Raw genomic sequence first — 70,877 nt, 5'->3', positions numbered from 1 at the left:
GTGTTGCTGGTTGGGAGGCCGTGGGCTCTAGAGATGGCTCAGTCCACAGCCCGAGATCTCTCCTTGTCCCCAGCTTTTCCGGTGGTCTTCCAGTGGGTTCCAGTGGGCGGTGGTCTTCAGCTTTCCAGCCTCAGCAAATCCCTGCCCACCTGCCTGGCACAAGGATTTTGGGCTAAGAAAACCAAGCAGAAGGTGTACCCTGGGGTGCTCAGAGGCCAGGAAGCACCCCACTCCCATTGCTGGTCCAGTGACCCCTGTGCCACCTTCCTCTTGTAGTCTCTGAGAAAACTGGGCCATCTCAGTGGTGGTGGTGGTGGTGGTGGGGAGCTGTTCTTTAATTGGGAGCTCTGAGCATGGCCCCATTTCACACAGGTTCACAGGTCTGAGGACTTCCCTGAATCAGGGGAGACAGCGGCCAGACACAGCCAGCATCCCTGGCTCTGTGATTCTAGACCCCAGGACCCTTCCCTGTTTCCTCCTACCAGCTGTTGTCTGTGGTTCTGCCTGTGAGGCCCAGGCTGGGGGAGGGAGGTCTGGGCAGGGACACCAGGCCCAGCTTCTTGTCTTCTCTGTGTCAACAAATGACTTAAAGGCTTAGGGACAGAAAAATAAATAGCCCTGCTAGCCACAGCCAGCCGGCCATGGGGAGCTCACTTTTCCTTCGGGAAGAAGACTGTGGTCTCGGACGTCTTTGGTGGACTGATATCTGGCCAGCTACCCACCAGCCTGGATGGGGTCTGACTTGGCTCCCCATGGCATCCCCCTCCTCAAGCCCAACCCAGGAAATAGCCGTTTTCTAGGAAGCTATTCTCTCTATGCAATGGCTACTATAGGTATATGATGTTGGGTAAAGAGGTCCTGGGATTCCCGCCAGAGACTTCTGTGGGGATGGGGATGCTTATGGGATAAGGACAGCCTTCATGAGCTCCCGTCTAAGCTTGATACTGCAGCTCAGTGGGTGAGCCTAGGCCAAAGACATGACCCTTGCCCCCAAGCCTCAGCATGAGAACCGTAACGGAAGCTGACCCCATTGGTTTATTGTCAGAGCTAAACAAGATGCCATGTGACAAAAGCAAGCAGGCACCTGACGTTTGAAGCAAGGTGGGCCAGCCAGGTGGGGGCTATGCCTCACTCAGTTTTGAGCCAATGTCAGTTTGCATCATGGACTCACCCTTTAACACAAGCGCCACCCCTTCACCCAGCTGTTTGAGCTTTGAAAACATCTGCCTGGTGCATATTGGCTTTCTTCCCTGTCCAGATGTTCGGGCTGTTTCCGAACGCCCCTTTCCGGCCTCCCCAGAAGCAGGGAGGGGCTCCGATGTCGCCGTGAGCATCTGCACTTGCCCCAAGCCTGGCCCCTTCTCTGAGGCCTCCTGAGGGCCACATGGGAGAGTGAAGGAGGCATTTGCTTCTGTCTTCTCTCTTCTGTGGGCTGGCCCTCGGGCCATGCAAAACTGAGGTCAGCTAGCTACCCGGGAATAAGTCTCAGTCCTGGTTCCTGCATTCGCACAGCCACGGACTTAGGCTAAGAGGGATTCCTGAACTGTCTGGTGAGTGGGTAGCAGCCCTACCGGCTGCCCATTCCCTACATCTGTATCAGGAACTGGGTCTGCTAGGTTCATTGATCATTTATGCTGGGGCAGGGTATACCAGGGGTTAAATTCAGGGTCTCATTCACGCTAGGCAAGCACTCTACCACTGGGATATAGCCCCAGGCATCACTTATTTATTTATTTATTATTTTTTGAGACAGGGTCTTCCTAAATTGCCAAGGCTGGCCTCAGGCTTGAAATCCTCCTATTTCAGCCTCCTGAGTAGTTTAGGATTACAGGTGTGTAGGACCATACCAGCACATCAACCATACAGGTTGATTCTGCAGAAGGATCAAGAGTTCAAGGTTGAACTCTTGGCTACAGTGCAAGTCTGAAGCTAGCCTGGGCTACATAAAATCCTATCTCAATCAGTTATGCATGTGTGTGTGTGATGGCTCACTGTGCTAGGTAGAGGCACTTGGTGCCAAGCCTGATGCCTGAGCTTGACCTACACGGTAGAAAGTATCAGCTCTTGCAAATTGTCTCTGACACATGTGTGTTGCTACATGTACACATCCACACACATAAACACATTTTTATGTACTACAAATAAATAGGGCTGGCAAGATGGCTCAGCATGTAAACGTTGCCCGGAAAGCCTGGTGACCTGAATTTAATTTCTGAAATCCAAGTGAAGGCAAAAAGAAAGAAGCAACTGCAGTTGCCTTCTGACTGCCATGCATCATGCACATTGTGACATCCATACCCCCACACATCACGCACACACTATTAATAATAACCGAGTAAACTTAAATTAAACAGCCAATAGCCCTTTCAGAAGATGTGGCAAGGGCCAGGGTATGTAACTCAGAGGTCAGGCATTTGCCTGGCATGAGCAAGGTCCCAGGCTCTATCCTCAACACTTTATAAAAGAAGAACAGGAGGGGGACAAAGAGGAGGAGGAGGAGGAGGGGAAGAAGGGGGAAGATGGAAGAAGGACAAACAAGGGAAAGGAGTCAAAGGAGGGAGAAGAGAAGGGAGAGAAGAGGATGGAGAGGATGAAGAGGAAGGGAGAAGGGAAGGAAAAGAGGGAGGAGGGGGAAGAGAAAAAGGAAAGAGTAGGGAGGAGGGAAAGGAGGGAAAAGGGAGAGGAGGGAAGGAGAAGAGAGAGTTGTGATAACTGTATTGAAAGAGAAGGCAACAGGAATGGTGAGGCAGAGTCCAGCCTTTGGAAGGGATACTGGTGCAGAAGTCAGTAGTCACCTACTTTAATTGCTCCCTTCTCCCCCAATAAGTTTTGTATGTATGTGGGAGAGAACATATGTGTGGTATATGTGTGTGATACACATGCACGTGCAGAGGCCAAAGGAGGACATTGGGTATCTTGGACCATTACTCTCCACCTTATTCTTTTGAGACTGGGTCTCTCACGGAACCAACTAGGCGGTGTTGAGCATCCCCCAGCTCTTTCCCCACAGTGATGAGGTTACAGAAGTGTGTGTGGCCATGCCAAGTATGTGTGCATGTGTGTGTGATGAGGTCAGGGCCTTGTGCTTCTGCAGCAAGCACTCTCACCTGCTGAACTACCTCTGCAGCCCTCTCCCCTAATCCTTTTATCATGGTGAAATACTCATAAAGCAATCTACCAGCTTCACTGTTTTTAGGTGTGTGGGTTGTCTATTCACAGTGTGCATGCATGTGTTCTAGTTTTATTTCTGTTGCTGCGATAAAATATCCAGACAAAGAGCAATTTAGAGGAGGAGGGAGTTTATTTCGGCTTACAATTCCAATTTACACTTCATCACTGTGGAGAAAGCAGGGCAAGAACTTCAAACAGCTAGTCAAAACACACGCATGAGTTAAGAGCAGAGGAAAAAAATGCATGCAAGCTTGCTCACATGCTTGCTTAAGCTTAGCTTCATTTCTCCTCTCTTATCCAGTTCAGGAACCCTACCTAGGGAATGGAACCACCCACGGTGGGCTGGGTCTTGCCACATCTCTGAACTTCATTAAGACAATCCCACATAGATACCCTCACAGGGCCAGCCCGCTGCAAATAAATAATTCCTCATGAGACCACCTTCCCAGGTGACCCTCATAGCACTTCCTACCGCCTTCTATCCCCCCCATTTTTCCATCTCTGTTGTGCTTAAACAACTTCCCAGGCTCCTCCCCAACCTCTGACTTCCCCCTGCTTCATTCATTTTCTCTCTCTCTCTCTCTCCCCCCCTTTAGCTGTTTACTGTTAACTGGAACTGTGCAGCATCCTGTATGACTCTGCTCTTTCTGTCACTGGCTTATTTCAGTTAACACAATGTCCCTGTGGTAACATGGGCCATAATGTCTTTCCAGCTAAGGAAGGATACTATTTCATTACATGCAACCTTCCTCTCATTTCACAAATTAGGAAAACAAGACCCTGAGGAGTGGAATCACTTTACAAAGAAGAAACCAAGACAGCCAGAGGCCTACAAACTACACATGACATCAATGATCTCTTTTGGTTACTCATACCATCACTATAACAGTTAATTTCCACTGTCAATCTAATGGTATTAAGACTTCCCTGGAGGAGTAGGGATGGAACATGCCTTTAATCCCAGCACTTGGGAGATAGAGGCAAGGGGATTCTGTGAGTTCAAGGCCACCCTGATCTACATAGCAAATTTCTGGACAGCCAGAGCTACAAAATAGAGAGACCCCATCTCAAAACAAATGAAAAGAATTCCCTGAGAGCTGGTGCACCTCTGCTTGTGTTTGTGATGGTGTTTTAGAGATGGTCTAATCCTAGGGGCTCTGAACTGATCAGTGTGTTCATTCCTTGGTGGATTCTTGTCTGATGGCATTATTGGGTAGTGGTGAAGGGTTAAAGGTGGGGCCTCAGTGGAAGAAGTTGGTTACTGAGGGCTATATCCCGTCATGGTCCCGTCATGTTCCCTTCCTGTGCTCTGTTTCCCGTCCATCGTGATGTGGCCATGTGGTGAGCCTCTCCACACCACCACACTGACTGAGTGACCGCTCTGAAACCATAGCTAACATGAATCTCTCCTCCACTTGTTCCTGCAGGTATTTTGGCCAAAACTGCACAAAAGTAGTTTACATCATCACCTTTCTGAGAATAAGGGAGATTCTTCAGTCCTGGTCCAAAGCCATGGGTGGAGGATCGAAAGCAATCAAGGACAGATCTCCAACTGAGCAAGCAGCCGGAGTCAGTCAGGCTACTTCACCATCAACCCACCAGGGCTGACACGAAGCTGACTCACAAACAGGACTGGTCGGCCTGTGTGGCACCTTCTTCCTGTTGAGTACTCTGTATTAAGTAAGGACTGTGTCTACAGGAAATCACAGCCCCCCCTCTCCCCCTGCCACCCATTCAGGGAGCAGGTGCCATTGTCATCATGCTGTTGTTATCAGGTCTCGGGGCTGCTGGGACACAGAGGGGTTAAGTAGTTCCCACACAACACACAGCTGGTCCTGGATACACGAGTGAACAAACTGGCTGTTTCCACACTGAATCCTAAAATGCCCTACCCAGAGGCTATGGAGGCCAGTCCCACACATGTCTGCTGGTCTGTCCAGCACTGGCATGGCATCAAGTCAGTACAAGGGAGCCAGGGACTCCTCTTCTTGCTGAACCAGAGAATTGATGGCCTGGGGAAGGAGCAGGGAGCATCCCAAGATGAGATAGGCCCTATAGAGTGAATGCAGTATAGTGGGGGTGGCGCAGGCACAGAGGAAGTCTGTGTTGTTTGTTACTCTGGAGGTGCTAAATGGGAAGGTGGCAGGACCCTACACACACACACACACACACACACACACACACACACACACAGTGTCTCAGTTGACAGGAAAAGGAAATGCCTCACATTTTCCAGCCCCTTGTCCCCAAGCCAAGCCTAAATACCAGCTCTAAAAATACAGCCTGGAAGCAGGGCAGTACAGCTCCCTCCTGTCTCTGTTACCCCCTTTCCTTATCCCCGGCAGGTTTATTTTTGAATGAGGACGCTGTGCTGAAGTAACCTGAGCTGCGGCAACATGAGCCCTCTTCTTCCTGTCTCCTTCCATTCAGATTTCTTCAGGGGTGCAGAAGGGAAGAAAGCTGCCTCTGGTGGCAGACAGAAGCAGAGCGAACACATGGACCCTCTCAGAACAAGCTGAGCCCCGTACCTAGCAGAGCAGGAGTTGACTTTTGCTTCCCTCAAGCCCTGCAACCTTCCTGGGACACCCACAAAAATGTTAGAAAGAAGAAGGCCCAGAGAAATACCCATGACCTCCAACCAGGCCTACAGGTGATACTCACTCACTCTTCCCAGACACTCTGCCGGGCTCAGCAAGGTGAACACAAACCAAATGACAGGGACTGAAAGCCTGCCTTCTTCCTGTGACTGGGGAGGAAAAGAGAAAGTTCACCCTTCCTATTCAATTTGGCAGTCTCTGCCATTGAAGCCAGAGCAATAAGACAAGAAAATGAAATCGAATGTGTCCAGAGTGGAAAGGGAGAGACAGCACTTTATTTGCGGATAACAGGAGGTCCTGTAGAATCACCAATAAGCCTCTTGAGGTAGGAGACTGTAGAATTCAACATCAGGATGCCGAAGTAAACTGTATCTTCATCCAGCCAATCATTTCAGAAATTGATATTAAACAACTGCCATTCACAAAAGTGGAAGAAACAGAAAGCATTTGGGACAAGTCTGACAAACGGTGTGAGGCTTCTCTGTGGAAAACCGCAAAACATTGATCAAAGAGATGAAAGGGTTAAAGCCAACAGAGAGATTCGCTGTGCTCCAGGACTGAAAACTCAACATCACGAGGACATTGTTTTCCCCAAGACTGATGTTGGACTCACCAGTTGTTATACCACCCAAACGTGCCCGGTCTCGTCTGAAGAGGATCCCAAGCAAAATCTCTCTCTCTCTCTCTTTTTTTTTTTTTTTTTGGTAGAAAATTACAAATGGGGCCAGAGAGATGGTTTAGTGGGTCATGGTGCTCGCTGCCCAAGTCAGGTGGCCTGATGCTTAGATGCCATGTAAAATAGGAAGGAGAGCACTGATTTCACAAAGTTGTTCTCTGACCGCCACATGCACGTTGGTGTGCTTGGGCACACACCACACACACACACACACACACACACACACACACACAGAGTAATAATAGTTAAATCTTTTAATTTAAAAAGAATTAAATGGATTCTGCAATTTTTATAGAATCACAAAAGGCTAATTTTTGAAGTAGAAAGACCCTCCTAACTGACTTCATGACGTATTATAAAGCTATGATAAACCGGTATGGTATTGTAATCAAGGCAAATAATTCAGTAGAGAGTAAGAAGGCCTCCAAATGCAGGCCTGCACGTGCGTGCTCAATCGATTCTCGGCAGGCATGCCAGATAAAGAGCAAGAGGCAATCTTCTCAACAAATGGCTGCTGAAGCCATCAGATGCCCACATGCAAGCAAAAGCACAAGGAAGTGGGTGAAGAGGGGAGGGAGGGAAGAGGGAAAAAAAGAAGACAACGTGACTGCTTAACCTGGATGGTATACAGAATTCCTCTAAGGTTCAGGGGCTTAGAGATAAGCCTTCAGTTTACAAAATCTTAGTGACCTTGGGTTTGGGGAAAAATGTAAATATAGAGCAAAAGAAACCACAAACTTATAAAATAAAATAAATCAGACTTCATAAAAAAAAAAAAAAAAACCTCTAAGTTTAAGCCCTGGTTTGGTTGTGCACACCTTTAATCCCAGCTCTCAGGAGGTAGAGGCAGGCAGATGTGTGTGAGTGCAAGGCCAGCTTGCTCCACAGAGTGAGTTCCAGGACAGTGAGGACTACCTAGAGAGACACCTGTCTTGAAAAAATAAATAAATAAACAAATAAAAATGTAAAGGTTACTTTTCTTCAACAGACAGAGACATGGAATGAAAATGGAATTGTAAACCTTATGCTGGGGTAGAGTATTTGCAATGTGTATTTATCCATCAAAGGCCTTGGGTCAAGTCTACACAAGAGATCTCAGGCTGGGTGTGGGGTTGAGCACCTGATTCACAAGTGTAATGACCTGAGTTCGAATCCCCAGAAGCCAGGTTAAGTTGTTTATTGCTCCATGCACCTATAATCTCAGGCTCTTACTGCGCCATGGGAGGCAGAGATGGGAGAACCCCACAGAAGCTCAGGGACTAGCTAGCCTTTCATACACCAGTGAACAAGACAGTAAGGGGATGAGAGACAGCTCATTGGTTCAGAGCGAACACTGCCCTTGCCAAGAACCTGAGTTCCCTTCTTGGACCCACATCAGGTGACTTACAATTGTCTGCAATGCCAGCTCCAGAGGGCTCTAACTTCTGGCTTCTGTGGGCATTACATTCATGTGCACAAACCACACACATACACACATAATTAAAAATAAAAAAAGAAAGGTGAGAAACCTTGTCTCAAGGTGGAAGGTGAGAAACAACATCCTCTGACCTTCACATGGAGAGAGAGAGAGAGAGAGAGAGAGAGAGAGAGAGAGAGCTCTTATAACTCAAAATAAGAAGAAAACAGCCCAAGTTTTCAAATGGGTAAGAATAAAACTGAGCAGGCACCTCACCAAGGCTAAACATAAACAAACAAGCATATGAGAAGATGCTCAGCATCATTTCCCATCAGGAAAATAACAAACCAAAGCACAACACAAACTTCTATTCAGCCACTGTGTCAATTAAAGCCGGCTCAGGGAGCCTACCGATAGCTATGGGCGCTCTGGTGAGAGGCTGGACCCTAGGCCATTTCTGAGAACAGTGTACAGGATTCTTTCTACACCTAGGCATTTCCTCAGGAAAAGCGCAAGCATATGTCCTCGCAAGCAGGCCCTCCTGAGCAGTCATAGCAGCAAATGCCATCGGTGTGTGAATGGCAGAACTTCCACTTAGTGATATAAAGAACTGATTAACTATGGATGCCAGCAAGGGCATGAGACTATCAGGATCATTAGGCCAGGCCTGAGGAGGGAGCTCTGTGGGTAAAGAGCTGACTTTGCAAGCCCAGGACCTGAGCTTGGAGCCTCACATCCGTGTCTGCAAGCGTAAGTACAGCGCTGGAAATGGACAGATCCTGGGGACTCACCGGGATTTAGCCAGTCTGGCTGAAACAGGGAGCCTAGAGTTCAGTAGGAAACGGTCTAAAATACTAAGGTGCACAGTGACGGAGAAAGACCCTTGACCTTGGCCTCTGGCTTCCATATGCACACATGTGAGCACGCACATCTTCACAAACGTGTGCATACACACACTTTTAAAAGGGATAATTAGGCTGAGACACACACACACACACACACACACACAGATACTCGCCACTGTCGAAAATATATATGCTGCAGGGTTCCAGTCATAGAACATTCTAGAAAATATAAGCTTAGACTATACTGGCAGAAAGCAAATCAGTGTTTCAGGGTGACAGGTCCTTTGTCTTGTATTCAATATTTCATAGTACTGATGCCAAATTGTGTTCAGCGGAGACATTTTAGACACATGAGGTCCATGTTCCCCACTCGTGTCTTGAGGTGATTTGTGTTCATTTGCTTGATTTGGTTTAGCTGTGGCCCTCTTATCTAATGGGAAATGCAGAGAATGAGTTGCACCAACCACACACAATTCCAGGCTGTTTGGCCGGGCACCTCTGGGAAGCTTGCAAAGCCACGCTCAGATTGCAGGTTTCTCTCACACCTCTGTCTACGCTAGCAGCGGCTGTTTACATGCTAAATCCCTCCCCAGCCAAGGAACTCCTTCCTCCTGGGTACCCTCACATGGCCAGCTTCCTCTTCCTCCCCCTCCTTCTCTTGCTCATTCTCCTCTCTTCTTTTTCCTCCTCCTCCTCTTTCCATGCAGAGTCTCATGTAGCCCAGGCTGGCCTTAAGCTCTTGATCTTTCTGTGTCTACCTCCCAAATGCTCGGAATATGTACATGTATTACCCCTGGGTGGGGTCAAAGCCAGAATATTGTGCAGGCCTCCCAAGTACTCTACCAACTTTGCCCTGTTTTGACCTGTTTTTCCACTAAGAGATCTATACTCATACATTAGGGTTGTGCACCCTAGAACGGCCATAACAAAGCAAGCCCAAGGCACTGGCTTGAACACTCTGACAGCTGGCCCTGACCTAGTAGCTTGCAAGTATCCTAAAAGCATAGGGCAGCCATCCTGGATGGACTTGAGGGGATGGATGATGGATGGATGGATGGGGGGACATGCTCCTTTTCCCCCTGTCTTTCTCTTCCTCCTCAGGCCTCCTGTGCTTGCTGAAATGCATGGCTCTGATCTTGAGTGAGAGCTACATTGCCCCTGGTCCTCACCTGGTGACTGGCCCTAGACACAAGCTGACTCCTGCCTCTGTAAGAATGACCCTGGTCCTAGCCCCAGACTGCATTCTAAGTTCCACCACCACAGATGCTAAACTAGACACACAGGGACCCAGGATCACTCTGCACAACAGGGATAGCCAGAGTATGGAGCTGTACTACTCAAAGCAGGAACCTCCTGGGGACACAGCGAAAGCCCGGCTTCAGGCTGCCACCTCTAAGCATGAGCCACTGTGGGTTGACGCTGGTGTTGATGCTTAGAGACAAGAGAAAAGATGGAGGTGGAGAAGGGGGTAAAGGAAAACAGAGAGGGGGAGGAGGGAGTACCAAAGAACTTCCCTGTAGCTTAGTTCACCTGTAAAACCTCAGCCTGTGACCCCTTCTTTGTCTGGCCTGGATTTCAGATCTATGGACTGTGAAACCTGGAAACAGAAAGAAGACATGGGTGGGGCTTCCCTGGGCCAACCTCCCTCAGCATCCTCTGTTTCCAGGACATTTAGAAGCAGCAGGTACACCTGCCCTTTCACCTCTATCTTCAGAATTCTGATCCTTTCCCTCCTGGGACTCAGTGGTGAAATATCCCAGGGTCCAGCAGAGGGCACCCTGAGCCTTCTAACCACAGCATTTCCTGGGTGCCTGATTGGAGTCCTTGCCAGCTAGCACCCAGCTGGGCTGGTGATGAGAGGCAGGGGCTGATTGCAGAATCCCTCCTGGACCACCCTCCTGGTCCTTACTGAGCTGTGACCTGTCTGTGCCTCAGAGTGGGTGGTGGTGGGCTTACGGAGGTCTTGCCAGGGGCTTCACAGGCTGGGTATCCTTCCTTCATATCCTCAAAGTGCCTGACAGAGGACTCACATCCACTCAGAGAAGCCATGATGCTTTGGCATTCCAATCTAGCTGTACTCTAGCATCTGGAATCAGGAGCCTGCCCTGTGAGGACTTTATTAAATATCTTCAGTCATATAAAAACACATCAGCCTGGTGCCCTGTCCTGGCTGCCTATTGATTGGCCTTGGTACCCACATGTGGTCACATAACAGCAATACCCAATCCCCTGGGACCCGGTGATAAATGTGGCCTCAGTTCCACAAAGGCCACCAGAATCTGGAGCTACCCTCAAACAAGATAGCTACGTGATTCACAGGCCCGCAAACTCCTGGGAAATGACGGCCCTGAACATTGACATGTGTGTATCATGGCTTCTTGGCTTATCTGCTAAGATTAAGTGAGGAGTTTGGTTTTTAACTTGGCTGCTAGGAGGCAGGCTCAAACCAGCCACTACACAATAGCCAAGAATTACAGAACAGGACAGGGATTGCTGTGGGGACATAGAAACAGGGTGGCTGAGGGCTGAGGGGCTCTGCAGGCCTGTGGGGGAAGTGGGGTCTCAGAAGCCTTGAGGATGGAAGTATAAAGGGGATAAGAAAGTATTTTTGGGAGGGGAAGGTTCAAGGCAGGGAGACAGGTGGATGCTGAGGGCATCGAGGTGAAGTCTCTTGGAAAGACCCATAAACAGAAGATCCTCCTACAGGGGGAGTGGGAGATGACATAGGGAGCTGAGGACATCAGACAGACCAGTTTCAGGCTTACTCTCTGGGCTTTTGTTTGTTTTACTTACTTATTTGTTTGCTCATTTTAAAGATTTTTAAAAAATATTTTTAATTGTGTGTATGTATGGGTTCCCTCAGAAATCAGGCATTGGACTAGTGGGTCCTGACCCCTTTGGGGTGCCAATGACCCTTTCACAGGGGTCGCCTAAGACCATCAGAAAACAGTACATAACAGTACAGTTACAGTTAATAACAGCAGCAAAATTACAGTTATGAAGTAGTAATGAAAATAATTTTATGGTTGGGGGGTCGTCACATCATGAGGAACTGTATTGTAAAGGGTCACAACGTTAGGAAAGTTGAGAACTTGAGTTATAGGTCTAGAGCCTGAGTTATAGGTGGTTGTAAACTGCCCAGTGTGGGTGCTGGGAATTGAACTTGGGCCCCCTGAAAGACCAACATTTGCTTTTAAGCTAGCCCTGTTTATTTTTTGAGTGAGGGTCTCATCTAGCCCAGACTGACCTCCAACTGCTGCTTAGCCAGGGATGGTCTTAAATTTCTGGTCATCCTGCCTCTAGCTGCCAAGTGCTAGCATTACAGCTGTGTGCCGTATCGGGTTTATGCTGTGCTGGTTTGCACTAGAACCCAAGGTCTTTGCCTGCTAAGCAAGCACTCTACCAACTTAATTACACCTCCAGCCCAGAGTTTGGGGTTTTTAGGAAGTCAAGGGGAGCCACTGAAGATATTTGAGCTCTGAAACAATACATGAAGAGAAAAGAATATATGGGGGAAAGAAGGTGAGGAAAGTTGCAGATGGATGGATGTTCCATCCCAGTTACTTTTCCACATCTGGTATATTGTTCCAAGAGTCTCTGCGTCTGGGAGAAGACGGTGTAATACCATGACTAAGAACAGTCAGGTATTCTGGGCTCGAGTTCTAGACCTCCCACCTGCTAGCTGAGTGACTTTGGGGAAGCAACTGGACCTCTCCAGAGTTTTCCTTTCCTAGTCTGAAAACTGGTTGACAGGAATGTGATAAAAAAGTGAATTAGTGGAGGTTGGAGAGATGGCTCAGTGGTTAAGAGCACTGTCTGCTCTTCCAGAGAGAGAGGGAGAGAGAGAGAGAAAGAGAGAGAGAGAGAGAGAAAGAGAGAGAGAGAGAAAGAAAGAGAGAAAGAGAAAGAGAGAGAAAGAGAGAAAGAAAGAAAGAGAGAGAAAGAGAGAGAGAGAGAAAGAAAGAAAGAAAGAAAGAAAGAAAGAAAGAAAGAAAGAAAGAAAGAAAGAAGTGTATTTTTTTGAAAAATGAATTAATGGGGCTGGAGAGATGGCCCAGGGGTTGAGCACTGACTGCTCTTCCAGAGGACCGGGGTTCAGTTCCCAGCACCCACATCACAGCTTACAATTGTCTGTAACTTCAAGATCTGACACCCTCACACAGACATACGTGCAGGCGAAACACAAATGCACATAAAATAAAAATTAAATAATTTGTCTTTTAAAAAAGTGAATTAGTGAACATAAAGCACTCACGAAATGTCAGAGATGCAATGATTTCTCAATAAACAGTGGCTACAATCATTGCTGTAATGATCATGAATTCCTGGCTTTGAGGGTATCTATGCAGCCTGGCCTTCAGAATGGAGAGTCTGGTAAGTATGTGGAAGCTTTGGGGACAGATGACAAACCCTTCTTGCAGAATGGAAAGGTGGGCTGAGCTTGGGGGCAGGTCTTTTCAGCAGCTCCCTCCCCGAAGTCTTCTAGCTTCTAAATCCTGCCAGGATTTAGAATATCTTCCCTGCCTGCAGCCCTGTCTCTTGGTCACGGCATACAGGGCAGATCCCCTGACGTGACTCTATCCCCCTGTTGCTGGAAAGGTCAGGCTGGACCACACACACACACACACACACACACACACACACACACACACACACGGAGACACTGGCCCTCTTTCCCTACAAGTGACGGCTCCGCCCCCTCCCCCATATGCTACTACACCTTTTCAAGGCACAGGCCCTAAGAGCTCATCCCTGGCTCTGTGTTCTGCATTCTACCTTGCACCCCAGGGCTTCCTCAGCACAGTAGCTACTAATGGTGCTGACAGGTCCTACAGCAAGGAAGCATGGCTGCTCTCTGAGTTGCTCTCCAGGGACTTCCAGAACAAACGAGCTTGCTTGCTGAGGCTTGAAGCAAACCAAAGGCCTGAAATCAGGATCCAGCTGGACGGAGCTGCCTCCAAAGGCCTCAGAGAGCAGCATTTGGTGTGAGACTGTGTGCCCTGCACCGACTAGCTGGCTCCCCTTTGTGTCTTCTTCTGTCTTTTACTTGGTGCTTGGGAACCCTCCCTAAATTCAGGATGACCTCTCTTGGAGATCCTTAACTCTATATGCAAAGACACTTTATCCTAATGAAGTCACGGGCACGGCCCCGGGGTCGGGATGTGGATTTATCTTTTTAGGAGCTAGACTGCCATTTGGCGCACTAAGGCTCTGTTCTATCTAAAACTCCTCATGGTGTGTCCTGCCTTTTTTAGGCGCACCTATTAGTTTATAAAAAAACCAATTTGGTGGGAGTGAAGGGGAGAAGCAATCGGTTGGTAAAGTGAGGACCTCAGTGGGTGTGGCAATGTGCTCCCGAATTCTCATGCTGGGAAAGCAGAAACAGGAGGACCTTTGGGGGCACTCTGGCCAGACAGTCTAGCTGAACTGCTGGGCTCCAGATAAAAGTGAATCAAGGTGGAGGAAGGCTGAGGAGGAACTTCCACACGCACGTGTGCGTGCACACACACACACACACACACACACACGAGACAGACAGACAGACAGAGACAGAGAGAAAGAGAATGAAACCAGTTGGGGAAGTACTTGTTATGCTCCCAGGAGTCCTTCGAGCAACTTGCCTTGCCACTCTGCCTTGACTTACGAACAAAGAGATTGGAGCAACAAGTTTAGGGTCATTGGCCCAGTCCAGACCAGGACTGTGAAGTCCTGACAGCCTATTGCCTCCTCTCACCCAACTAATTCCTAAAAGGTCACCTTCATCCAGGTCCCCAGACAAGCTGCCAGGGGCCAATCTGACCCGATCTTCCCCTATCCCCCTAACAATAGTCTTGTCTGAAGAGAATGTCACCCAGGCCAGCCACGCACAGGGACAGCTGCACCAGGCCCCTGGAGACCCAGAGAATAAGTAATGAGGGCTGGCTAGTGCTCAGTCCCCAGGGCCAGAGATAGATGTGGACACAGCCACAGCTACATAATGGTCCCTGTGGGCCCACCAGGCAGGAGATAAAAGGCAAGGGGCATAAATAAAGCAGGAAATAAAAGGTAGAAAGCTGGTGGAGAGGAATAAATCCAGGTCCTGACAGGCTCTGTGGGAACGGGCAGGGGAGGAGGAGAGAGGGCTGTCAGTAGCCCTCCACCACCTGGTCATATTCATCCCAAATATCAGAGTCATGGAGGCCGAGGGGAAGTGGAGGGGGAAGGCTCTAATCTTCATTATATCAAAGGTCATAGGACTGAGGAAGTCATCCTTTTAGCCTCAGGTTCCTCTGCAACGAGATGCTTGGCAAATGTTTCTAGAGAAGGGTCTAAGGACCACCTGATCAGCATGACCAGAAAGGGTTCTGGGCCCTGACTCCATGAATCAGGACCTCTGAGGGACAGTCCAGGCTCAGCACAACAGACAAGCTTCCCACCTCTCAGAGCTGCTGAGCCAGTTGGGAAGGAGAGGAAGAAAGAAAGAGAGGGAGGGAGAATAATGAATTGAAGAATGGTGGGATAGAGAAGGGGATAAATGGATGCAAGGAAAGATAGAAAGATGGAAGAATGGAGTGAAGAAAAGGAAGGATGGAGGGATAGAAAGAGGAAGGGAGGGATAAATTGGAGGAGGGGAATGGAAGGATAGGTAGATAGGAGGAAGGATGGATTAAAGAAAAGAAGAAAGGAAGAGGGGTAGAAAGATGAATGGACAGATGGGAGAATAAAAAGAAGGGGGAAAAGGAAGGATAAAAGGAAGAATAGATGAATGAATACATGGATACAAAGATGAGTGGAAGTGAGAGATAAATGGGTAATGGCTGTCGGCAGCATTTACTGATGGCTCCTATGTGCCAGGCTGAATTTCTTGCTTGTGTTTATGCTGTTGTATGTTCTTTTCCCACTTCCACACATGGGAAACTGGCTCAAAGCAGTCCCATGACCTATGGGTTATATCGGCCATCTTTCAGCCAAGGCCTGTGAGACCCCAGAGCCACCCTAGTGTGCTACCCCTAGCCAGAGGTACTAGGGGTCCCTAGTCACCAAGTTTGTCTCTTAAAGTAACCCACACCCCCAGCAGTCTCACCTGACTCTTATTCTCTCTGTGCCAAAGATCAGAGTGGCAGTAAGAAAACAGGAATGGGGTGAGGTGTTTCCACTCCAATCCACCCTGGAGATGAAGGTGACCCTGAGACCCCTGAGCACCTCTTCCTGTGGCCCTTCAGCATCCCCACAGCCCAGGAAGGCAACCTTGGTTCCCTGATGCGCTCTGACTCCTTCTCTACAGGGGTTCAACACTCCCGACTCCCGAGGACCCCTTTCTTCCCCAGCCATCCCCTACGCTCCCTTGCTCGCTCTGATTCAAGGCTCACCTTCTGCTAGAGACTCCCCAGGGGAAGGGTAGGTGAGGGTCTTGGGACAAAGCCCCAGGCTGACCCAGAACAAGAGAGGCTTGAACCTGGCCTTCGGACTGTTGGCTCAGAGCTGTAGAGAAAGGCTCCGCTCAGCCACGCCTGTCACAGAGGGAAATGGAGACCAGATGTGCCGGCCTTGGGGGAAACATCTAGTCAAGGCCCAGCCTTAGCACCTCATTCCCATCGTCCTCAGCCCTGGCTCAGGGTCCCAAAGAGAGCTGGAGTAGGGACTCCCAACTGCCTCTTCCACTCAAATGAGATGAGAGGAAAAAAACCTTCCAGGGCAGTGGAAACTCCGAGTCCTCTGGGAAATCTGGGCTGAGCAGACAGCCCAGCACAGGAGTTCTTCAGCTCCTGGCCAAGACACAGAGGCCTGAAGCACGAAATTGCTGGAACAAGATCACAGAGCTTTGCCGTGTGGAAGAAGTACGACCCTCATTTCCAGGCTTGGAGTTCTGCCCCTCTCACTCCTTTGCAGCAAAACACAACCCCAAACACGGCCCCCTGTGGAAAGGGAGAGCTTGGAGGAAGTGTGATACTAAGCCACGAGTTAGCAGTTCTCTGGAGTGCAAATTAGTGGGTCCTAGATTCCTTATGTGAGGGGTGGGGGTGGGGGTAGGTAACCTTCCAGGATCTCTGGCCGTACCTCCAAACCATGGTGGGGGGCAGAGACGCGAAAGCTGGCCTTCCCACAGATCCGGTTCATCGTCCAGGCTGCCTGTCTGTGAAGGAAGGAGAATGGGATGATGTCCACCAGGCAGCCCTTTGCTTGACATCTGACCTCTTTTCCCTCCCATGGTGAACACTTGAGTGATTTACTGCACAGGGGGCTGTGTCCAACAGGCACAGGCTGGCAAGCAGCCTGACCAAACACACGGAGCGTTGGTGGCTGCCTGGACCCTCCTGGAGTCACATGGCTTCAAAGATGTATTAATGGAGCACTAAGAGAAACGGGTTGTTTTGTCTTCCTAACAAGTGGGGCTTGTTCCGGGGACTGGAGCATATGTTGTCAGGGTGGCTGGCTCTGGCTGCACCTGCTCACTCATTGCCAAGGGCCACCAGCCCTGCCTTTGCCGCTCTTTCCCACAGTCCCATCTGGGTCAGGCCCACAGTATCACTGGGCCACAGAGGTCCAAACTGTAAGGTAGAACTGGCGTGGGGGAGGGGCGAGCGGGAGATTTCTCACACCAAGGGCTACCTACAACAGCAGTTCTAAAGGCCAGGACTGCACATGTGCGCAGAAGAAGGCTGAAGGTAGAGAAAGGGGCTTTTAAAGGAAGGCCAGTGGCTTTGTTTGTTTAATGCTACTGAGTTTTTCTTCCTCTATCTCTCTCTCCTTCTCTTCTCTATCCATCCATCCATTTATCTCTGTCCATCATCCATCCATCTCTCTCTCCAGTGTTTCTCTCATGTTTCCCTGGCTGACCTCAGACTTGCCATGCAGCTGACAAAAACCTTGAACTTTGATCCTCCTGCCTCTGCCTCCCAGGTGTTGGGGTAATAGGTGTGCACCACCTTGCGGCAAGGGTATACACGAAACAAGCTATAATGGGAGTTTTGGGGTTTTTGTATGTTATGTAAATATGCTCTTGTTTAAACATGGGATTTTAGTTGGGCTATAGTTTGTCCATACCTGTTAATTGTCACATGTGGGCCAGGATCTTTGCCTGCCGGTAACGGCCTTCCATGTGAAGCATAGAGAGGGGGGTGGCCTAGGACTCTGAGAGTATAAATACGAGATCGAGAAAGAGACGGTGTGGTGCTCGGTGGAAGCATTCAGTGTGGCATTCAGTGCTGGCATGTGGCATGTAGCAGTTTAGAGAGACCAGTGACCACAGACTAAAGATGGTATGACAGTTTGGAGCAGACAGACGGAGAGAAATGTTTCTGGGCACAGCGTCGTGGAGGAGCCTGCTAGCTGAGTCTGTGGTTGATGGAGATGGGTATAGAGCCCTAAAAGAACCCCTTGACCCTAAATAGCTTAGAGAAGTAAAAAGGTCTGGGGTCCCTCTCACCACTAACCTTTTCTCTCTCCCACTTAAGGTTAGGGGGTTGGTGGAAAGGAGGTAGAGCCTAAACACTCCAAATAAAGTATAGTTGTAAGTGGCTTTCCGCTACAATAAGCACATTTGTAGGAGGGAGGGTAGTCTTTGCTGTGGAGCTGTCTACAAGCCAGGCAAGGAGCTCCAGAGATGTAGCTTAAATGAGTTGTCACCAATACGAGGGTGGACTGGTTGATAATGTAACTGCCCTAGGAACTCATATTCCTAGGTAAGAACCTCTTACCCACATTTCTGTACATAACTTCAAAAAGCTAGAGTCAGTGCAAATGCTCACAGATGCACTGCGTGGCTCCATCATCACAGCAGCCATAAAGGCCGGAGTCTCGAAGATTTAGTTATTTCTGTGTTCTGTGCATAGGTGTGCATGCTTCCATGAATGCATGTGCACAACGTGCGTGTAGTGCCAATGGTGGCCAGAAGAGGGTGCTGGGGTCCCCTGGAACTGGAGTTACAGGCGGTGGTGAGCCACCATGCGGACCCTGAGATTCTGGGAACCAAACCTGGCACACTGCAAGAGCAGCCAGTGCTCTTAGCTGTTGAGCCATCTCTCTAGAACCCACAGGAGAAAATTTTATGGGACCTTTGGACACTGCCAGATCTCACTGCCTTTGAGCATGAAACATGCTATATTCTTTCCTTCGTTGTCACAGCATTGTGGTGCTTGAGTTTGGACGGTGACGAAAAAAAAAATGTCATGTGCAAACCATTGTTGTATAGGAGATGAAGTGATGGTGTCTGATATGAGTCCAAGGTTTTCAAAGCCCTATGGCCCCCATCACGTACCCCATTAGTAAATAACTGTGGTTGTGTAAAAATGAGGTATAAATATTTTCCCTTCAATTTGTGTGTATTCACTTTTTGTAGATAACTGCAAAATTAGAACAGACATGCACACCAGGTTAACCAATCGATCTTTCTGGTGTTTCTTTTGGCCTTGGGGGCGTGTAACTAAAAAACATCACTGGGAGAGAAAGGTAGAGGGAGTGTGGGGGGGGGTCTCAGACATCTGCACCCAGTCCTGTGGCGTCAACAGAGACAGAGAGAGACAGTTCCCATGTGCACGTGTGTACGTGTATATTCAGGCACACAGGTCTGTGTAGGTGCAGGCGTGCATGCAGAGGCCAGAGGGCAACCTCAGGTATTGTTCCTCGGCACCACCACTTTATTGTGAAACACGCCCAAGGCTCTCAGAGCAGGGCAGGCTGGCTCACCGGGAGCCCCAGAGATCACCTGCTTTCACATCCCCAGTGCTGGAATCACAAACGTGTGCCACACTGCTTAGAGTTTTTACATGGATCCTGGGAGTTGAACTTGGGTCAAGCACTTTTTAACCTACTGAGCTATCTCCCCAGGCCCCAAGAGATCAAGGAAAAAAAAAAAGATGTCTGAAGGGAGTGGCCAAGGGGAAGGTCTAGGGAGGATTCCTTGAACTCAGAGAGACTGTTTTGGAAGAGGCTCTGGTGGGTCTTAAACTCTCTCAAATTAGGTGGGTCTTTGTATCCTGACCTCAGAGTGTTACCCAGCTGCCTCCAGAGTCACAGAATGTGGCCACAAGGGCCCCCTTAGGAGACGGATGCTTGTGCCACCACAGCCAGTAGTGCCCTTACTGAGGGATGTCTGGATGGGTCACCAGCAGCCAAGAGTGCCCTTTGCAGGGGATGGGTGTACGGGACTCTCCAGGGAGACCTGGATGGAGGGTTCTGTGCAGAACGGAGGGGTCCCAGGTAGACCCTGAGAGGGAAAGGCAGGCTGGAAGAGCCTTGAGATGAGGGGAAATTGCTCCCCTCCCACCCCAGAATCTTAGGCCAGGCCAGGTGGGGAAGTGTGTGTAGCCTCTGGGTGTGGCTCTTAGGTTGCATATACTTGACATTAGATTCCACGTGTTTCTCACATTTCCAGCTGCCCTGAAAGATCAGAAGATGAGGATGGGGTGGGGCTCACTTTTCTCCAAGGCCCATGCCAGGCCTGCCTAACTTGTCCTGGGCACTCCAGTTTGCCCCTGTCCTAACCTTCCTCCTTCAGTGTTTTCCATCAGCCGGCCACTTAGCTTGGATTCCTCCAGGGACGGGAAGTTCTCTGCTCCCAGAGGTTTACTCATTTAGTCCTGGCTAATTCTTCTAGAAGTGACAGCCTGGTACCCTGGAGCTTCACTGGTGAATGGGCCACAGTACACACATCATTGAACAAATAGCAGGAACACCTGCTGTGACCTGTCATTGGGCTGGGGAGACACAGGGAGTCAGGCAGATGCGGCTAACGCCATCTTCAAGAAGGAACGATGGACAGTAAAGAAATACTGGCTGTAACTGCACTAAGATCCCTGAAGGAGAAATCTACTGCAAGCGCATGCATATGTGTGTGTGTGTCATGTGTGATAAAGGGACCCAGGCACATATCCCAACCTAGTCTAAAGGTGTGGACAAAGCTCAGGAAGCCTCCTCAGAGAGAGTAACAGACTGAGTCTTAAGTTTGAAAAGAATTTTAATTAGTAAAGCTATGAAAGGACAGTTACAGAAGTATGGTATGTTCAAAAGTCCTGAGGCCGGAACATAACAGAGCGAGCCATAGCTGAGGTTGCAGCTCATCAAAAGTCAAGGCTGGTGTGCAGCTTGGGTCAAATCAGACAGAGCGGAGACACAGAGGGATGGGAGACCTCTTCTCAAGGCAGTGGAAGCTGGGAGGTCAGTTAGTGACATGCCCAGGCCGCTCACCTCCTCTCTGAGATGATTCCTTCATGTCTGATGGTCAGCTAGTTTTGCGTGGGTGCAGACTAGGTTACCCTGAAATTTCCTTTCTGCCTCTCTGGAGATTTCCTGGCTCCAGCCAACCCCAGGGCCTCCGTGGCAGCTAGGGAGCAGCCGACTCTGGATGACCCTGAAAACCTGCGGGTCCTCTCAGAAGACAGAAGAACCTGCAAAGAAATGTTTCCTGTCCTCCATCTCCTCATCCTGCCCAGTTCAGACGAAGCTGCCCCCGTCACAGGAAGAGGGTGACTCAGCTGAGTTCTGGCAGGAAACTGCCATTACCACTGTGAGTCAGCAGAGCCTGGAGGGCCGAGCTGGGAAACTGGTCAGTATTTCCAGGAACTGGCCCGTGAGTGGCTTCCAGAGGGCTGGGGAAATCAGGGAAATGCCAGCGCCTGACCCTCCACTGCTGTCTCCTGCCTCCGTAGGAGGACCTCTGGGAAGCCTGGCTGTGCGGTGGCGTGGGTTTCTCATCACACCCTGGTATGACAGTAGACAGTCCACATGAAATACCAGCTCCTGTGATTCCCAGTCTAGGATATTTTGTTTGTGTCTAATTTATTTGTGCATGTGTGCATACGTGCATACGTTTGAATGTATGTGGTTGCTTGCGTGTGCATGCATGTGGGAGGGAGGTCTGAGAATAACTTTCTGGAACCAGTTCTCTTTCTCCTATGTGAATTCTGGGGTTCAAACTCAACTCATCAGTCTTGGCGGCAAGTACCTTGACCTGCCAAGTCATCTCCCCAAGCAAATCTTGCTTACCGATGTCCTTGAAACTACAACCTTTCAGGGTTGCGGGAGGAGGGGGTCCCTGAAGATCTGGCTGCAAAACTACAGACATGCATTAAAACTAAGACATTAGCCCTTCATCTGCAAAGGCACTTTTCCTCCCTCTGCCCACAGCTTGGGAAGAGAAGGGAGGCTGGCATGGCTGTGTTGTCCTCCTTCTCCCTTTGCCCATGGGGACACTGCAGATGGCATTCTGGGGGCTGTAGAGATCTGGATTCCATTCTCCATGAGGAAAATGAGATGGCCAGAGAGATCCCTGTAGGCTGTCCGGAGCTGAGATTCTAAACCAACCACCTGCTGCAGTCAGATATCATCACTGAAAACAAAGCCGGTTTCTGCTTTGATCTTCCCTGGGGGTGAAAGCACAGGTTCCCAAAGCAGGGCCAACAATGTGGCAGCATGGGCAGGAGGAGGAGCCAGGGGAGGCTGTTCAGATGCTCAGAGCTCCAGACTTGAGGGCCAGCTCCTGGGCAAGGGTGGGTGACAGGATGGAGGAGGGATGAGAGTTTAAGACCAGGACGTGGCTCAGCCAAGAGCTCAGAGGGGATCAGCCACCTCTGGACCAGTCTGTGAAGAGGACTTGGAGGGGTGGGGTAGGGAGAGGGCTGAAAAGTTCAAAGATGGGAAGGCACACGCTAGACGATTTCCTAGGTACCCAGGGCAGGTTCTGTGCCTGGCCAGCCACTCACCACCACCACCATCACCCCTAATCTGGAACGGACTCGAAAGGATCTCTTTACTTCCCAAACTTTTCTTTGAATGGCAGTCATCTGCATATTTATGCATACTGACTCCTGGGACACAACAAGACCTCTAAGACAGAATCTCCAAGGAGAGAGGCAAGCCCACAAAGAGGAGGCTTCAGCCAAAGCCAGAGTCCATCCATGACCACCAGGACTGCAGACCTAAGCTCCTGCAATGCTCCCGATGCTCATCCTAGCTAATACCCCAGTCCTAGGCATCCCGGCCACCAAAGGGTGGGTGTCGGGCTCTGCAGGGTGGCTGCCTTAGGGTCCCACACTAGTGCCCCTCTCATCGACTGAGACTGATATTTTCCCAGTCCCCCCAAGTCCTCTCCCAGCTGTCACCTACCCCCCTTTCATCACACCTGTCTTAGCTACAGAAGGAATTCTGGTCTCAGCGAGAATCAGAGAGCCCTGGCTCACTGCCCTTTTCCACCTGGGGTCTCAGGGCTTGATGCTCACACCAGACTACTTTGTAATGGTGCTGGAGCACCATTACAGGTAGCATCTCTCCAATGCTCAGACCAGGTCCCCTTCATGCCCCCTCCCTCAACTACCCAGGAAATGGGTCTCTCTTTGGCCAGCCTAGTGATGAGAATTCTGCACAACTCAGCTCCCAAGGCAGTCAGCAACCCCTCCCTATGGCTTTTTGCTGGCAATCAGGAAAAGAAGTTAATCTCAGAAACAGCCCAGGTGGGAAAGGGAGTGAGGGGCAGCCGGGAGGGCCATATGGAACCTGTTTGAGGCACTGGGTCAGAGCCCAACTACGCCTCCATGAGCTGGGGAGCCAGCCAGCTCTTGGCTTTACCTACTTGGCTCCGGCCAAAGAAGGGAAGGAGCGTGGGAGAACAGACAGGCAGGCCGTGTAGGGACAAGCGTGTGCTATGTGTACGCTTCCAGTCATTGTTGCTTAGGGGAGGACATATTAGCCCGATGCCCATTGGTTGGACTTGGGGATGGGGGTGGATTTTACAAGTTCTAATGACTCAGCTGTGTCTGGGGCCATAGGGAGTCAATAAAGTGGCCTTTAGGTTCTCCTCAAGACAATGGCAGGGTCTTGTCTGGGAATGACACTCTAATTTGCTTTGGCATTTCCACTGTTGATAAAGATTCTATCAAAAGCTCCTGGGCAGTACCACTCAGTTTCCACTTTGACTCCCCAGGGCACAGCACACAGTCTCTGCCTCTATCTGCCTCTCACAGCCTCAGTCCCACACCTGGATGTTAATTCTATTTATGCCATCCGGTCTGGTTGCTGTGATAATGGATCCCACTAAATATTTGACTCAACTGCCTGCGCTCACCCCACTGAACTCTGGATTGATCCAGATTTTAGACTGAAATCCTGCTGGAGTTTGGATCAACCAAATTTCCAACTATCCACCTCAATCCATGTGAAGCTTTAACTTCTGTCTAGACTCCCAGGACTTTGAAACGAACTGACTGAGTTTCTGATTGATTTTGCAGAAACGTTCACAAAATCTGACTGAATGCAATAGCGTCTGACTTTCGCAGCCCTTTCTGCCCTCCTTGCTTGGATTTCTCACTGTTTTAACTGGGAAGTTCTATCCTTTTTTTCTGGGTGTTATTTTAAAAACCAAACATCTTGAATATTTGACTGAACTTTCTGGATCCTTCTGCTCTGAGCTGGCCAAGTGATGAGGTGTTTCCTAAACCCAAACTCTCTAACAGGAAGTCACTCCGAGGCTCGGATGATGAGAGGTCTGTATAGGGAGCCACTACTGTGTCAAGGCTTGGATGGTGGGCACGGGCACGAGACACAGTCCCACCTGTGCGCTTGAGTTTCACTCAGAACCAGCCAATATCACCCGCAGAGGGTACTGAATCCAGGCAGACTGTCCTTGGAGAATGCATGCCTAATGACCATCCACACAGTCCACAGCAAGATGAAGGACACAGAGTCTGAATTTACAGCCTAGAGGGAGGACATGCTTGTTCATGAGCTATCGGATGCAGGATGGGGGAGCCGTCAGTGACCCACAGAGAAGCATAGCATCCCCTGAGGGCTCAGGTGTCCAGCTGGAAAGAGAAGTGGGGAGCTTTATGTAGGAGACGATGTTTCAGCAAAGCCTTCAAAGACAGGGGGAGAGGGGAGCATAGGGAGAGGAAACTGCAGAGGTAGTTCTAAGAGAGAGGAGAGAAGGAAGTAAGAAAAATCTGTGGGAAGCCAGCAAGAGCTGAAATGCCCCTGTGCTAGCTAGTTTTATGTCAATTTGACACAAGCTAGCATCATTTGGGAAGAGTGACTCTCAACTGTGAAAATGACCCCCTAAGATCTACCTTCAGGCAAGTTCATAGTGTGTGTTATTGATTAATGAGTGGTGTGGGAGGGCCTAGACCACTGTGGGTGGGGCCACCCCTGGCGGGGTGGTCTTGGGTTCTGTAAGAAAAACCAGGCCAAGCAAGCCAGTAAGCAGCACTCCTCCATGGCCTTTGCATCAGTTTCCGCCTCCAGGTGCCTGCGCTGACTTCTTTCAGTTATGGGCTGGGCTATTAAGTGTAAACTAAAGAAACCCTCTCCTCCACAAGTTGCTTTTGGTCAGGGTGTTTTATCACAGCAATAGAAACCTTAACTGTGATAGCCATTCTGACTGAAGATGGTGGGACTTCCATGCCTTTGAGGTGAGCACAGTGCTTTCACACCTGTGGTCTAGCAGCTGGAAAGGCTGAGGTAGGAGATTTGAAGCCAGCTTAGGCTCCACAGTGAGTTCTCTGTCAGCTTGGGCTACAGAGTGAGAAAAATCCAAGAAATAGTGGGAAGCATCTATCACTGGAGAAACACATTTGGGGCATGCTTGGAGAGTCATGGGTAGAGTTCTAGCAGGAAAGATTCTGACTTGAGGCTCAATTGATGGACGAATAAGCCTCATAGTTGTGGAGAGGTGGGAGGATCCATTGAGTGATAGAAAGTAACACCCCCCCCCACACACACACACAAGAAACAGCAATAAAGGCCAGAAACTTCATGTTGTACCCGGTGAGCTGAAGACCTTTGGAAATACAACCAGTGCCATGTACATGACCCAGAGTAGGAATGGAGTAAGATCCAACATTCAACTTTCCCCCCAGCCATTGTGATGCCAGAACTGACTATAAGTGTAGCAATGTTAAGGGCCTAGAGTCTGAGGACACAGCACAGTGCAGAGAAAGGCAGGGAGAGACAGAAGCAAGCAGAGGTAGATGGACTGTCCAGCCCAGGCTAGAATAGGGTAATGGTGGGTCACTGAGCCTGAACCAAGGCAGCGGCCAAGAGAAAGAAGGAGCTGGGGTCAAACTAAGTGGGGAAAGATGGATAAATTGTGGAGAATCGTTATCTGCAAGGACAATGGGATATGATGTGGAAATTTCTGGTTTCTTTGGAAACTCAGTTGTGTCCTGTGAATATGTTTTTTTGTTTTGGTCCCAAGTGTGTGTGTGTGCTTTCCCCTGAGGAAAACAGCCCTTGTGATGTTGTTCAGCTGAAAGCTACCTCATAGGAGGGGCGTGGGTTTGGTGAGCTGCAAAACACCCCTGGACTTTGAGAAAGGTTAAATAGAAGCCCATAGACAGCGGAGAACACCTTCTGCATCTCTACACCTTTGCATTGCTATGGCTCACCTCCTTCACTGGACTTGGCAGAGAGAAATGCTCCAAAGAACTGCCTCCTGCTGTTTTGGCGGACTTTTCCTGTTTCATCGGAACTTTTCTCGCTTCAACGGGCTTGTGCCCTTTGGGCAGAGTCTAGCCCTTTCTACTGAACTGTTCTGCAACGGCTGCTTTGCAGTCTGACTAGACTGCTCGTATCCTGAAGACTGCATTTGGTAATCCCCGAAGGACCCTAATCAGCAGGAAGTAGATAATCAAGCTCTGCAGCCCCTTTCCCTACTAATCTCCTACGTAAGGTTAGAGGGTTGATAGGGAGGTAAAGGTGCTTAAGAACCTTAAAGTAGGTGTGTGAAAAATCTAAAAGCCTACAGCGGTGGTTGGAGAGCTTTGGAATCTGCTAGGTGTGCCTGTAATAGACCTTCAAAGTTAATCTAAAACTGAACTAGCACAGGGATTGGCTTCACATGTTTTTAATCGGAAGGCTTGAAATATGACATGCTGATGAGTGATGAGCACAGCAGGTGGGAAAATTATTGCCATGAGCTCAGAGTCGCCGGTGTCAAGCCCTTACCAAAGAATAAAGCTGCCAGGCTGCTGGAGGGTGTCACATGCACAGATACCTGGTGACAAGTTATGGCCCCCAAGACTGTCAGGATCACAGCCATGAACAAAGGCTGCTGAGAGCTGCTGCTGCAGTTTCTGCCAGGACATCTGATCAGTGGCTGCCTGTCCAAGCTTGGCAAGAACGCCACCTGCTTTACTGGTCCTTGTAGCCAAGGATAGTTGATTGACATAGCCCAGATCTCCCTCCTCATTTCACCCCAAAAAGCTTGATCCCTTACGAAAAGTACATAGTTTACTATGTTTCTTTCTGTTGCAGCTCTCTGCCTTTCCTAGTAAATATATTCTTCTCCTGAGATTTTAATTTGTGGTGTGTGTGTTTACATTTGTGTGTGTGAATGGACATGCATGTGCCACAGTGCCCATACAGAGGTCAGAGGACAATTCCAGGGGTCAGTCCAGACCTCGTTTGAGAAAGGGTCTCTTTGTTTTGTTTTGAGAGAAGGTTTCTCTGTGTAACCTTGGCTGTCCTGGATTCACTCTGTAGACCAGGTTGGCCTCAAACTCACAGAGATCCACCTGCCTGTGCCTCCCAGAATGCTGGGATTATAGTCATGCACCACCGTGCCCAGCTCTCTTTGCTTTTATAACCACTGCCATAGGCCAAGCAACTTAGTCCTTGGTCTTCTGGCAATTCTGACGGTGCCTCCCATTTCTCTGAAGGACTTCTGGGATTGCACACACATACGTGCACTCATACAAGGTCACACACATACCAGTGATGGGTACTGGTGCCATTGGTAGTCAATGTGCAGTGCCTTCCTTTCTCTGTCTCCATCTTGTTTTTTGAGACAGAGGCTCTCTCTGAACCTGAAGTTCACTGATTGGCTGGATTGACTGGATTGACCAGTGATCTCCAAGCATTCATCCGTCTCCTCTGACCCTAGTGATGAAATGACAGACATGTGTACTATGTCAGGCTTTTATACATGTGCTGGGGATCCAAACTCAGATCTTCATGGTTACACAGCAGATGCTTTACCAACCAAGCCATCTCCCCAGCCCACATTTGCTTTATGGCTCCTGTTTGTCTCAGGGTCATTATAGAACAGCCAGGACAACAGGGTCATCTCTTCATGAGAGTCACCAGTTACTCCGCCTAGATTTCCTGTGTGGGTCATCCCCTTCTGTCCTGTGGGGACATGAGGCACAGGGAATTCCAATGGACTGGGAAGATGGAAAAGCAACATTGTCACATGTGGAGGCCACCCCCATTGCTCCCCTTTTGGAAAGACAAAAAAGACAAGTCCAACAGGGAGGCCAGGACACATGCTGAAAGTCTCTCCATGCCTAGATAGACACTGTCCCCGCCACATTCTATCCAGCTTCTCTGCAGCCCAGGCCTCAGGGTAAACCTTTCTTTACCTTGGAAAAGCCGAAGGACCTAATCAAAGATGATGCCTGCCCAAGCATCTCCAAATGAGCTTCCAACTCCATGTTTACAAGGCCTGTTCCTGTTCAGCAGGTGACCGGGGCAGGCTGCTGCAATGATAGATTGTAAAATAAACGATACCACTCAAAGCATTGTCGTTATCGTGTCGTAGGTTCTTGGCAGTTGCTCTAGTCTGGCTTGTTTTATGTCTAATTACACATCACTATGTATGTCCCCCATATGTTATCTTTCACATAATAAATACATGGAAAATCCCTCTGTTTTTCCATTAGCTGCTGCCCAAAAGCAGACAGATTTCTGGTGTGTGCTTACGCAATAAAGGAGCAGTTGTTTGAGATATGGGTAACACCTCATAACTGGACTTTAGAGGCCCTGTCTCTCGGATTGGAGGGCTTTCTGCATACTCTCCCTGTCAGGAAGTCAAGGGCCCTGTCAGGACCCGAGTCGGGTTGACTGGAAACGCAGCCAGCGCCTAAGTCTGGTAGACTCGGAGGCTGCCAGGCTGGTGGATGTCATCCCTGCTTTCTGGAGAGGAGGCCTGGTCACAAAGGTTTTCCCTTACCCTGCAGGGTCACAGAAAAGCAGGAGCACTGATCAATCATGGGGTCGGGGAGGTTTTGCTTAAGTATCAACCAAGGAATGTGTTAATTTGGTACCTCTGTATTCAGGCCTGCTCTCAATGCCAGTCAGGTAAGGGAGTATGGACAATGAGAGATTATGGAGGGGCAGACATGCCAAAAACATTCATGAGAGCGGGTTTGGGAACAGACTACCTAGGCTCAAGGCTGAGAGCTACAGTTTACAAGCTATGGGATGTCACCAGAATGACCATAAACCTCAGTTTACTCATCTATAAAGTGGGGCTGTTGGCATTCCTGCTCTGACGGAAAGGTATTCTGAAACAGGGGGCCCAGGAACCACACAGCTCTGAAGTAGGACAGTGCCCCTGTGAAAGGGCACCCTGAGACAAGGGAGTCCAGGAACTACCCAGCTCTGAGAGGAAGCCTCCTCAGCAGAGGCTGTGTAGCTCCCAGGAGAGGGTCTCCCCAAGCTGAGCTCAGGAGCTCAGGAGCCTCAGCCACTGCTCCTTCTTCACTGTTGCAGCTCTTAGCTGAAAGTATCCTCAGCTGAACTGAGGAGCCTGCGCCCCACTCCACCTCTTTGTTTCTTCCCTTCTTCTCTTCTTTGCTTCATGGCTTCTTCCAATGAGGGAGTCACACCAGGCAGCAAATCTCATTAAAAAAAAAAAAATTATTGGGACGAACAAATCCAGGGGTGGCTTGCCCCTGCTCCTGGGGAAGACAGCAGGAAAGTGAACAGTAGGCAGTTACTTACACAGGATTTCTTAGGGGGAGGAGCTTTCCAGGGCGGAGCCTTGAGAGTGAGGATTGCTGGGATTTCAAATCCTTATCTTATGGTGGTGCCCAAGGATTGATGGGATTTTTCTGTTTGGGGACTGGTAGGGTTTTTTCTTGTAGGACAGAGTCTGGGCACTCTTCCACCTTGGGACAGAGAATGACAATTACAGCCATTAGAAAATGACCCTTAGGGCCATTAGGGAAGTCTGGGGACGGAGAGGTGGAGCCTGCCTGCTGGAGCTTCTCTGGTGGGGAGCTTCCTGTCCACTTTCCTGCCTTGAGGATTTACAAAGTATACAAAGGGAGTCTACTTGAGTCAGCGTACATAGCCAAACAGGGGCCACAAAGAATGGCTTCCCTTATGGAGCTGTCATGAGAGTTACATAAGACAATATCTATGGCAGGCAAGATGGTTCAGCAGGTAAAGGTGCCCGCCTCCAAGCCTGGTGACCTCAGTTTGACCTCAACACAAGTGCAAACTGATGCCAACATCCTCGTGCCTGGTGTCTATAGTCCCAGAGTGGCGTGCCACAGGAGCTCCTAAAGTGGCAGCCGCTCCTTCCTGCCCCAGCCTGCTGCCACCAGGTACCACCACAGGAGCTGTCAAAATGGCAGCATCTGCCAAAATGGCAGCACCAACACCTCCTCAGCCTGCGGCCAACACGAAATACTGCCATGGAGCTGTCCACGGTGGTGGTTGCACCTTCTTTCCTCCCTCAGCGGCAGCAGTCAGGAGATACCACTGCCAGAGCTGTCCACAGTGGCAGCACCTCCTCCTAGCCATGGGGCCTCAGTCAAAGCCGCCTGTGGCTGGGAAGGTCTTCCCATCCTAACCCACGAGCCCAATACAGGGAAGAGGAGGTGAAAAAGCCACCAGTCCCTGAGCATCCTACAAAAACCAACCAATCCCTGAGCTCCCCAAGCTCAGGACTTGAAATCCCACCAATCCTCACTCTGGAAGCCTCTGCCCTGAAAAGCTCCGCCCCCTAAGGAAGCTTCTATAAGCCCTGCCTACTGTTCAGGTCCCTGCTCTCCTCTCCCGGAGCAGGGGCAGCCAACCCTGGGTTTGTCCCTCCACACTCTGGACCCTTCCAATAATTTTTTTTTTTTTTTATGAGATTTGCTGTCTGGTGTAACTCTTTCACCGCAAGAAGCCAAGAAGCAATGAAGAGAAGTCAAGTGGAGGGGGGAGGGGGCTTCCACTCCGGAGCTAGTCAGCTCAGCTGGGGATATCCTCCCTGGGAGCTGCACCGCCTCTACTGAGGAGGCTTCCTCACAGAATTTTGTGGTTCCTGAACTCCCATGACTCAGGATGCCTCCCTTCTCCCCTCAGGGCTGTATAGTTCCTGGGCTTCCGAGTCTCAGGACACTTTTCCATCTGAGCAGGAAGGACAACAGTCCCATCTCAATTCATCTCATTCTCTATTCTCGTTCTCTTCCTCCTTCCCTCCCGCTCCAACCCCCCCCCCCTGCACCCTTCCTCCCTCCCTCCCCCTCTCCCTCCCCCATCCTCCTCACCCATTTCTCTGTGCCTGCAGGCCAGAATGTGGCTCTCAGCTACCGCTCCAGCACCATGCCTGCTTTCATGCTCCCTGCTATGATGCTAATGGACTAAGCCTGTGAAACTCAGCAAGCTCCCAATCAAATGCTCTCTTTCGTTAAGAGTTGCCTTCGTCCCGGAGCCTCTTCACAGCACTACAACAGTGACCAAGATAGACATTCTGCATTGCAGAGAATAATGATTCTTACTGGAATGTCTAGGCACTAACAGTTGTAGACTTAAGGTCTTTGTGTTGTACCCGTGAAATACCAAATATGAAAGGCCTGTTCTGAAATTTCGTATTTTAAATATTGCCTGTGGCTCAAATATGCACCTCAAGATTCTAAGAAGAACAAGAAAAAAAAAAGCAGATTTTAAGAAGATAATGTGTTGCACACCTGTAATCCCAGCACTCAAGGGGCAGAGGCGGGCAGATCTTTGTGAGTTTGTGGCCAGCCTGATCTACAGAGTGAGTTCCAGGACAGACAGGGCTGTTACACAGAGAAACCTGTCTCGAAAAACAAACAAACAAAGATGTTTTTAGAGAGAACTTGTGCTCCAACCATAGAATTTATACAGAAGTGTAAAACATTGAAAAAAGTGCAAGTAGTATAATCACACTTAATCACAGTTCTGAATGTAATTTTCATATTCCACAGTTAGTATGACTTAAATGAATTGCTGGAGTTAGTAGTGAGTATACTTATTTTAAATGCTTTGATTCAGTTATATTTTCATTAAGTTTTAAAAATTAAATTGGATATTAAACTGTAAAAAATGTACAGCTTCTATACCTTAACTTAAAAAAAACTTTTTATTATTATTTTTTCATTTATATGGATATTTCACCTGCATGTATGTCTGTGTGCCACATGCATTCCTGAGTACCCTCAGAGACTAAAAAAGAATGTTGGCTCCTCTGAAACTGATGGTTGTGAGTCGCCATGTGGGTGCTGAGAATCAATTCTAGGTCTTCTGGAAGAGCAGCCAGTGCTCTAACCACTGAGCTGTCCCTCCGGCCCCCTCTTACTTTTTAATATCAAAGATTATCTCAGCGAAATAAGAACTACAACACCAATTTAAAATTGAGAAGGAATGGCAGTCTCTCCAATCTTGTGAATTTTTACATTCTTCCTTCAACCGTATCAATATTATATCCAAATTCTGTCTTAACTATTAGATCTGTAAACACAGGCTTATCCATCCCACTTACAGGTAAGGTCAACACCAATTCTTGAAATGGTCCCACCATAGACCCTCTGGTCATCCAACCCAAGTCACCTCCTTGCCTGGCTTCATCTTCACTATGTTGTGTGGCCACATCACTGAATTCATTCCAGACCTCGGCTTTTCCATGGCTTCCATGATTTTGCAGTGTTTTTCACATAGACTGTATCTGACCTTTACGACATGGCTCGTGCCTTTGGGGCCCAAGCCTCTTGTCAGCACTGTCGCTCTGCAGGCTGCACCCCTCCCCTTTTCCAGAATTCCAGACCCCCTTCCCTTACAGTGCACCTCCCAACCTTGCTGCTGCTGAGCTCTCAATAGGAACAGCCGTCTTTACCAGGAGGGCGGAATGGGGTCAGAAGACAACGTTTTGCTTTGTGAAGATATCTTTTCATCTATCTTTTTAAAAATATTTTTGAAACTGGGTGTCAGGTAGCCCAGGCTGCCTCAAACTCCCTGTGTAACCAAGGACGACCTTGAACTCCTGATCCTCCTGGCTCTGCTTTCCAAGGCCCCAAAATCCAGAATCATTCCATCTTTTGAAAATATAATGTTTTTATTAACTCTTTAAGAATTTTATACATCAGTGGAAGGCCTCACTAACAGGACAGATCATGTTGAAAGCAGGGAGACAAGAACAGAAGACAAACTAAAGAAACTAGATCACTCAGTAAAGGTCAAGTGAGAATTTTATTTCTTGTTTGAATGGAACATGGGAGACTTTTGGAATACCATAAAAAGACCCAACCTCTGAATTATTGACATAAAAGAAAAAGGTGAATATTGTGTTGAAGACATAGAGAATAAAGTCATAGAAGGGGAATTTCTAAACCTAGAGAAGGAGATGCCCATTTAGACATAAGAATCTTACAGTGCCATAATAAGGGGCTGGAGACATGGCTCAGAGGTTGAGAAAAGTGGCTGTTCTTCCAAAGGACCCAGGTTCAATTCCCAGCACCTACAGGGCAGCTTACAACTTTCTGTAACTCCAGTTCTAGGGAATCCTATGCCCTCACACAGATATACATGGAGGCAAAAAAAACCAGTCAATTCTCATAAAATAAAAATAAATGAAAATCCCCAGCACTTGTGAGACAGAGGCTGGTTAATTTCTGTCACTTGAGGCCAGCCTGGTCTACAAAGCTAGTTTGAGGGCAGCCAAGACTACACAGAGAAGCCTGGTTTAAAAAAAAAAGAAAAGAAAGAAACTAAAGAAGAAAGAAAAAGAAACTTACAGAACATCAAATAGTCAGGGCCAGAAAATAACTCCCTATGACATAGTTAAAATACAGGGGAAAAAAAAAAAAGGATGTTAAAAGCTGCAAAAGAAAAAGGTCAGGACAATCATAAACACAGGTTTTTTAGAATAACATCTGAATATTCAACAGAAACCTTTAAAGACAGAATGGCCCAGAAAAAAAATGTATTCCTGTTCTGAAAGACAATTAGACTCAGCAAAAGTACGTTTTAAACTGAAGGAGGAAGGCTGGGGAGCTGGCTCAGTGGGCCAGAGCACCGGAGGAAGGCTGGGGAGCTGGCTCAGTGGGCCAGAGCACCTGTCGCTCTCTCAGGGTGTCCCGCACTTACACACTGGCTCGCAGCTCCAGTTACAGCCTCTTCTCATCTTCTCGGGCACCAGGCATGCACGTGGCGCACAGGGATACACACAGAACATTTTTTAAAAAAGACTCATTTTGTTATGGATTTTATGTACATGAGTGCTCTGTCTTCATGAACACCAGAAGAGGGCGTCAGGTCCCGTTATGCAAGGTTGTGAGATGGTTGCTGGGAATTGAGCTCTGGAAGAGCAGCCGGGGCTCATAACTGCTGAGTCATCTCTCCAGCCCCAATAAATAAGCCTTTAAAAAAACTTCTAATTCGGGCTGGAGAAATGGCTCTGTGGTTAAGAGTGGTTAAGCTGCTCTTCCAGAGGTCCTGAGTTCAATTCCCAGCAACCACCTGGTGACTCACAACCGTCTACGGTGAGATCTGGAGCCCTCTTCTGGTGTGCAAGTGTACATGCAGAAAGAACATTGTATATATGATAAATAAATCTTGGAAAACTTTAATTGGAGAAAGTTAAGCATTTCTTGGGGGGGGGGGAACAGATGAATGGAATTTGTGGTTACTAAAACAACTTGACTGGCAGGAGGAAAAGCAACCCCAGGAGGAGGTCAGTGACTATGGTGGCACTACCCGAGTGAGCTGGGCCCCAGCCTATCAATCAGCAATCAAAAAACGCACCCACAGGACAGTATGGTGGGGGGATTTTTTCAACTGAAGTCCTCCTTTCTAAAATAACTCTAACTTGTGTCAAATTAACACAACCTTAGTATCTCTACTGCTGTGAGGAAACACTACGACCAAATGCAACTTGGGGAGAAGACATTTATTTGAATGACACGTCCGCATCACAGTTCATTATGGAAGAAGTCAGGCCAAGAACTCAAGACAAGAACCTGGAGGCAGAAGCAAGCAGAAGCCTGGAGGAGTGCTGCTTACTGCCTGGCTCCGCTTAGTCTGCTTTCCTATACAGCTCAGGACCACCTACCCACGCGGGGCACTGCCCAGTGATCCGAACTCTACCATGTCAATCGCCAATCAAGAAAATGCACCCCAGGCTTGCCCTCAGGCCAATCTGGTAGAGGCATTTCATGCCTGGTACTGTTAATTGTTCCAAAGCCCCGTGGCTGCCCAAGTCATCGAGGAGAACCTAATAGTTTATTCCCAAATGGACATAACAGTAAACTACCACCTAAGTTCTTGTCCTTTGACCGTCATCACAGAAGTTGCTTTTTGCAGTGAAAGACGGTTGATATAGAGAGCCGCAAGTGTTCACCATGCAGAGAATAAGAGCCTGCATTGCTCAGCTCTAACGGGGCCTCTCTGTCACACCCTGGCTGCGTTAGGGTTTCTGTTGCTGTGATAAAACAGCGTAACCAAAAGCAACGTGGGGAGAAAGGGCTTCTTTGACTTCAAAGAAGGCCACAGTCCACTGAGGGAACTCAAGGCAGGAACCTGGCAGCAGGACTGAGGCAGAGCCATGGAGGGGTGCTTCCTATGGTTTGCTCAGTCTGCTTTCTTATACCTCCCAGAACCATCTCCCCATGGATGACACTGCCGGTTTGAGTTTGGCCAGTCCACATCAATCGTTAATTTAAATAAAATTAACATAAATAAATATTCGATTAAATAAGTACATATTTAAACCACATGTTTAATATTTAAATTAACTATTTTAAATAATTATTATTCATAAATAATTAAAATAATAGAGAGACTTGACTGCAGACCAATCGTAGGAAAGTATTTTCTCAATTAAAATTCTCTCTTCCCAGATATGTCTAGGTTTGTGTCAAGCTCGCAAAACCCAACCAGCACACACCACTTCAACGGAAAACTGCCTCTCTCTTCTCTAGAGACCACCAGCTGTTGGTGGCTACTGAGCCCCACCCACACAGCAATCCATTTTTGCACAAGACAAAACTGATACAGAGGCCTCCATTTTGGTTAGGTATTACCCAACTCTTAGAGTTGGTTTGGTTTTTGTTGTTGTGTTTGTTTCTCTTGTGTTTTTTGAGACAGCTAGGATTCATTATGGAGAGCAGGCTGGCCTCAGCCTGCAGTCCTACCCTGTCCTGCCTGAGCAGTCCTGGAATCACAGGTTTCCCCTCCATGCTCTACACTGTCCCATTCTGCTGCAGGATTAGCTCAGGCTTAGTACATCCTCCTGCTGGTGCTCCAGCTTCCAGATTCCAGCTCTATTTTTCTTGAAACTTGGTTTTTCACTTGTTTGCTGGCTTGTCTTGGTCAGAAGTATTAACTTGTGAGAATTTTCTTCGAGCTCAAGAGCAAGCTGTAAAATTCACACTTGAGCTCCCACAAAGGATGGTGACTGTCACATCCTCACAGGGGAAGTGTGTCTGGCTTTGTGTGAAGATGGAGACAATCTGAACGTCAAGAGCGTGGACTTACTCATATTTTTCCAAAGGAGTTTCATATCCGTTATTTTGTCTGGTGCTTGGAAGAACCCCAGGAAGGTGGCACTGCCATCCTTGCTACACAGGCAAGGAAGCTGAGGTGAGAGGGTCGATGTAACAAAGTGGCGGCCAGAGCCTGGACCAGTGCTTCTCCACCTTCCTAACGCTGTGACCCTTTAACACAGCCCCTCATGTTGTGGTGAGCCCCAACCATAAATGATTTCATCATTACTTCGTAACTGTAAGTGTGCTGCTATTACAAATCCTAATGTAACTATCTGATATGTGATTCCTCCCAAAGGGGTCACGACTCACATGAGAACCACTGGCTGAGAGCAGGACAGTAACAGCAATGATGTTGACAGTGATGATGCTGGCTGGAATGTGCCATTTGTTATCCATGCTAAGCTCTTTCTCCTCCTCATTCCATTGACAGAGGACTAACTGGCTTCTGGTCGCCCCAGACAACAATCTGTGATCTTCTAGCACCCACCCTGCTGAACTAGGCCCAGGTTAGCCCTGCCAGGTCCTGTGAGTGTCAGCTGGGGAGAAGTCACAAAGGCAGAGCAGAAAAATCACAGGGTGGAGACAAAGCTACAGAGCACTTTGAAGACCTGGGGGAGGTGGAAAGGCATGCGTGGGCTGGGAACAGTACCACATTTGATCTCAGGGAGACTGAGGGTTCCTAGAGGCTGAATGGGCACTTCCCAGGAGACAGCATCCACTTGAGCAGAAAGATAACTGAATGATAGACATGCAGCTCTGGGCCCTCCATAGCATCCCTGGATACACTGTCTACATTAGACTAACAGCTGGAGCTTGCCATGGTCAGGGAAGGTACAAACACCCTCATGTGTGTCAGATATAAGAATCACACAGAAAGAAGCACCTGACACACACTTACCCTTTCAAGAATGAGGTTTGTTAGGAGAAAGGACTTTGAGACCATGGAATTGTTGCTAGTAGCTAGGCCTTAGTGAGTTCTATAGGTCAGGCATAGCACTTCATCCATTTACTAGAGTTGGCCTTACGTTCAGTTTGCCTTCCCCACACCAGCTGTGGGTATACTTCAGGCTCAAACAACTCCATATCACCTCCTTTTCCCCAGAAGGATGATGGAGTACCCAAGGGGAAGAGAAAGGTGGTCTACGTCATTTGTCAACTTGATCAAAACAGACTTGTCCCATAACCTTGCATGCACAGACCCACCACCATTTCTTGTCGCCCAAGACTCATTTATTGACTTTGCACTCTGGTAGAGGGGAAAATCTGCAAGGGCTTGCATTAGTTACTCTTCTATTGCTGTGAAAAAAAAACACCATTGGCAAGTCAACTTATTTTTTTTTTTAAGGCAGCTGGATGCTGGTGGTGCACTCCTTTAATCCCAGCACTTGGGAGGCAGAGGCAGGAGGATCTCTGTGAGCTCAAGGCCAGCTTGTTCTATAGAATAGAATTCAAGACAGCTAGGACCACACAGAAAAACCCTGTCTTGAAAAACCAGAAAAAGAAAAAAAAAAGGCATTTAATTGGGCTTCTGGTTTCAGAGGTTGGAGTCTATAGTGGCAGAGTCAGGGCATGGTCACAAGCAGCTGGGACAGCAGCTGAGAGTTCATGTCCTGATCCACAAGCACTAGCCATAGAAAGGACACTGAGAATGGCATGATTCTTCTGAAACCATAAAGCCCTCCCCTGAGACACACCTCCTCCATCAAGGCCACACCTCCTAATCCTTCCCAAACATTGCACCAGCCAGGAGGATCAAGCATTCAAACGTTCGAGCCTATGGTGGTTTGATCAAGGTTCAAACCACCACAGGGCTGTTTAAGACTTGACCTTGTCAGCATGAATAACCCTTTTCCTCCTCTGGGCCTTGCTTGGTCCTGGGAGAGTCCCCTTCCTCTCCCAGACCTGGCTCCTGTTGTTTCCACATCCCTTCCACAACTGGGGGGTTTTCTAGGAAAAGGAATAGGCTCCTTCTGCATCCTCATTCAGACATATTCTCTCCCTGAGGCAGAAGCACCAGGGAAGTTGGCTATTTGATGGATGGGAAGGAAGAGACCACACAGCAAGATGAAGTCAGATGCTTTTCCAAACTGCAAGGGGGCAGATGGCATTGCATGGAACTGTGCAGCTACATAAATATTCCCATGATGCCTTGCCTAGAAGCACCCTAACTAGATGCTCCCATCTCTTCTGCCTTCTTCAGGCTCTAGCCAGATAGTGTGTGGGCAGCAAACAGGCCAGTCCATGAGGCCTCAGGGCTCTCTAATGCCAGTGGACCCCTTTTGATGCTCAGGTACCAGTCTTCTGAAAGCTCAGAGTCACCCCTGGCTCTGGATTTCAGTCATTTTTCTTAAGCAGATGTTGGGCTGACAGAGACTTCCTGCCTGGTTCAGGGCCAGAAATCAATAAAGCAAATATTGGCTTCCATGAGTTGAAATCTCCTGTGAAACTCACCACGCAGCCCAGGGAGAGACTGTTCTGGAGGTTGCATTAACTTGCCTGAGTTTATGGGATGGCAGCATCAGGAATCCTCCTTTGGCAGCTCCCAGTACGAAGCCTGTCATGAATACCTCTCCTGACTCAAGGCCACAGAGCTGCTTCTGACCCATGGGACAATACAACGTCTCCTCCCACACCCAGCAAAAGCTTCTCTGAAGCTCTCAGAAACTGTGGCATTGCCGATCTCTGGCCAGAGGAAAGGTCCCTGTGAGCCTCAGGAGAGACTCTCACTTCCCATGGTCAACGTCAGGCTTGACTTCCTGTGATTGCAGGAAACCCAGGTGGCTCTGGCTTTGCCAGGGACATGGCAGCACATGACAACCAGGGGACCACAGTGGAAAGCTGAGGTCACCATTTAGCCTTCCTGGGGGTCTCAGGAAACTTTCCCATTGCTCCTGACAGGGTTCCCTCCTCACTCTGGACCTGGAGACTGAAACTGTCTTCTGCCAGTGAAGACCTGAGAAAGGCCTGCCCTCCTCTCCTTGACAAGAGTTACTTACTCAGGGCTTTGGGGACAGTTATCACTCCCTTAAAAAGGCTTTGTCCTTGTCCTTCCCAGACCACACCATTCCTGTCCTAGGGAAGGTGGCATGAGTCTCATTTTCTGCAGGTGAAGGCCCCACGGCACACAGAAAAGCAGTTGCTCTGTCCACCCCCAAGTCATCTCTCTGTCTCGGGTATGCGCACATACCCTCACCCCTGCAAGGCCATGCTCCTCAGGAGACATTCCTCCCCATGCAGAGCCATCTGTAAAACTCCATTTCCAGTCACAGATTTTTGGGTGCTAGGTCTAGGTGAGAGAAAGGGGCTCTGAGGGATATCGGAGTCCAGCGTGGCATCTGAGACTGAGCACTAGCCTCACGTTGCCAGGCCTTCCCACTGGGGGCAGGGAGGGGGAGGAGTCAAAATCCGAGTTTGTATGCAGCAGGTTCTCAAATTGAAATACCAATTGCTAGCTAAAGAACAAGAGGGGAAGGAGAAAAATCACCCTGCGCCTGGGAGCTGGTAGAGAGCTTGCCTAGCATGGACAAGGCCCTGAGTTTGAGCCCAGCATCACGCTGGTGTGGTGGCTCAAGACTGTAATCCCAGCAGGTAGAGGCAGGAAGATTAGGAGTTTAAGATCATCCTTGGTTATTTATGGAGTTTGAAACTAGTCTGAAATACATAATATTTCATACTTATCTATGTATAATACATACATAAAATAAAGAAGAAAAAACCATACTCAAGGCCAAAAGACTTTTCAAAGTGGCAAGATAACAAAGACTGACTTCAACTGGGCACTGTGGCTCACTCCTGTAATCCCAGCACTCAGGGAGGCATAAGCAGGTAGATCTCTATGAGTTCGAGGCCAGCCTGGTGTACAAAGCAAGTCTAGGACAGCCAAGGCTACACAGAGAAATCCTATCTCAAAAAACCAAAAGGAAAGTCTGATTTCAGTCACTCTGGCTATCAAAAGAGGTTCAGTTTACCTCTGGGACATTTCAGAGATGCTAGTAAAAGCCTCATGTCCCTTAGGACAGCTCCTTGTGGGACTTCTTGTGTCTTCTGAAGTTTGGCACTCAGGGCATTTTTCTCTCTGAGTTTTTTTTCTTGGGGTCAGTCTGCCTCTGCTGTACTAGGAGTTAGCACATGTTTGTGGGGATCTACAGCTAGGTGTGCCTTGTCCACTTGGCCAGCACCCCAAGAGCTGAGAAGACATCTGGGGTCTACCTCCCTGCAGCTGGTCCCCAGAGTTTCCAGTATCCCCATCATATAGCCAAAATAGTCAGTGGCAAGCGAGGGGGTGCCTCCCACCTGGGACCTGGCTGTGTGGGCTGACACCCCTGAGTATACACAACCCAAGTAGCCATGCACCCCTGCTTGGTCCCAGATGAGGCCCAGGCTGTCCCTGCCACCCACTCCTCCATTGACCGACTCTGTCACTTGGCTCCTGCCTTGCCTATCATAGCTCTTATATTCCTGGGTCCTTTTTCCCATGTAAGCCTGAAACCTAGGACAGTGCCCCTGTTCCTCACATTAGGAGCGCTGATGGTCTGAAGTGTGTCTGCTCTCAGGCCTGTCTGCCCTTCAGCCCACTTCAGGCATCTGGAACAGTTACCTCCAGGAGGAGCCCACAGGACACAGGGACCAGCAGGAACGGGCTCAGACACCCAGGTAGACTGAGAGCGTTCATGGCATCCAATGCTCCAGGCTCATTGTGCAGTAGGTTTTGGTAAGACAAAGGGCCTTTATGGCGCCGGAATGGAATGGAGGGCTCCAAGGTGCTCACTGGGCCTGGCAGAATCTCGGGGTCTCAGATCTGAGCCATGTGTCAAACCCGTATAGTGGACCTGCTCTGCAATCTTAGGTACGCTCCTTAAGTGCTCTGAATCTCCAATGAGATGGCAGACAGGAGAGGATGCTAAAGCCGAGCCTCTGCGGCTGTCGACAGGGCTTTGAGAGTCGCACACAGAGTATCTGGCACTGAACGGGGCTCGGCAATCAGGATTGGTCATGATTACTTCATAGGATTAAATGGAATGAGATAATGTGTGCACAGCAGTTTGGTGAAAAACAGTTCGCGGATGGTAGCAATTACCACTTATCGGAGCGTCCGTTCCCTGGGCCTCATCGTCGTCCTCTGTTTCTTTCTAGTTTATTTTTTCTGGCTTAACCCTCCTCTTGGCCTCTTTTTCTCCAGTCCCTTTCCTTCCCTTGAATGTCCAAAACAGCTTTCATCTGCCCTCATTGAGCTCTCACGACAGCTCTCCATCTGCCTTCCAGTCCGAACTGAACAGCAGTCCTGACCACCAGCCTGAGTGACCATCTTGACTCTCCCAAAGCCTCTCTACAACCTCTCCCTTGTCCCGTTTTCCCAGCCGGTGGTCCGTTTTGTTGGTTGTCCACCCACCCTTCCAGACCGGGTTATGTTTCATTTCCAAGTCTACAGGATTGTGACTGACTGCGGCGGGGTAGAGGCTTCCCAGTGGGTCCTCTCCTTGGCAGAAGTGCCTTAGAATGAGTCAGTATTTTCTAGCTGTGACTCTGGGAAATTCACCTATCCTTTCTGGGTCTCCTATTTTATAGCCATAAAGGAAGGCTAAATGAAGTGAGTGAGTTGGAAAACCGCTAGCAGGTGCTCAAAGTACAGACAGTAGGTAAGAAATAGTCATTACTTCCATTACTCTGGCCTTCAATATATAAAATGGAGCTATGAAGGACAGCCAGAAACATTCCACTGACTGTGCCTTTAGTGGCCCTTTTGTTTGTTTGTTTGTTTGTTTGTTTTGGGGGGTGGGTTGGGTTTTTTTTTTGTTGTTTTGTTTTGCTTTGGTTTTGTTGTTGTTCATTTGTTTCTTTGAGACAGGATATGATGTAGCCCAGGCTAACCTCAAACTCAACATGTAGCAGAGGATGTCTCTGAACTGAACTAATCTCCTGCCTCTGTTTTCTGAGGTCTAAGATTTCTGGCATGCACGCCCATCCCAAGTGTATGCCCTGCTAGAGATGGGACCCAGGGCGTTGTGCATGCTGGCAAGCACTCCAGTACACTCAGCCCCAGCAATCCTTTGTTTAACATCAAGAATATTTTCTTACCATACTGGTCAGATCCTCTCCTATCTTTTGACATCTTACGAGAAGAGTCCTGGCTCGATTTGAACCCTGTTTTCCTGCCTCCCAGTGGTCTGAAGCTCCTGCTGAGCCCCTGTGCTGGAGCTCAGGAAGGCATCTGCCACCGGCTACAGGCTCACAAAGTGACAATGAAGGCCAGGAAGGACACCCCCTGTGGAAGCTGGAAATGTACATGGGAGAGAAAGGGCTTAGGTACCAGACACAGGGGCAGCTTGAGCAGAGCAAGGGTCAGAGTGACACTGGAGTGTTATTCAGGGTCTGTGCAGTGGGAGAGGACAATCAGAACCAAAGTACAGGCTTCCACCCAAGTCTGTCCACCCTGCATCTACAGGGGTCCCTGGGCTGCTGGTGTGATACTCCAAGGTCCCTTTGCAGTGCTCCTGAGACAGGCTGGGCATGCCAAGGCCCTGCTGAAGCTTCCTCCATGACAGCATGGTTCTGGGCTTCTCAGATCCCTAACCCTCCCTTCTAAGCACCCTCTGGTTAAAGAGAAGATTCTTCCCCCCAAAAACAAACAAACCCTTTGCTTTCTTGGGTTGTGTTTGCAAAGCCCCATGAACCAAGGACACCCAGACCACCCAGGCAGTACTGCTAAACCAGGTGGGAACCTTCAAGAAGTCCATGGGAGCCTGGCACCAGCTGAGCCCAACAGCATCTCTTGATGCCCAAATGTTATGCAGATGTGGAGGTTCTACTCCTCCATGGAATCAAAAGTAAGCACGGATCGTGGCACTGGCCAAGGTTGAAGGTTTGGGTCTCGTGCCTGGTGTATTTGCTTGGAGTCATCCCAGGGCGCATTCACTGAGCTTTTGATTTTGTTAAATCAGAGTCTGCCTAAGTAGCTCAGGCTGGTCCTGACTCATGATCCCCCACCCCGACCCCGGCTTCCCAGGTTCTAGGATTCCAGGTGTGAGGCACTGAGACTTGTTTAACATTTCCTTTAGAATGCATGAGGACTGAAGGGCCCCGATATTCTGACACTCAGAAGTACAGGGCTCAGTCAGCTGGATCCAGAGCTCTCAGCTGAGCTGCTGGTATTTCTTTGTGTCTTCCAGGGGTCCCCTTCCCTCTGAGCTTGGTCCTTCTCTTCCCTGTTAGCTGTGGCTTTTCCCTCCCCTTCACCTATTTCCAAGTCCACGGACCTCCACTCCCAGCATGGCCTCTTAAACTTTTTCCACTCATGATCCCTGTCACCCAAGAATTTTCCAGGATCCTGGACATCTATTATATAAAACAAATAAAACATATAGTTATGAAATATATAATATAATTCATTTAAATATCTGCTGATAATAAATTATAAAATATTTTAAAACAATTCTTCAATATGCACATAATTTTAATATTTAACATTTAGTATTAAAGATTAGAGAAAATTTACCTATAAATGTGTTTGTCTGTTTTTACATGAAGAATTAAATCCTGGCTAAATATTTTATATTACAGGACATAGGGAACCCTCATTGTTTTCCAGAGTGATCAGTATTTTGACATTATTAACCGCCATTATTGATCATGACACATCACATGACCACAATGTACAAAATGACAGAAATGTTTTTATAGTAACTTCAGAAATAATTGGAAATTATGCTTACTCTCAAGCCCAAATTCATTTAATTAATTTTAGTAGTTTATGTAATGTGTGTTTTACCTGCATGTGTGTGCACCACACGCATGCCTGGTACCCACAGAGGTCAGATGAGGGCATTAGATACCCTGGGAATGAGTTACGCACGACCTGCCATGCAGGTGCAAGGAATTGAACCCTGGTCATCTCCAGGAGCAACAAGAGCTCTTAGCTGCTGAGTCAACTCTCCAAGTCCATAATGACTTATTCTTAATGAATCTTGTCAGCAACTCAAACTGCAATTTGTAAAATAAAACATATTAACACAATACAATCCAAAGATACACTATTTTGAGACATGCTGAGGAATGATAGCCAGAAAAACATTAAGTCTTTGTTTTCCATATTTAATTTTTGAATTTTTATTATTATCATATGGGGGAGGGCATGTGCAGTGTGTTTGTGGAGTGCAGAAGACGGCTCTATGGAGTTGGTTCTCTTCACCTCCCTCTCATGGGCTCCAGGGGTGGAGCCCAGGTCATCAAGCTCATCCATCCAGCATTACCTACTGAGCCTCTTCATCAGCCATATTAACCATTGTTCCTATAAGAGCAGAAAAGCTCTGTGCATGATTTAAAAAAACAAAAACAAAAACAAAACCCTGCTCTTTGTAACATACAATAGCCGAGGGTGTTTCAAGGCAATGTTCATCATTGTCATGTCATGTACTCCGTATGTGGTTCAAAGAAACATGCTGTGCATTCAGAGGCAGCAGTGACATTACAGAATGCAGCATGGCTAGGCACCATGAGCCGGAAGCACCGTGACTTTATTTCACATTAATTAATTGTGGTTAACATGTTCAGAAAACTTTTACTCTTGCCGAATTTGTCACAACTTGACCCCAAATGGAGTCCAGACATGCAATCTGAAACTGTGTCCCAGAAACCCTACCCTGAAATAAAACTTAAGATGTAAAGGAGTCCCTTTAAGCTAGGCATCGCAGCACACACTTATAATCTCAGCTCTCAGAAGACCCAAATGGAAAGGTCATGAATTGGAAGTCAGCCTGGGCTACATAGTGAGACCCTAACTCAAAAGCAGAAACAAACAAACAAACAAAAATCCATTGTCTGATAATCTGTTAAAGGGCTAGTAAAATCAGGATGGCAGTCTGACATGGTACATGCAGTACTAGAGAGACAGCTGAGGCCAGCCTGGTGACTTCCAAGCCAGCCAAAGCAACATAGTGAAGGCATGCCTCACACAATCCACTCCACCAAAAGCCAAAGTCAGGCAGACGGGATGGCAGCCCTTGAGTAGAAGGCTACCAAGGACTTACCAGCAATGTACTATGTAAGATACCGGTGGCCAGAGGGGCGGCCAAAGTCCAGCCTGGCTCATCAGGAATAGCACTCCACCGTTTCCGGATTCACAGTGGCCTTTTGTCTTCCAAGAGGAAGTGCCATGGGGTGTCTAATGGTGTCTGCAATAAGGATGTCACTCCTTTCTCCACGGTCACAGTATCTTTGAAAAGAGTAGAGTTGGGCCTGGAAAAGGGCAACCAGTGGTTCTGTGAATGGCAGAAAAGGGGGCTCTGTCATCACTGGGGACCCCAGGGCTTTTCTGAGGACAAGTTTGGGCCACTGGCCATAAGCTTCCTCTTTTCTGTCCCTGCATATGACTATATCTACGTGGCTGCTCTTTGTCTCTTCCGTTTAGTGGTGACTCCTACAGGGACCTGAGCTGGGCCGTTGAGGCATCATCCAACCTCACAGCAGAAAGGACCTCAGTCACCTATCTTGGTACCCAGCCTGACAAGAACTCTGCCCTAGCCAATTACTAGGACAGTGGCTGTGGGTGGTGAAGGGGGAGGGAGGGAGGTATTCTGAAAGCTTCCAGCATCCGACAGTGGCAGTGGCAGTGGCAGCTTTCCTTCCAATCCAGAGACGCGGGTCCCACTAAGTGACTCTGACTTTCCATCTCTCACTCAAAAATACTTGACTCCCAGGGGCCAGCAGATGCTCAGCAGACCCAGGAAGGGTGGAGAAGGGGATTTGTTTCTAGCTTAGAAGGGGTTTGTCTGGCTTCTTGGGGCTCATGATGCGACCAGCAACTGGAGACAGTGAGGTCCTGGTAAGGGCCTGGCAGCTGGATGACCCAGAGAGCCCCAGACACAGAGACAGGAAGGTGAGGGCTCAGACAGGAGGGCCAGGGGCACACGGGTCTTAAATATAATAGCAGGCCATTGTTTCCTGGAGGAATTGTGTTTTGCCTCTTAAGAGGCAGTTGAAACTAGGAACTAGCCGAGACGGGACCCGCCTGGAAGTCCTAGCAACACAATTGTTTCCATGATGAAAATTCAAATTGTATATTTTTATGTTTTTAAAAAAAGCAAGCACTCCAAGGTCATACGTTGGCTGTGAGCCTCCTGGAACCAGGCTTGTCTGCCGCTCTTCAATGTGACTGAGTATGGGGGCTCAAAGAAAAGGATCAGCCAGAGACAGTCCCCAGGAAGAAGGCCGAGACACAGACCCAGTAGGACATTTAGCCAACCCTGCTGTGGGTATCATACACTCAGCAAGCGAGACCCATAGGCCAGCATACGTGTCCAGCACTGAGCCAGTACGCAGAGACACATGGCGCAGTAGGTAAGAGACTTGCAAGCATAAGGGCCTGAATTCTCAGTCCCTTATCTTCTCTCCTCCTCCTCCTTCCTTCCTCTTTAGCTTCTTCTCCCCATTCTGCCACAACCTCAATAAAATGGAATCTTTTACCAGAGTGATTACTGGGACAAAATAAGGCCAGGAAAAAAGGGCTTGAATCTCACCAGTAACTTGAAAGCTCCTCCCCCTCCCACTCTCCCCTACAGAAAGATGCCTGAAAAAGTTGAAGGACCACACACTGGACCCTCCCCCACCTTCTTCCCTTCTTCCCCAACCCTTCCTGGCTCTGCCTGGGGGAGGACACTGGGGAGCAACGGCCCTTTCTCACCCCCCCCCATCTCATGTGTGTCCCTTGCATGTGTGTCCCCAGTTCCTGTTACCACTCTGGTTGTCTTTCCTGCCAACACTCCAGGGAGTGTGGCCTCATGGTTAGGCCATGGTGTTGACAAAGCTGAGTCTCCCGGCCACCAAAGCCGTGTGTTCTTGGAGTCTGCTCTCAATTTGACCGCCCCAGCTGTGTATCGCCATGGTCCACTCTTGAGAAGAGGGTAGGGTGAGGATGCCGGGTGTGGAAGGGTACCAGGAGCCAGCCTGCTTTTCCAACAGCTGTCCTCCTGGTGGCGCTTATGCAGCTGGGCCCTGGAGAGGCAGTATGGAGAGACCACTGATCCCCCAGCAGGCCCAGTACTGCACAGAGCTATTTACATTGAGATGCTTAGACTTCATGGTCAACTTGATGGATTCATAGTGACCATGGAAACACATCTCTGGGTGTGTCTGTGAGGACTTTTCCAGTGAGGATACACTGAGGTGGGAAGACGTTCCCTGAACACAGGTGGTGTCACCTCATGAGCTGAGGCCCCAGACGCAATCAAAAGAAACAAGAAGAACCAGGCACTGTGGAGTAGTTCAGCACTTGGGAGGCAGAGGCAGGCCGATCTTTGAGTTCATGGCCAGCCTGGGCTACAGAGCAACAAGTTGCAGGATGGCCAGGGCTGTTACAGAGAGAAACACTATCTCAAAAAAACAAAAAAAGAAACAAGAAGAAAGTGATCTGAGAATGCATCGCTGTCTCTGCGTAGATACAATGTGACCAGTGTCTGTCCTTCCTTTTGCCACAGACAACCTCTTACCACCATGATGGAATGTCCCCTCCAACTGAGCGCCAAAATGACCCTTTCCTTCCATAAGTTGCTTCTGGCAGCTATTTTGTCAGCAGCTAAAAAGTATCTAACATGCATACACCCATTTTACAAAGGAGCCTGAGATCTCGGGCCTCCACAGTCCTACTCTCAGGCTGCACCGTTACGCTTGTGCCATGGAAGCAGCATGGCAGTTCGGAATAATCAGGAGCCTTCAGTGCTCACTCTCACAGTCCATGGGGAGCCATGTCCATGTGACTGCTATGTCGCTCCAGGGAGGCAGCTGTAGCTTTCCTTTGCCTACTGCCACTTCTTGATCACCGGGTTGTAAAGTCCTCTACCTGGGTGTCCACTGGACCACCTGAGCGCTCTCTCTCTCTCTCTCTCTCTCTCTCTCTCTGTGTGTGTGTGTGTGTGTGTGTGTGGTGTGTTCATGTATGGGAATGTTGCATGACAATGCATTTGTATGTGAAATCAGCACCTTAGGTGTTGGTCCTCACCTTCCAACTTCCTTACTGTTTTTGGGCTTCCTCTGCCTCTCAGTACCTGCAGGAGCACTGGCATTACAAACGCTACAAACCTAGCTTTTAGGTGGGTCCTTACACTTGTGGGGCAAGCACCTTTAGTCACAGAGCCACCTACCTAGCCCTCAGTTTGTGTCTTTCTCTGGGCAATGTCATCACGAAGAGACTCCAGGCACTTGCCTAGCACGCAGGGTGTCCAGGGCTGGACAAATTGGGCAGGGTGGTTCGTGCCTGTAATTCCAGTACCTGAGAGGTGGGGAGAGGATCAGAAGTTCAAGGTCATTCTCGGTTACCTAGGAAATCCAAGGCCAGCCTTCACTACATAAGACCTCCCCAAAATTTCTTTTAAATCCATTTCAATTATGAACTTGTGAACTAGCTCAGGGAGAAAGGCCTGCTTGGGTTATGGCTGTGTGTTAAAAATTATAAGAACAATAAAACAAGCAGAATGTTAAAGAAAAAAGAAACAAGATGGGATGAACAGAAGGGAATGTATAATCCCCATCAGGATTGGAAGTTCAGAGGACAAAGGATTTCAGGATTGGTGTGACCCCCATCAAAATGTCTCCAAGAACCTTGTCTCTGTCTTTCATTCTCTGAGGCTGACTCCCATAATATTTCAAGATGACTTCTAGAATTTACCCTGACTATTTACTTCTCAGAAAGAGGGAGAAGAAGAAAAAGGGAAAGAGGGAGTAAGAGAGGGAAATGGGGGGAGAGGAAGAGAGAGAGGAAAGGAAGAAAAGGCGAGGAGAAATAGAGAAGAAAAAGAGACACCAACAGAGGGATAGAGGGAGAGAGAGAGAGAGATGGAGAGAGGGAGAAAGAGAGGAAAGAGACAGAGAAAGGGATAGGGGAGAAAGTGTGACAGAAAAAGAGAGAGGGAAGGGAGAGAAGGAGGGAAAGAAGAGAAAGGAGAGGAGAGAGGAAGGAAGAGAAAAGAGGAGGGAGAGAGAGGAAGAAGGGGACCCTCCCAGTCAAAGCTGAGAAGTCTCAGTTCACTCTGCCTGGACAGCGTGTCCACTAGCCGTGGACAAGGGATGGACTATGCCGGTGACGTAGGTGGGGCAGAGTCCACGAGTACCTGAAGCCGGGGTCAGTTTCACTATGTCGCCAGCAGGAAAGCTGGATGGCAGAAAACAGGGTTCTGTTTAAAAGCATGCCTGTGGTCTGACTATCCCAGGATGGGCTGGAGTTGCCAGGACACCTGTGCCCCGTACCATCTGAGCTATGGTCTAGATTGTAATGTGGGTGTTGACCTGTTTGTCTGCCAACTAAAGGGTGAACTTGATGGAAGCATGGATCACATCTCAGGTCTCCTGGGTCCCCTAGGTTCTCAGAGTCTTTGGGCTTTCCTTGGAGTCCTTCGGCCTTAAAAGGCCTTCAATCGGTATCTACTGGGCAAGAGAACCTGGACAGACACCATAAAACGGATGTCCTTCTCCCCAAAGAAGCCTTAACAACTTCCGGCTAGTTCTGAAATGTATTCTTTTCCTCCCGTGATTTCTAATTTCGGAAGCTTGACACATTAACTCCCCACAGGCTGGGGGCAAGAGACTGGACTCCAGGAAACGGGTTCTAGGCGCCTTGCTGTTTCACTTCCTGCATGAGCCAAGGACAGAGGTGGAAACATCCTCCAGAGGCCCCATGCCCAGGGAGACATAGATGGTGCCACTTTCGTCACTGCACCCACGCCCCTGAGGCGTGGAGCTACCACAGGAAACCTAGCACCTCATAGAGCTGTCACTGTCACATCACAGCATTCAGCTCTGGAGCTAAAAGCAGCCTTGACCAACGTATGTGTGTGTGTGTGTGTGTGTGTGTGTGTGTGTGTGTGTGTGTGTGTGTGTAAAAGGTTCTTCCTGCTGGAAGAGTCCCTGGGAAGCCAGGAGCCCATCACACTCTGTTCCAGGAGGCCTTGGGGTCTCTAGCTAGCTGTTTGGCCAAACTTCATTATTTCTTCTGCTGCCATCTTTGTCTAATGTCTGGGGTATCTGGAGTTCCAAGGAGATCTACAGAGCTGTTCCACCTCACCATGCCATCCCAGGACTCCCGAGTATACAAAGCTTCCACTCACCCACCTAGCAGAAGATAAAAATACCCACAAGAGAGTACTGAGGCCCATGTGCAGGGTCTTGTAATAGGGCCTCCTTCTCACAGCCCAGCTGTGTGAACCTGCCCTGACTGGGTGGCTGGTAAAAACTGGGTCAGCGCACAAGAAACTCTAGGCCCTGAGCAGAGTCACTCCTTCGAGGCTGCTCTGGGTCCCGCCTACTGTCCAACCAGTCTGCTCACCAAGAAAGCAGACAGGGAGGGAGGGAGGTAAGAGCTTTCCCCTTAGACTTTCAGAACAGCTTCAGGAGGCCTCGTGGTGGCCTTCCTTTTTCTAAGGGCAGGAAGGTGGGAGAAAGTAGAAAGGAAAAAGTGGTCATTTCACATTCCATTCAGAGTTAGGGTCTGGTGTGTCCCTCAAAGGCCCAGGTGTTAAAGTTTGGTCCCCTGTCTAGAAAACCTTCAGGAATTGGGGCCTACTGGAAGGAAGCTGAGTCAGTGGGATACAGGGATCCCCTCCCTGTCTCTCTTCCTACTTACCAGCAACCATGAGGCCTGGCCTCCTGATCACACCACATTCCTTTTCTGCCATAGGCCCAAATCAGCAAGCCAAGCAGCAGCAAGCTGAGCAGCCATGGCTGAAACCATGAGCTAAGTTACCATTTCCTCCTGTGAGGTGGTTTTCTCACTCAAACAGAGAGAGCTGAGTGACACACCCACCAAGCAATGGAGAGGCCTGCATTCCTGAAGCCATCAAGGACCACTGCCTGGAGAGTGTAGAAGAGAGAGAGGCCTGGAAAATGTCACTCAGGAAACATGGCATATTATATAAATTATTCTTACAAATATGAAATGAAGCTGGAAAGCAGACTGGCCAAAGGAATAAGAAAGAGAATGAAGAAGGAGAAAGAAAAGAGGTAGGGAGAGAGGGAAGGAGGGAGGCAGAGAAGGAGGGAAAGAGAAATCGCCCAGGTATCAAAGCAAGGCAAAATGAAAGTTGTTTGAAGGCTGGATGCCTTCACTAAGTCCCCAACCCCCCTCTGTGTGGCTCAGATGATGAACTTCCTTTCTGGCTGGTCCTCAAAGCTGGTCCTCAGGATGGGGATGGCTCTGTGTGAGCTGGTTTTAGGCTGGAATCCTGGACCACCGATAGACTTTCGGCGTTCTAGTTGATCCAGCTCACCTGGAAATCTAAGGGAAGGGGGGACAGGACGGCAGGAAGTCTACTGTGTCACATGCTCACTAAGAACTCAAGAGCCAGCACTAATATCCTTTCCTAGCCTGCAGGGCTGTTTCCATGGTGATGGAGACCTTCATGCTGTGTAAAGCAGTGAGGGAAATGGACCACAGTCCCTGGGAGTCCAGCAAGCTCTCCTGGCCCCCCACCAGCCCCTCCCCATGGCCTCCAGCCCTTCCTACTGGAGTCCTTTGTGTTCAGCTGTTCAGCTCTGGGGGGCCTCACCCCTCTCCGAGCCCCCTCCTTCTGTCTGCAGTGGCACATGTTCCCTCTCCCCTTGACAGAGCTATCTGGCAGAAGAGGGAGAAAGGAATCTTTAATGATACTCCTGCCTTCATTCATTATTGTAATGGCTTCAACTTGGGGGACAGGGGGCTGCCATGCACTTAATATGTTTTCATGTCCACAAACACATTCCCTGCTTGGCAGGGAGAGAAGAGGTCTGGTTTGGGTTTGCACTGCTGGGTGATTTATAAAAGACACAGCACTGGGGACTGACTCTCCCGCCAAGACTTAGCTTTCTAGCACCCCTACCTCTCCCTTTGGGGGTGCTCTGCCAACATGTTCCCCTTTCCTAGCACCTCTCCTCGGCCTGAGGTTGCTTCCTTCTCTTCCCCATGCCCACCTTCTCGCTAAAGCCACCCTGGCTCCCCAAGAAAATGACAGACACACTCCAGGTTGTATCTGATTGTTTCATGCACTGAGCCAAAGGACATTATGGGTAGAAAGGAGGGAAAGTGGATCTGCTCTGACCCGTTTCTCTGTGGCCACTCACCCGGGCAGCCATCGAAGATGCTTCGTGCACAGCGTTGCACAAACCCTGGCAGAACAAAGATACTGTGAAGAGAGACAGTGTCCCTCCCTTGGCTAGCAGACTATACAAATCACTTAACAAAGAAATGAGAACTTCCCTGGGAGCTTCGTGCCGGAAAAGGAAAAGGCTGAAGCATGGTGTAGCCAGAGGAGGAACCCGGCCCCCAGGAGCAACTGCACAGTTTCAGCTCACTCTGCAGAAGAGACCGGTGCAGAAACAAGCGTGGGCCAGTGATGGACAGGACCACACACCCCGGCCAGGACCACTCGACCATGCACACTCCTTCCTAGCGCTCTGTTTTACCGGAAACAACATGTTATCACTCCAAGTGTGGACGTGAGGGGGTCACAGGACCTCTTATCTGTTATCTTTCAGTGTGGCTTCACTGTGCACATCCCTTTTCCCTACTTTCATTTCTCTGTAATCAGTCTATGGAGGATGGGTGGCTAGGCCAGCTTATTGGGACTGCCAGTGTGCCGGCTCGGACCCTAAAGCTGCAGTAACACTGTAAGAGGAGATGTTACTAGGAAAACCTTGTGTTAACAAAACACTTTGGGGACATCATGGCTGGGAATTCTTTGGGAGAGGTGTCCAGGTTTACTGTGAGAAAGATCCATCTGTGCCCCAGCGCCCCTAAGAAGAAGGTGTTGAAATATAGGAAAAAAAACAAAAACAAAAACAAAAAAAAAACCCCACCACAAATCATTCCTCAATGAGGTGAGAGTCTCCACGGCAACCTGCCCAGGGCTGAACATCAAGAGGCAGGAGATGCGTGGTTGCCATGGAAACCACATCCTGGAAACCTTCTGGTATTGGTTTGCCACACTGCAGATGAGGTATTGGGGGGTGGAGCCAGACCTACAGGGCCCCTGGAGATAGGCGCTGTTGGGGACTAGAGTAGAGAAAGGTGTGGGGAAAGGAAGGAAGGGAAGAGGGTGGGGAAGAGGGCAGGAGAAATATGGAAGAAAGAAGAGGAACGAGGAGGGGGGAAAGGAAGGTTCAAGCCCTAGGCAGTCTCTCTGAAGCTGTGTGAGGAACGAGGGGTTGTGCCAGAAGCTGGGATGAAAGAGATGAAGAGGCTGAGAAGAAGGATGAGAGGTTGTTGCCAGGTGCCACCATATTGCCATTATTGCTGTATTCCATCTCTCTAGGCCACTCACTAAACATGAGCCATACTGTAGTGTTGTTACACTGACGGTACACTCAGATCTGGAATTAGAATAACCCTATCTGGGACCCTCAAGTCCCCATTTAACCCTGGGTGCTCACACACAGGTACAAGCTCATCCCCCAATTACTCTCAGACACCAGCTGGCTGCCTATTTTTTCTAGACGTTAAGTAGCAACTGGGTACTTGGCGCCATCTGCTGGTGGTCTCTGGAAGCAAGGCAGCGACGGCTAGAATCGGTCTGTCCCAGCTGTTTCAGACAAACCTACCTCTTCAAGCAGGGGTGAGACTAGAACCGGTCTCCAGTCACCCTCTGGCGTCCTGGGGACCAAATGAGCTCTGTGATAGAACATAGCTTTTCCAGAGAGAGAACACCCTGGAAACACAGCACCCCATGTCCCTCAGCCTGTGTGTGATTTAAGGCAATCTGGCTGCGGTAGGACCCCACCACCTTCCATTAGCCCAGAGGCAGGAGCTAGGCCCAGCACTAGACATATGTCAGAGGAGGTGAGCTGGGACCAGAACTTGTCCTGTGGACACTGGCCTCATCACCCCCAGACACAGAAAGGGCTCCACAGTGAACAGCCGCTCAGAATACAGGGATATGGCCATTCCTGAGGCTGGCTGTCCAGGGAACAGTGCTATCCGGTGCTAGACACTGAAGGGCTGGAGGGCCAAATTCATGGCCCAGCTTTCCCACCTGGCACGACAACCCCATTGCTCCACCTTCCCACCAGCTGAGCACAGCCAGACTGCCTCTCAGGCTTTTGGAAATTAAACAGGGCCACACTCTCCATCTTTTCAGGATGAAGCCTGCGTTAGCAAACAGATGAGCCCACTGGCCTGCTCCCAGGGCCCTGGCTAGTGAGGAGATGGTCTTTTCCTTACTAATTTTAGGCGTGGAGTTCAGAGCTTTTGGGGGACAAAGGAACTAAGAAACTACAGTTCTTAAAGCAGGATGAATGTCCCTATGTCTTCATAAAAGCCAAGAGTGGACAATGCAGTTCTCAGGGATGATGGCCCTTCTTGCCCATCAGCTTTGCAGCTGCTTACATCATCACCAGCGGCTGCCCGGTGCACCGGGTGTCTGTGGATAAAAGGGCCCCCTGCCACCCCAGTGTCTGCTTCCTCCCGTACCTCTTCCTGCCCCCTCTGCTCTCTCGTGTGTCTGTCTTGTTCCCTCTAGCTCCCTGTCTGCCTGTATCTCTCCTCCATGTCCCCACTCTGAGATGCCTTTTGCTCTCCCCTCCCCCAATAAACCTTACACTAGATCTGCCCTGTAGCGTTAAGTTCTCAGGGGCACGCCTTGGTACAGGCCCTCGCCTTGGTACAGGCCCTCTAAAGGAACCCCCACACCCCTTGCTGGCAATTTATCCCATCGGCCTGGTCCATAGCAACATACTAACCATTGTGGGCTCAATGTAGAGGACACTCCAACTTCTTCCCCACCAGAAGCGTGTATACAGCACAAGCCTGGCTGTTCTCCGTCTACTGAGCACCTACGGTGTGCAAAGCATTGCACTAGACAGCAGGACTGGATGGAGAAGGCAGTTTAGACGCCATACTTCATGGAGCTTCTGGTCTAAAGGGGAGTCGGGAGATAGACGCCAAACTCATAAACTCACAGCAAAGCTGCCAAAGGAGCACGTGACCAGGAAAGAGTGGACCTGAGTGGTTAGAGAATTATCTTTGCCTTCCTTCCTTCCTTCCTGCTGGTAATAAGGGCATGATGGCTGGTATGTTTGCAGCCATTCTGGACTATGAGGCAAAGCTGATGGGCAAGAAGGGCCATCATCCCTGAGAACTGCATTGTCCACTCTTGGCTTTTATGAAGACATAGGGGACATTCATCCTGCTTTAAGAACTGTAGTTTCTTAGTTCCTTTGTCCCCCAAAAGCTCTGAACTCCACGCCTAAAATTAGTAAGGAACAGACCATCTCCTCACTAGCCAGAAGGAACCTGAGTGGGGGGAGTCTTGCCAGGTTTTGGTCAAATTCACCCGAGTGGAAGGAATTGGCAGAAGTCAGAAGAATTACTGGATAAATCAAGCTAGAGATGAATCTGGGTGTCGAGCTGGGACCAATCTCCAGTGCTGTCTGCAGACACAGCCAAAGAAGATACAGCCGATGAACCCAGCAGTGAAGGACAGCCTGAGAGAGGGGCTCTGAGCCAGGAGACCCAGCCTCCACACCAGACACCCCTCAAGTCCAGCCTCAGCTCACCCCGACTGTGATGCTTTAGAGTCGGCCTCCGAGGGATCTGGCTTTAGATCGACCTCTGACTAATTAAGACGGCGCAGACAACTGCTCTGGCACCTTTGAGTCCTGGTTTACTAACGGAACAGTAGCAATGGGTGAAAATGTGGAGGCGAGCCTCCACGCTCCTCCCGGACCTGTGCTCCATCGGTCCCTTGAAGAGTTTCCAGGTTTTAGCCACTGTCTCGGAACCAGATGGTTCCCCAGAAATTCCCCAAGAAATTCAAGAGGCTTTTACAGTCTTTGTGAGTATGTGGGGGCGGGGCTGAGGGGTGACGTGTGCCTGCACAGGTGTGTGTGAGCACATGTGTGATTGTGCATGCGCACCCACACAGGGATGCAGAGGCCAACTCAGATGTCCTTCCCCAAGAGCCGCCCACATCTGTTTTTGAGCCAGGGTCCCTCACCAGTCTGGGACTTGCCAGGGAGGCTAAGCTGGCTGGCCAGGTGCCCCAGGAACCTGTCTGTCTCTCTCTCCCAGCGTGGGATTACATACGTGCACCACCACGTGGGGCTCTGTGTGTGCATTGGGGAGGGAGGTCAAACCCAGCTCCTCACACTTGTGAAGCAGTTACCTGCCTGAGACATTTCTGCAGCTCCTGACCAATTTCTTAACAGCAATACACTGACGGGTAGTAACCAGGCATTTTTCTTTTTCTTTCTTTTTTTTTCCTACCAGAATTTCAAAAGCAAATTGCACTCTAAGTATCCCCGACAGTAGGCAGCTTCTGCTGCAGTGTGCCTGGCAATGGTCAGATTTAAACCTCTAGTCTGTGTCATCACTACATGTCTGCTTACACACTTCTTACCGGGCCCAGCAACGGCCGCAGGAGATCTGTTCTCCCGCCTTCTGCAGGACATACCCTGCCTAAGATGCAAGGTGAGCAAGCAGTGGATTGGCCAGACTGGCCTCATGCAAAGGACAAGTGACGGTGCCGGGAAGTGACAGCCACGTCACCCATGTCTCACTGATTAAAAGCAGGGCACTGGGCCCCTGAGCAAAGCTGGGAGAGTGTGAGAGGTGGAAATTTTCTGGATGTGCTGGGCTAGATCTGGCCACCCCCACTTACAGGGCACACAGACCTAGAAAGAAACCAAGGCCCCTCAGCCCCCAACAGGTCACCTCATGGGACGGCAGAAATGTGGGCTAGACATAACCAAGACTGTGGAGTGCCACAAAGAGAGGCCATGACTCATCCTCCTCCCATGGCCCCCAGGCACCTCAGCCTCTGATTCCGTGTACCAAAAACCAGAGGAGACCACACGCCTGTCGCCTCCCCAAAGCACAGCTTCTGGGTGTCTGGTCATACTTCCTCTCCTGATCCTGCATCCCGCTTATGAAAGAGGAAATGACAAGAGGCTTATAACTCTCTCTGACACACGACTCAGACCAGAGTGAAGCCGCAGTAAATGTGGATTAGGATAAAATTGTGGGCGCTTGCCACCAGGAATCTCTCTGGAAGGGGGCCATGCTCATGCCCAGAATTCCCACCAGGTGGCGCTATGACACAACTTTCAAAACATGGATCTACAGGCCATTGGCTCTCCCAATGAGCCCAGAGCCCAAGGACAAAGAGCCAGGACACCTCCAGCCCCAATACCCTCTGCCTTATGTCCTCAACTGCAGTCTGCTGCTACTGCCAGCTCCTCAGGCCCCCACCTGGAAGTGAGAGTCTGGGGCCCTCATATGGACCCAAGCCTTGTCTTGAACGAGCCTCTGGATTCTCTTCATAGGGTGTGGACTCTTAGAAAAGAAACTGAACTTTAGAAAGGGAGACTACATTCCTACAAAGGCTTTTCAACTGTAAAGCTCCGATGTGTCACAGGAGGACCTAATTCATATCCCTTAAGGCATTCCATGTATGGAACAAGTGGACCCAGAGCCCCAAGGGACAAGGTGGCTCTGGGGAGAGAGATGCAGGGCAGGGAGTCTGCTGTGGATGGGGAGGTGAGGAGGCAGGCCTGCCAAGGCATACGTGTCCCTGTGAACAGCTGAGCTTCCAAGCAGCTGCACTCCTCTTCCACCACAAACGCCCCTGGCCTCTCCCCTCGGGTCCAGAAATGAAGGCTCCGGAAACCTGTGGTAAAGAAGTTCCACCCTGACGCCAGGCTCCCAGCCGCAGGGGAACAGTGGACACAGGGACTGAGGGAGAAGAGAAGCATCTCTGTGCTGTTCTCCATAGGGGCACACACAGCCACCCTAGGGACCTGAGATGGTGAGGTTCCTGGTACCAAGGCGGGGAGCTGCACTCTTCAGGCTGCACTCTTCTGGAACCAACATCCTGAGCCCATCAGACCTGAACCTATTGCTTCTCACAGGCAGTCTCTGTGAAGGCTCGAGAATTCAAGAGCCACTGGGCAGTGGTGGCACACACCTTTACTTCCAGTGGAAACAGGCGGATCTTGGAGTGCAAGGACAGCCTGGTCTACAGAGCTAGTTGCAGGACAGCCAGGGCTACACAGAGAAACCCTGTGTCAACCCCTCTCTCCCACCAAAGAAAGAGGGCTACCTCATCATGACACCTGCTAAGAACAGCTCACTATGGCCAGGGCTTTTGAGAGCTGCTGGTGGTGGTGGGAAACCAGGCAGCCCCTGAGCCCCCCAGCAGGAAAGATCCCAAATATCTACCCCATCTTCTAATCCCTCCCAGTCATTCTGGCCAAAGGACCCCTCCCCCAAAGCTGACCTTGGCGTTTGGAGTGTCAGGGTTTAGCGCTTCCCTCAGCACTAGGCCAGGGGTCTAGGTCTGCGCCTCATCCCTGAGCCCCCTTCCTACTGAGAAAATCCGGGAAACCACTAAGGTCACAGGCCCCTGCCACCTCCTCCCCAAAACCAACCGTCCCCACCAGCCTTTTTGGTCTTCCAGACCGTGCAGTGTGAATCATTCACCAGCTTCTTAAAAGGACTCGGATTTATTTATTGAAAATATCACAATAGTTGGCCATGCTATCACGCACCTTTGGTCCCAGTGCTTGGGAGGCAGAGGCAGGCGGATCTCTGTGAGTTCAAGGCTAGCCTGTTCTACATAGTGAGTTCCAGGCCAGCCAAGGCTATACAGTGAGACCCTGTCTCAGGGGGAAAAAAAAAAAAGAGAAAGAAAAAAAAGGACAGAAAAGAAAATGTCACAATAAACAGAATGTAATACCCAATTAAAAAAAAAAAAGGACACCATTAAAACAAAGGAATGTTATAAAACGCTGGGTAATTCCCAGCTGCTCCGAGCCCCAGGCTTGCTCCTGGTGAGGACTTGTGTTCCGGGAGGATACAACATAAGCCTTTCTTACCCTGGCTTGTGCTTTGTAATGGAGGTCCTATGCCCCTAAAACCATTCCAAGAAAACCACAGTACTCTCTATTTCTCAGCAACGCTGGCCCAGAGAGTCCCTCTGCCTCCTGCTTAACACAATGGAGAAATCCACACTCACAGTCTCCTGCATGATCACGCTCCCTCCCCCATGCTTGTTCTCACCCGAAAGCCTAGCCAGTCCTACTGAGCACTCCCACCCTCATGAGTCCCCCCAGAGGTCACCGCTGGCTCAGGTGGGACACCAGGTAAACCAGGCCCACCAGCAGGAGCCCACGAACCCCGAGCATCATGAGCAGGAAAAGCAGGAGGATGGAGGTCACGGGCTCCACCACGTGGTTCCCAAGATGCCATTGGGGGAAGCCCATGTTCACCAACTGCCGGTTCAGGTCACTGAAGGGCGACTGGGCAGCACCCAGTCCGGCACCTGCCTGCTGCTGCCGGGGTCCAGGACCCCCGGGAGGTGCACCGTGACCTCTGCTGAAAAACCCCTGGAAGTGAAGACAGACAAATGAGTCCAGAGGAAAGCTTCCCTGGTATTGAGGCACCAGCCAGGAGACTCCAGGCTGGGCCCTGCCCTCCCCTGTGGCCATCCTGGAATATGCGGAGAGGACAGGAGTGATGCAGAGTGATGCGCGCACAGTGGGTACCCTGAGGTCAGCATCCTCTCCATAAAACATTGTGAAGCCAGCCGCTCATCTTCTCTCTGAGCTCATCTTCTCTCAGCTTATCTCTACCCCAAGTTCTTGTGATGCTGGCTTCAGTTTGCAAATCCCACCAAAAGGAGAGCGAGCTCTTGCCTTAAGGCTCCCCCTCCCCCAGAAGGTAGGAGCCAGACAGTAAGTCCTTCCTTACTCTGCTAGACCCTCTGTGGAGAGAGCAGCAGACTATAGAACATTGGTTCTCAGCCAGTGGGTCGCGCCCATTTGGGAGTCAAATGACCCTTTCACAGGGGTCACCTGAGCCTATCAGAAAACACAGATATTTACATTACGATTCGCAACAGTAGCGAAATCACGGTGATGAAGTAGCAATGGGGTCACTACACCACGAGGACCATCACATTAGGGCGGCTGAGAACCACCACCACGGAAGATAAAGCGGCCGGTTTGAGGGACTTCTGGCGGTTGGGGCCAGCTGCTACCCCTCTCTTCGGGACGGATGCCTGCCTACCTGCCGAGCACCGCTACTTCTCTGCGGGGCGGTACTCCTCACTCGGGGGTCATCATCCTGCACGATCTCCCCATTGGCCAGGATCCTCACCATCCTCCTAGGCGCTGTGACTTCCTTCCGGGCTGTACCTGCAGTGAGCGGACGCCGCGTGTTTCCTCAGAGGCCGTGCGTCACCAGTAGCCCTCCTGGTCTCCTTCTCTCCCCTGGCCTCCAAGGGCCTGGTGCGGATAACTGGGAGGGGATGTTTGTCAGCGGTGGTCCTGCGGTGACCCACGCTCAGCAGGTGCTTATCTGGAAATAATGCAAGGGAGGAAGGAGGAAAGAAGGAAGGAGGAGGGGAGGAAAGAAAAGAGGGAAGGAGAGGAGGGAGGGAGAGCCCCAAAGGCCTGGCCAGCTGGTGCACACCTGTAATCCACCATCAGGACTCCAGCAGGTGGAGCTGGAGGGTCAGGGGTTAAAGGGCAGTCCGATGTTTCTGGCCAACCTGTTTGGTGAAACCCTGCCTCGACAAAAGAAACAAGGGGAAAGGCGGTATTTTGTGTGCTAACTAAAGAAACGAAAAGAAAAACTGAAGGGATTAGGGTGCGGTTCCCAAGCACTGCCAAAAGAGCGAGCGTCAGGAGCTATCCAAGTCCCTGGTGGCAGAACCTGGGGCCACCAAGCTGGGAAGGGCGGACCTCCGCAGCTGGGGGCACGCCCCCACCCACCCCTGCCCCCTGCCTATAGGGAGCATCAGTGCTAAAGGAAAGGGCCCAGCGCTCCTGCCATTCGGAATAGAGGCTGCAAGTGCAACGCTGGACAACCCCAGCTCTGCAGCCCCCAAGTGTGACAGTGGTCCGGGCACAGCCGCCCGAGGAACGCCTCGGTGCTCCTCCGGCCGCTCTGCGCGCCGGGGCACCGAGGCAAGGTGGGCCCGGGGAGGAGCGCGGCGTGGACCGGCAGGGTCACGGTTCCGCGCTGCGGCCCCTGCTTTGTCATCCCGCAGGCTGGGCCACCCGCGCCGCCGCAGCATCTCGGCCAGGCGTGGCTCCAGTCCCCGCGGCGGTGGGGAGGGACGAGGACCCGGACCCGGCGCCAACACCCACCTGCGCGCACGGTTCGCTGGCCTCGGCGTCCACGGGCGGCCGCTTCCTCCCACCTGACCTCACAGGAAGCGCGCGCCGCAGGGGCGAGGCCGGGCACGGGGCCCCCTCTGCCGGCTGCAGGGGGAACTGCAGCTGCGGGGTGCGGGGGAGGGGAGAAGGGGAGGGAGAGAAAAGAGAAGAGAAAAGGGGAAGAGGAAAGGAGGAAAAGTGGCAGCTAGACTGCAAGGGGAGGGAGGGAGGAGGAGGAAGAATGAGGAAGAGAGGAAGGAGGGAAGAGATGAAGGGGTTGAGGATTGGGATGGGGAAAAGTCGGGGACGCTGGAGAGGAGGTGTAGGCACAAGCTGAGCCCACAGGTAAACTCTGCTTAAATCTGCCCTCGCGACCCTGCAGCGCCCCTAGAGAAGGACCCAGCCCCGCCCGCCCTTCGAGACCTCCAAGCTCCTTAGGGATCACAGGATGGTCTCAACCAATTTGTAGCAGCCTTCCCTGGGGAGAGGGTAATCAAATTAACTGTTGGCCTCATAGTGAGTCCAGGTGTAGGGAGGAGGAGAAAGGAAGGGTGGAAAGGCAGAGAAAGGGAAGAGAGAGTGGAGGGAAGGAAAGAGACAGGACAAGTGTGTCTCCTTCCCCGAAGCCTGAGGACCTTAAGCCCACACGGAGGAAGGAGGGAACTCGCTCTCTCACAGCCCTCTGACTCTGCTGTGGTGAGAATGGAGACAGCCTGGCACTGAGAGAGCAGGCACCGTGCGTGCAATCCCAGCACTCGGGGAGGCAGAGGCCTCGAACTCACAGAGATCCGCTGCCTCTGAGTCCTGAATGCTAGGATTAAAGGCGTGTGCTACCACCCGGCATATTTTTTAGTTAGAGTATTTTATCACAGAAACGAAACTAGAACAGATAGCCAGCAGCAGCAAATCTGACATCTAGAAGGAAGAAAGGGTTGTACTAGTATCTGCAAATGAATAACAGAAGCAGCGAAGCTAAAACATGGGCAAAAGATTTCATCAGGCATATTATAAAAGAAATCTAAATGACCAGTAAAGCCTAAAAGTGTGCTCAATGGAACAAGTTGGAACATTGTGAGTCACCAGGTGGACTGAGAGTAGAGCGTGTGACAATAGCACGTCCTGGCAATCCTGGGCGGCAAGGAGTGGTCCTATAAGCCTCTGGTGGGCGTGCGAGCCCAGTACACACCACTCTGGAGAACCAATAGGAACGGCATAGGAACTGTTCCTTTCTGCATCCCTGTGATAATATAACTGAAGGAGGCAAAATCAGAGAGGAGCATTTATTTTGGCTCACAGCAGAGAAGGCATGGCGGCTGGGACTCCATCCTTGTGACCAGAGCCTCTCTTCTTATAAGGCTCCAACCAGGAAACAAAGAGTCAGGGACAGGAAGTGGGACTGAGGAAAAACCCTCAAGTCCCAAGCCCAAGTTACCTCAAACTAGGTCCCATCTCTTAAAGGATCCACAGCCTCTCAAAACAGCACCGCCAGCTGGGGACGGAGTGTTAAACCAAGAGCCTATGGGAGGCATTTCACATTCAAACCATGACAGTGAGTATCTGTGTTCTTTATGATGTAGGACCCAGGCGTGAATGCTCATATGTGCCACATCGTATATACAAGTGTGTTTTTCGTAATGGAAACTGGAAAGCAATTTAAAAGCCCATCAAAGTAAAATACATGAGAAGATTGTCCTGAGTGATTAGATGTAATACTGTGCAGTCATAAAGACTGGAGAGATGGTGATAGTTAAAAGTATGTGCTTGGCAAGAACACCACAGTGACAGAGTGTGCGGGAGAGGGGAGCTGGTCACCTCATAAGCAGACAGGAAGCAGAGAGGCAAAGAGGTGACTGCAAAACCGGTACAGCCCTCAAAGGAACAAAGAATGCATGCAGGGACCAACTTTCTCCACATGGCGCTCACTCCCAAGATAGCCCAGCTGGGCCCAAGTATTCACAGCATGAGCCCGTGATATGTTAAAACATCTTTTAAAAAGGTTTTAAATTATTATTTCATAAGGGTGTGTGTGTGTGTGTGTGTGTGTGTGCAGTTGCCTATATAGGCCAGCAGAGGGCACCAGATTCCCCAGAGCTGGGGCTACAGGCATTTAGGAATTGCTGGATGAGGGTGCTCAGAGATAAATTCTAGTTCTGTATAAGAGCAGCAAGTGCTCTTAACTGCTGGGCAGCTCTCCACGTCCAGCAAAAGCTTTTGTGGTTTGGTTTGGTTTGGTTTTGAACCAAAGAAATTATTACAGCAAATGTAGTGATGAGCTCTAGGCCAAGAAGGCAGGACCACACTAACAAGAAGCCTACCTGGCAGGCGGGGGCCTCGAGGTCTGGCAGGGTGCTATTTTTTGACCTGCTTCGAGTCCTATGGACATCCCCTTTGTCATGGGAAAGGAGGAAGATGCAGGAGCAGGGAGGAGTCAGTTTAGCAGGAAGTGCTTCTGGTCAGGACAGCTTCAGGGGCCAGGGAGTTTAGATTTGCACTCTCCAGCTCCCACCTTCTTGCTGTTTGACCTTGTTTCCTTACTCTCTGTGTGTCTGGGTAGTTCCTCTTTAAAACCGGCACAATGACCTTTGTGTGAGGATTGGTATAACATGCTATAATCAGGGCAGGAGCTGTGTTAAGGAAGTTCAGATCTGTGCATTGCTTCCACACAAAAGTCTCTTAAGTGCTGTGCTATGCCAGCCTTCCAGGAGCCTTCACAAGGCAGTAAACTTGACTCTGGGACACAAGCAACTCTCAGAGCTAGGGCTACACCCTATAGTCGGGGCAGCCCCCTTTCTTCATACGTTACCACCCAAGTCCAGGCTACATCAAGGCTTGGATGAAGCTCACCCTCCAGCCTCCCTAGAGTTCCAGAACTCATTGTAACAGAGGCAGGAAGCGCGCAGGTCCCCTTCAGCTGCTTGCTTGTGTAGCTAGGCCTGGAGCTGACTGGCCCCAGGAACTAAGGTGGCTCCTTCCCTGTTCCAGGGCTCAAAAGAATGGACAGAGATGTGAACTGAAGTTCTTGGTGGGGGGGGAGAGGGTCATGTCTATATTAAAGACTCTACAAGTTTGATTGAGTCATTAGAATTTTGTGATTGTAGAGAGTTGGAATGTTACAGATCCAGATCCAAATTATCTTGGGCAATCTTTAGTCCCCCTTAATAGTCACTCGTTGCTCACCTCAGTGTCTGACCGAACATCCTTGTGGATACCAGGGAAAACTTTCGGGAGTGTATTAACAAGCAGTAGCTTCCACCCACCCAAAAGCTGAGAAGGTCACACGACAGCATTGGCACCTATCTCAGAGATCACCTCACTTTACTGTAACCTCCTGGTTTCAACAATGGATTTGAAAAATTCCTTGATCTATAACTCTGTTTTGTTTGTTTGTTTGTTTGTTTTCCAGAGCTGAGGATGGAACCCAGGGCCTTGTGCTTGCTAGGCAAGTGCTCTACCACTGAGCTAAATCCCCAACCCCTGTAACTCTGTTTTTTTGTTGTTCTATAACTGTAAAAACTTGGAACATCTTCTCTGGGGCAACCTGAATCCATGTTCTCAGGCTGTGGTCACTCATAAGTGGCTCAGAAGCTGAAGTACCGTATTCTCTTAGAGTGAGAGCCCTGTTTTGCGTCCCTCCATCCGCTGAAATCAGGTTGTGAGGAAAGAAGGGCCAGGAGGTGGCAGAGCCAGCCTTTCATCCCTTCCTCCCTCAGAGGCAAACAGAAGGGTGGGGGTGGGGTGAGCGAGAAAGGAGCTGATGGCAGAGAATGAGGCTTGTCCAGCCAATGCCTTTTTGTGGGGTCTTAATTAAGCTCGGAGGCTCCATTGTTCCTTTCAGGATGAAACATATGTTCAGGGCCTGGCTGAGGTTTGGGACCGGAATTTTAATGGTGCTTGGCCCTATGGCCTACCAGGGGAGTGGGGAGTGGGAAGGAATACACTGTCCTAAGCTATACAAGGCTAAAAAACGTTCCCAGTTCTGTGTCTCACCTTCTACCGAGCAGGTGATAAACTTGGTGTGGGCACATCCCTGTGCCCAAAGCCGGCAGCTTGACCATCAGTGGGCTCCGTCGCCCCCACTGTGTGCCATGCAGATGAGGGTGAGAACATAGTTCCCAAGATAGCCACCACTATGAGCAGAAGCCGTCTGGATGGCTGGATGGCCATTTGAAGGGATTTGGAGAAACCGCACAGGGAGTTGGGTATATGACCCTTGACGTGTGAAGAATGCTGGTGCCCTGTCTCCTGGGGGAAGCACTCCCTCCACTTCAGAAACAACGTCTGAGCCAGCAGAAAACAAAAGGGCACAAATGGGTACTGAGTCACCAGGGAAGATGCTCATTCTGCCATTCCCATTTCCACCTCTTAACTTCTGGCTGAGGAAGACATGGTACCATATACCGGACTCTGATTGACAGCATAATTACTCTGGAGGACACTACCCGGCCTTCCAGGCTGTTGCCACCTACTTGGTGCACTATCTGTGTCTTTAAAAGTCCACTCCATTGTTCAATCAAGCCAGATACTTCAGGCTTGAAGCAGAGACCAGTGGGCTCTGAGAGTGGGCCCACTGTCCTACCTCTTTGCCTGTGAAAAGTTCCTTGGTCAAGCTGTATGGTCTCCCATGACTGGAAAAGGCATTCTGCCAGTCCACCGATGGTACTTTAGGAGAAGCATTACATGCACAAAAGGCAAATCCATAGCCACAGTAAGAATCAGCTCCAGTAAGGTCATGGTGTTGCCCCTCCCTTGAAGGGGTGGTCCAGTATAGTCAAGCTGCCACCAGGCCACTGGCTGGTCGACCCAGTGGATGGTCGGACTCAGTGTTGATCTGGATGGTCCGACTCAGTGTTGATCTCTGCTCAGCAGCAGCTGCAGCCGGGTCAGCCTTAGTGGGTGGAAGTCATGTTGCCAAGTGGGTACCCTCCATCCTTTCACTGAATACATTTTTCATAGGCCCACTGAGCAGAGGTCAAAGGGGAAGACTGTCCATGTGGCAGGCCATCCTACCCGCTCCTTACAAAGGTTTCCGTTGCTGGTGTTACCTCTTCCCATCCCCACCCCCAAAACTAGGTTTTTGTTGTTGTTTTGCAAGGTTTCTTTTATATATTTGGCAAGTTAAAGGTTTTTATGTTTAAGTTCCTGCATGATCATCTGCTATTAGTTCACAGAGCCTCTTGAGAGATAAGACCAGAAGTCAAGAAAGAACAAACCAACCCAAAGAGAGAGGACCCAGCCACTGTGTTCTGACAGAGTTGGGATGGAGCACGCCATCCTGGGGTCACATCTGTCTTTACACGAGACACAAATGTCCATGTCCCTTGCCCACAGGGAGGATTCTAGCCACATCCTTTGCCATTGTTTTTCCAATCCCCGTCCCTTGAGAAAAAACACCCACGATGCTGCAGCCCATGAGTCGGTATGCAGGCACCCACCTGGGCATTCTTTTTTTCCAAGCAGAAAGTACGAGCAGGTGAGCTTCCTCAAGCTCTGCCCACTGTGATTATTCACCTTCACCAAGATCTTTCAAAATGTCCCTGGGGCTAGGGGCGTGCAGGGACGTTATATGCCACAAGTGTCCACTTCCCAACTGTGTTTGCACAACATACAGAACGATCTTTAAGACAGACATCATCTTCTCTTTCTGTCAGCTGGTCACCGTGAGGCCACGGTGCTTGCTGGTGGACCGGTGGCATTTTAGCAGGAACAGGGATATTTGAACCGTTTCTTCATGTAACTTTCTTGTGCCTTCAGGATCTGCTCAGGCCCGATTAGGTTCATACCACTTGCATTTGCTCATGGATCACTGAAGTGTATGCCCCACACACTGGCTTAAGGGGTCAGATAGTATCTAATTCATGGTGGGCCATTCAGGTCACATGATGTTCAAGTTTGCTTCCTAGTTCTGTGATTAAAAAAAAAATCTATATATATACATACATTCTGGCCAAAGGCAACTTGGCTATACTTCCATGCCACAGCCCATCACTGAGAAGAGCCAGGATGGGAACTCAAGGCACCTAGAGGCAGAGGCCATGAGGCTTGCTTCGTCATGGAATAATCATCCTGCTGGGTTGCCCAACCCTGAACCGGCTACTCAGGAATGTTACCACCCAAAGATGATGCACCCTTCCACAGCAATCATTAATAATAATAATAATAATAATAATAATAAATCATCCCACAGCCTTGCCTACCATTCAATCTGATCAAAGCATTTTCTCAGTTAAGTTTTCTCTTCCCAGATGCCCCTAGTTTGTGTCAACTTGACAAAAAACCTAACTAGCATACATGGTAACTTGACGGATAGTGGGCAAGTGTTGTGGACCAGCAGCAGGCCAATCGTTCTCTCCCAAAGGAGATTGTCATCAGCAGAGACTCCAAAGTCCACGGGGCTCTGATGATTCACCTACAGCTGCCTGCCAAAGGCTCCAAACAGCATCCCTCCCTGCCACTAAGAACTGAGTTCTCTCGTAGTTACTAGCTCTTCTAAGCCAAGAAGGAGGCCAGAGTGAACAGCATTCTGGACCTCACTGCAAACCAACAGCTTTCCAAGTCACTGGGAATACGGTCTGGAATAACAGCCTCCGTAGTCCATAGGCCAATGAAGCATTGCACTTCTTTCTTGGTAATCAGGGCGTCAGGGATGGGGGGACAGGAGCTTTCTTGGTGGTGGAAGGGAATAGGTACATTTCAGAAGGGCTGTCTCATCATGTCCTGTACCACTGTACTCTTAAAATAGCTAATGAGATATCTTGGTCGGATCTTATTCCTCATCCTCTGACATGCCAGGACTTTACCAAGTCGAAAGTGGTGGCTACCTCCTACTCATGGTCCAGTTGGCATAATGCCATCAATGGGATGGACAGGGGTGATCAATATCGTGTGGAAGAGATGGCGATCAAGATCCCTGGAAACTAAGCTATGGCTCTGAGCTGGAGCGTTAATACAGCTGTGAGGTGGGCCTGTAAAGGTGTATTGCTGGAGTTGCCAAGTGACAGAAAATTGCCTCCAATGGTTATTACCAACACACGTGCAGGAAGAGCCATTTGCCAGGTGAACAGCTGCACAGCAGGTATCAGGAGTGAGCTAACCTCAAGCAGAGACACCTCATCTGGCGCAGCAGGTGCAACTGGAGCCACCACTTGGCTGTGCCTGCAATAACCAACTGTCCACCTTCTACACAGGCCAAAGCCCTGTTAAAGGAGAGGTCCCTGACAGTGCGCTCATCTCTGCAGTCTCGCCAAGGGCTGGGTGTTCTCAGCTCACCGTTTCCCGGGTGGAGGTAGCGGAAGTGGCTTAGTGTAGCCTATGCCTCTCCACCCCAAGAACTTTCACTCCATAGGACAGGGAAGCGGCAGGGGGATGTTGCCAACTCTTCAGTACGTCTATTCCAATTACATATTCTGAACTGGGAAAATAACCACAGGACAGATCTGGGGATCCATCAGTCAGACCCTGGCTGATACACTATTCATCACCAGACCTCATTAGTCTCTACTTTAACTGAAGGGCCACAATGCTGTTTGGGATTGTGCAGAATCAACATTAGTGAAAAGCAGCCGGTATCCAGTAGGGCCCCAAAGGTATGAGTATTGTGCCTGGATTTTTCCCCAACGTACAAGGCTGAGGTCCCCTTGGGGAAGGATGGGAGAAAGATCAGCAGCAAAACTGGTCGGTAATGTACCAAATTGGTCCTTCCTCAGCAGGGCCTAGCCTTCTTTTTATTCAAGGAGCTCTGGGTCTGGAAACCAAGCCAAGTCCTGGAATTGCTTGAGGGGCCACGATGTTCTGTTGCCGAGCATCGAAGTAGCGTCTGTTCATTAGCACTGGAGTGCTTCTGCCCACACAGAGGGAGTGAGAATTTAGTAGACTTCCCGTGTCCTTCTGGGGACACCGTGGTTAATTAGCCAGCGTCCTCTGAGTCAGGCCATTTCTGGCCATTGCTTTGCTCTCTGCTCCACTGAGCAGCTCGGGGCTGCCACCTGGTCCCTGCCACTCTGGAATTTAGTTGTATCATTTATGCTTCCCAAATGAATGACAGTGGCTCCCACAGTAAGGTCGAGCACACAGAAGAGCGATGGCTGCTCTTCGGGGATGTGAGTGCTTCCCTAGGAAGTCTGTCTCACAGCAGCCCCGAGGGGCACAGGTACCACTACTTCCGTACCCTACAGAACATCGGGAGAGCCGTGGGAGGAGGATGGAGACTCAGAGTGCTAAGAAAGGCCATCACACAGCAGCTGTGGCTAGTGTGCAAGATGTGTATACACACACATGTATACATGCATGCACACACGCACATACACACACGTATGCACAAATGGAGACGTGGTATAGGAGGGGGAGTAGAGGGCAGTGAGCATAAACACATTACATTCTATTCCTCTACGAAGTTGTCAAAAAAGAGGCTGAAACGGTCAGCGCTCTTCCCCACTAAAAAGTGTGCATCAACATGTTATAGTGCATGTGAAAGTTCTTGTTGTTGAGACAGGGCTTCACTATGCGGTTTCCTAACCATCCTGGAACTCACTACGTAAACCAGGCTGGCCTCGAACTCACAGCACTATTCTTGCCTCTGCCTCCGGAGTGCTGGGATTAAGAGCGTGTCACTTTACCTGGCTACATGTGCAATATTAAAGTATCCCTCTAAATCAGGCTGGGAAGATGGTCCAGCGGGTCAAGGTACTTGCTGCCAATGCTGACAACCTGAGTTCCACCCCTGCGCACCACCTGGTGGAAGGAGAGAACCGCCTCCAAGCCAGTCTCTGACCTCCATACGTGCCCTGTAGCACGTGTGTCCATACACACACGAAATAAATATTCAAAAATTTAAATGAATTTTAAACTGTTTAAAATCAAATGAACTAACCCAAAGTACTAGTCTAAGTATTGGCACGTCTTCTGGGTCCACCTCTTTGAGCCATTTTTTTAGAGACAGCATCTCACCCTGCAACCCTGGCTGACCTGGAACTCAACATGTAGAGCAGGATAGCCTTCGCTGATAGAGATCCACCTGCCTCCGCCTCCTGCATGCTGAGGTTAAAGATGTGTGACATCACACCAGATCCCCAACTGGCCACTTTCCCACACATTGCTGCCACCCACTTCTTCTTCTTCTTCTTCTTCTTCTTCTTCTTCTTCTTCTTCTTCTTCTTCTTCTTCTTCTCCTCCTCCTCCTCCTCCTCCTCCTCCTCCTCCTCCTCCTCTTTCTGTGAGTTACTACATTAAACCTCAACTTTCTGCCTAATGGCCTATGTGTCCATAAACATGGCCTTACCTAATTTTATACTCCTTCTGCCATAATCCCACACTAAATCTGCTCCCATACAAGCTCCCCAGATCATCTTTGCGTAATGAGAAAATCCAAGGTTTTCTTTGGGAGTACAGTGAAGCTTACCTCTAGAGGCCTGTGGAAACTTGAGTCAGGTTCTAGATCTAGAGACAAAATGAGAAGAGAGTGTGGGCCCCCAGGAAACCAGCATTACCTCATCTACAACCTGTACTGGGGAGGTCATGGCTATTTCTATAAGAAATATTAGACCAGCTCTTTTTGGCCTAACCCAGGAGGCCAGCACCTGAGAGGGTGAGTCAGGAATGAGGACACAGCTAAGGGAGGTGTGG

General features: G+C 49.7%; 1 protein-coding gene and 1 pseudogene across 5 annotated transcripts; both read right to left on the bottom strand.

The window, feature by feature from the left end:
* Positions 1-32,059: 32,059 nt before the first annotated feature.
* Positions 32,060-32,301, bottom strand: LOC132648257 (peptidyl-prolyl cis-trans isomerase NIMA-interacting 4-like; annotated as a pseudogene).
* A 26,281-nt stretch (positions 32,302-58,582) lies between these two features.
* Fam241b (family with sequence similarity 241 member B) lies at positions 58,583-61,374 on the bottom strand. Of its 5 annotated transcripts, none has more exons than XM_021662729.2 (4): positions 61,251-61,374; positions 60,571-60,664; positions 60,166-60,293; positions 58,583-59,483 (listed from the first exon to the last, which is right to left on the bottom strand). In XM_021662729.2, the coding sequence occupies exons 3-4, from the start codon at positions 60,256-60,258 to the stop codon at positions 59,214-59,216; spliced, it is 363 nt and encodes a 120-aa protein (XP_021518404.1). In that variant the 5' UTR covers positions 60,259-60,293; positions 60,571-60,664; positions 61,251-61,374; the 3' UTR covers positions 58,583-59,213. The 5 variants fall into 5 exon arrangements, with proteins under 5 accessions (XP_021518404.1, XP_021518402.1, XP_060225455.1 ...); XM_021662727.2 differs by having other exon boundaries at positions 60,166-60,456; positions 61,251-61,373; XM_060369472.1 differs by having other exon boundaries at positions 60,166-60,396; positions 61,251-61,373.
* Positions 61,375-70,877: the final 9,503 nt, after the last annotated feature.

Source organism: Meriones unguiculatus, chromosome 16 (genome assembly GCF_030254825.1).
Source record: "Meriones unguiculatus strain TT.TT164.6M chromosome 16, Bangor_MerUng_6.1, whole genome shotgun sequence".
NCBI lineage: Eukaryota > Metazoa > Chordata > Mammalia > Rodentia > Muridae > Meriones > Meriones unguiculatus.
The sequence above is the reverse complement of the archived record's forward strand: the minus strand, read 5'-3'. Positions and strand labels throughout refer to the sequence as shown.

Bases quoted from the DNA above. Each gene is read 5' to 3' on its own strand.
- Fam241b (XM_021662729.2), bottom strand. From the start codon at position 60,258: ATGGTGAGGATCCTGGCCAATGGGGAGATCGTGCAGGATGATGACCCC. The intron at 59,484-60,165 runs GTAGGCAGGCAT...CTTCACTTCCAG, and splicing joins GAAGTAGCGGTGCTCGGCAG to GGGTTTTTCAGCAGAGGTCA.